At 37.6% G+C, this 58,305-nt stretch overlaps 1 protein-coding gene across 3 annotated transcripts; it reads left to right on the forward strand.

Annotated features, from left to right (window-relative positions):
• Nucleotides 1-4,047: 4,047 nt before the first annotated feature.
• Nucleotides 4,048-51,549, forward strand: LOC140241336 (uncharacterized). 3 transcript variants are annotated; one of them, XM_072321062.1, is made up of 17 exons: nucleotides 4,048-4,675; nucleotides 10,905-10,929; nucleotides 11,753-11,916; nucleotides 15,202-15,288; nucleotides 17,587-17,733; nucleotides 22,896-23,186; nucleotides 29,660-29,729; nucleotides 31,521-31,562; nucleotides 32,832-32,911; nucleotides 33,598-33,762; nucleotides 34,629-34,649; nucleotides 41,241-41,314; nucleotides 41,794-41,917; nucleotides 42,643-42,733; nucleotides 43,469-43,632; nucleotides 44,825-45,050; nucleotides 49,864-51,549. In XM_072321062.1, the coding sequence occupies exons 1-17, from the start codon at nucleotides 4,592-4,594 to the stop codon at nucleotides 51,489-51,491; spliced, it is 3,483 nt and encodes a 1,160-aa protein (XP_072177163.1). In that variant the 5' UTR covers nucleotides 4,048-4,591; the 3' UTR covers nucleotides 51,492-51,549. The 3 variants fall into 3 exon arrangements, with proteins under 3 accessions (XP_072177163.1, XP_072177164.1, XP_072177165.1); XM_072321064.1 differs by lacking the exon at nucleotides 4,048-4,675 and adding an exon at nucleotides 9,127-9,362; XM_072321063.1 differs by lacking the exon at nucleotides 34,629-34,649.
• The last annotated feature ends 6,756 nt before the right edge of the window (nucleotides 51,550-58,305 follow it).

Consider the following 58,305-nt stretch of genomic DNA (forward strand, 5'->3'; position numbering starts at 1 on the left):
AGAATACTGAAAAGAGAAGAGGATTTATCATGTACATTGTAGCGGTATGAACTTAATGAATAAAGAGCAATTAAAATGAAAAGTAATCACTGACCTCCATATGTTATCATGATATTTTAAGAGTGTGTCCACAAGATTGTGGTACATATTACACTCCCTGTACTCATGTGGTTTGTTTACACAACAAAGCTCACAATCAACTTTTCATCATGAAAATTCTTTGGCTGTTAAAGGAAACGTAAACCCAAAGAGCAATGTGGATTGAGTGAAACATTAGTAGAACATATCAGTGAAAGTTTGAGGAAAATCGGACGATCGATGCAAAAGTTATGAATTTTTAAAGTTTTGTTGTTGGAACCGCTGAATGAGGAGACTACTAGAGGTTATGACGTATGAGTGGACAACAATATAAAGAAAATATAAAGAAAATTCCACAAAAATTAATTTTTCATGAAAATGACAAATTCCATCAACTTGATACTGACATATGTTAAGGGTAGCAATTATGCCCATTGCTTTCTGAAAGCGGTTACTCAAGTGCTCTGTCATAATGCTAGAAAAGTGAAGTTTTGTTGAATTTTCTTTATATTTTCTTTGTATTGTTGTCCACTCATACGTCATAACCTCTAGTAGTCTCCTCATCCAGCTGTTCCAACACCAAAATGTTAAAAATTCATAACTTTTGCATCGATTGTCCGATTTTCCTCAAACTTTCACTGGTGTGTTCTACTGATGTTGTTGCTTTCACTCAATCCACGTTGTTGTTTTGGGTTTACATTCCCTTTAAAGAGGAGAGAGTCTGAATTATATCCCTAACTAACAAGTATCAAGAATTCCAGACCTTAGATAAATATGTATGTATTTCTGTTATTATTATTATTATTATTATTATTTTTGGTGATCAGGATAATCTGATTGGTGTGTTTGTGAACTCATATCATTTTTTTTTAATAGTCAATTTGTCTTAGGAATCGCAGATTATAGATGAGTGCCTGGGAATTGTCATTTATGCAAGAAACAATATTCTCTCCCATTGCCAAATTTTTAGGAGGTTTTGAACTCATTCTTACATTTCAAAAGTACTCTTGATGATAACACATGTCAGCTATGGATGAATTGCTGATTGTATATTTCATAGTTCAGTACACAGGTAAGGGGAGATTTGGGATCAGTAATGACATGAGTGATAGGAAATGTGAAGGAATTCTGGGGTCAAAGTTCAAGGAGCATTTATTCCCTGACATTGTCTGATGACGTGACAAGAAGAGAAGATCACAGCTGAGCGGGTCAGCCTGAATTGGGGTGCTGCTGTATGATTGGAGAGAAGATCATCACTGAGCACTGAGAAGTGATATCTTGTTACTGTCCCCTCCTCAACCATACAGCACCTGTCTCTCTTCCTCCTGCTTGGCCACTTCGTATTATTAACCCGTTGCGGACGAGTCCCGAGTATACTTTGCCAAGTGTCTATGGGAAATTATGCGTGTTGTAGCAAAATCAGCCCGTCCTCAGTGGGTTAAAAGAGAGAGAGAGGTAGCCAAAGCAAAGCACTTTGCAGTAGACGTTTTAATACTTAGGCCTAAATGTTCACATTTTTATGCATGCCTTTCTGCCAATGGTTCTTGTCAGCCACACTAATCCTCCATCTTCTGCGCAATGTAGCAACAGCCAATGTATGCAAAAAAGAAATAAAAGATAAAATAAAGATTAAAGATAATTAAAGTGTTAAAAAATGTTTTTGAGGTATAGGTGAATAGAATAGCTTGTTACGATGTCAGGACAGAAGAAACGTCCCTCATTTAGAAGTAGTGTAGCAGGCCCATGCAGCAATCCTAGTGAATGTACTAGCCTAAACAGAAAGGACTTTAAATCAGCCAAAATCTACAGGTTGTCTCTAACAGTAGAACAAGAAATGACACACCCATATGTACATGTCAGAGGAATCGCCTTCTATGTAGCCATCGTCAATTGATGGTCCATGTATCTTTGAACAAAATCCTCACGTACCATTGCATGTACAGTATTAAAGTAGGTAGTTAACTCGGGAGAATGGTTCGGCTTATATTTGGCTTCGCATGAGGATTTTTAATTTCAGGTTGGCTGGCCAAGAGTGTCTAATGCTGCTTGGGTATGGGAGAGGAAACCATATATATGACCATGTGCAATCAATAAGAACAGCCTGTTAAGGACAATTTAGTTCTCATGGAATGGGGCTATAAAGGGAGCCACATTTACATGCTATTCTGTTACCATAGTAACAGATAATTGCATCTCTTATGTCACTGACAAAGAAACCTACATGTATCCTTTTATGGATATATGTATTCAGGAAGTGATCAGTGTGACATATATTTTAAGTCTTACCCATCTGCAGTAATTTTTATTCACCAAGATTTTAAAAAGTACAAGGACATAACCACTCTTAGCTTCTCATATCAAAGCATACAGGAAAACATGAATAAACAAATGAAACTGATACAACTTTGTGCACATAATATCTTGACTAGGTGGAGTCAGTCCATGGTGTTATTGTGAGTTTTGCAATGCTGCCCTCTATTGCCACTGAACTCATCATTTCTGTCAGCGGTCTCACACTTGTGAATAACAGCCCACAGGCAAGTGTGTTTATAGGAAAAATGAACAACCATGAGAATAACATGAATGATTAACTGTGTTACATATTGTGTGTCCAAGTATATAGCCAGCCTAAATTACTTCAATCCCCATTTTTTCAGGAGTTTGTTTGTAGGTTTGTATAATAAATGTTTGCTGAAACTATAATCAGGGGCTCTTAAAGAATAAAACCCAAAAATATGGGGATTGAGTAAATGCAGTAACATTAGGAGAACTCACCAGTAACAATTTCAGGAAATTCATACAGTTTGTTCAAGTGTTACAAATTCTTAAAGTTTTGGTCCCAAACTTGGGACTGTCGCGTGGCCTCACATTGCCATTTACTCTGAGCCTTGGCTGTGTCTGGTTTCCTGTACATGTAAATCTGCATACATGGCATCTAAAGTCAGAATCTCAACACAAACTTCATGAAGTTATAAATATGGGTCTGAAGAAAGATAGTCCAGCTCACTTGATACTTGTGACAGTTGCTGTTTCGCTTGTTGAGGTTGTAAACATTTGTCATTTCAAAATCTGAACTGCTCTTGATTGCATGTCAATAATTAACACCAAAGAGAATTTAAGTTTCAATTTCCTATAATCTAGTTACTTATAGGCTGTGATAAACGATCCCAACAATATGAATGCTGGCATACTGTGAATGAAGATAACTATCCACTCATGATGAACAGTCACTAACTTCTCAGTATTATAAAGACACCAGATTATTTACTCCACAGATATTGCTGAAAAATTGAAATTCTGCATAGTCTGTCTATAGTTGTAAATGTTTTTACTGTATTTACATTTTTGTTGGAAATGAAATGTATGAAATAAAATGAAATTAAACTGTTAATTCAGTGATACCAGAGCTAAATCTGTGGATTTATGTCTCAGATCTTTTCCAGAAGGTGGCTTTAACATACAGGTATAGTGCAGTTGTATATCTACAACTTCTGTTGGATTGACATTGGCATTGTTTGTAGACTGTGTTGATATCCAGTAAAACATGATTCACATGCACCGTTGCATGTCTCTTGCCATTATTGTTTGTGTGTGTTTGTTTTTTGTTTTTTTTTTATTGTGGAGGTAGGATGGGGGAAGGAAGTCAAAAGTTTTCATGTCAAAAGTTTTTGCAAGCTGGGCATGAAGAGGAAGTGCAGTGGTAAACAAGCTCTGTATCGGTGACAACATGAGTGGCTGTTGGACTGAGTGAAGGAATGAAAGGGTAGCCATCATAGCTCCCTCACTGGCCAGGATCCTCTTTTGCCAAAGTGTACGTCTGACTCTTTGGCGGCAAGGCTTGCAGTGGGTGCAAAACTGAAAGGAACTCTCATCTGTATCATGTCGCCGTCTTCATCCGTTAGGCTCTGCAGATGGTTTAGATATCCCACAATCTGGAAGCTGATTCATTTGGGCTCCATGCATCAGACATAGCAGACGATGGTGAATAGAGCTATGTAATGCCATCGGCACACAGACCCTTCAAGCGTTTCCTGCTCATCACATTGCCTCTGGCTAGACTTTCAGACCTCGCTGTTTGTCACAATATTTGAATTCCTAGAATTCTGGAATTTTTCAAAACTCTTTCCGCGTCTTTTTCGTCAAACGATGACATCGCAGTATCCTTCGGCAGAGAATGAAGAACTTGATAGTAATTAGTCTGGATTGTGGAGATCATTTCAATCATTCTGGATTTGGCATTATTCATAACTGAAAAGAGACAGAAATGACTGGGATGTGTGTATAGGAGAAAGTGTCCTTGGAAAGGATTTCTTGCTTTGAGGAACTAAAAAATCTCCTTTGCACTTTATCCTCGGTGAATATTTGGAGGAACTTGGACCTCTCTGCAGGAATTTGATGCTTCAATAGGACTTATCTATATTTCGATAACAGCATGTGTTTAGTTGTTGTGAGCATAGAGTGATCATATAACAAGACTGGGAGCTGCAGTGTTAGTCGGTGAGAAACATTCACCATGCCTGTCAATGCAAAGAACAAACTCAGCAAAACTCGTGGGCAGCCAAGCCATGGTTCATCAAACAAACTTTTTTCCATGAGAGTAAGTGTTGTGTGGGCTTACATGATTTATCTCCAGTTCTGGGCAGCAGTGCTTTTTTTTCTCCTGTTTTGTTTTGTTTTGTTTCTGGCACAACCACCTTCATTTCCATGCTACAATGTATGTTATCTGTGGTGATATATTTGAACAGACATTAGCAATTGGCTGTGATTTGAGATCTCTTTAAGTATACATGTACTGTATAATTGTATGTATCACTCTTTTTGATGATTTTTGAGTAACAATTTCTAGGGCTCAAATTGCTCATTGGTAGTGTGATACAATGCTACAATGTTCTGTTCTTCTCATTCTGAAGAAGAGAGTGATATCAGGCTTTTAGATAATGAATTCCACAGTATTGTTTGATGAATTTCAATACAAGGACAAAAGAAAAAACAAACAAACACCAACTCCCGATTTCTAATGAAACATAGCAGTGGCACATATGGGGTATTGGCATGTTGATTTCGTGAGCTTGTTACTGCAATATTATTGCCTACTGTGAAATGCATAACTTCCTCTCAACTCTTTGAAATTCTACTCCATGTTCAAATTAACTGGAATACCAAACAGATAAGTTGCAGTTTCATTGAAACCACACAAACATCAAAGTTGTGGAATTATACAGTCTCTCATTGTATTATTTTGGTCACAATCTGACATGCAGATTATAGATGTGTCAATAGTTTCTTGGCCTCAAAAGTTTCTTATTTTTAGCATGTAGAAATATGAGATTAGTTTGTCAAATAATTGACTAGAAAATTGTATGTCATTGCTACAAAGTCATTGCAACTCTAACTTCATTTGATTCAAGGGATTGTATGTATTTTTCCCCACAATGGTTCCTTTGAAAGTGAGGGATATAAAGTTGAAATTTGTGCACAAGGTAGAATAAGGCATCACATTTAATTTGGGAGAACAGTGTTACTATTTGATGAAAAATGTGAAACTGCAATTCCATAATCTTTTTAGATGTAGTCATACATAACATATGGTAAATCTGACTAAGGTGGTGTGCATGCGACCAAAAATGAAAATGAAAGGAAAACAGAACCAACAAACAAACAATCAAGCAAAAAAGGCCCCGTTAACTAATATGTACTGGTATTGCTGATTGACAAAATGTTACACTTACACAGAGTTAAGTAGTTGGTAAAGACATGTACACGTGTAGGGATGTACTGTAGGATGATATGGCCTTTGGAATAAGCAGTACTGTAAGTTCTGCCATGAGTCCCAGATTTCAGTTATTATTATTGTGTTATTATTCACACAATGAAACTTATGATCAGCTACATTGGCACCCTCTTTTGATATCTTGAATCACATCATTTTTTTTTTTTTTTAGCCATCAAACATAAATGTGAGGTGTGGATAAATTTCAGCCGTCAGTATTCCTGAGGTGAAGGTAAAAAGTAAAGGGAAACCACGATGATCTCATTAGGGTGGCAGTACTGTTTTGATATTATCTGCTATTTATGATCTCATCAATGCTCTTTCTGTATTTTGTGCCTTTTGCAGTGCCAGGGCCCTGTTTTATCAAAAGATATAATCGATTTTGAATTCCCTTAACACACAGCTGCCATAGACTTATGATAGAAATCAACTTTATCAGGCATGGCGATACAGTACAAGTAACTGGCTAAAAGCATATGACCTTGAAGCCTCATTTACATGAAGTAGACAGCTTGTGTGCGCAAAACCGCTGGGGAAGTGTTGCAGGACAATGACAATATCTCACCCCAGAAGCCATCAAATGATTAAATCTATACAGCAAATTGAAGGAGAAATTATTCTCTAACTTGCAATGTTAGTTATTTTGGGTTTTATTGAGGATAAACCTGTGAAAATAGCATTGAAAACTTAGCTTCCAAACCAGAAAATTTGGTCTCAAAACAAGTGTTATTTTTTCACATTTTCCTTCATTGCCAAAAAATGAAACTTCAGTATATGACTTATGGTAGTATGTCCATACTGTGTTCCAGATATCTTTTCTGTATCATTTGGCGCATGGTAATGTCCGGAAAAAATCAAGATCACTGTCACTTGTGACCCACATAAAATCCATAGCGTATTAAGCAGTACGCAGTCCGATGTATCGGTTTTCGTGCTGCCTGAAACAGTTGAAGCACATTGCAGGGTTCCTCTCTTGCCCACTCACCACCCTGTGGACCAAAAACCGAACCCTGTCGCTTTGCGCTGAACCTGACCCCGCTGATTGGCTAAGCGTGCACTGACCAGTAGAGAACGCATGCACAGGAGGATGATCTAGTTGTGCATGTCCAGTATTTTCTCTTAAATTTTGTTGTCTTTTTGCTCTTATTTTCACCTAACTACTAATTAGGCAAACACGAAACTTCGCAGGTAGCGAGTCTGGTGTATACAGAGTAGCAATATGTTAATCAAATGCATGTTCATGCAGGCGCAGACTTATGTTTAGAAAAAATCGTAACCCTTTCCCACGGTCAACTCAAACAGAAAAACACACATATCTCGAAAGATACATCCGCATTTTCGTCCAAAAATCATATGAAGGATGATATATCCATATTAGATATGTGTGAAGTTTCAAGGGATTTGATGGTAAAATAAGGGAGATACGAGGAGGTGAACTTTCAAGATTTTTTTGGTCCTTCCTTCCGCACAGTGCTCAATAACCATTACAAATTCAAAAGCTTTGGCCTCTTATCAGTGAGTTGATTGCACGGGGCTGTTATAATCAATTTTAACTCTTCATAAAACAGGCCCTGCTATCTGTTTATCGAAAATTTGTAATATTAATGCTTTTAAAAAGATAAATTTGAATGCTCATTTATACTAATGTAGGCAAGATTTAAGTATTCAATCAAGACTTGCATTATAGCCACCAGGTTCACTGTTGAAGCTGTGTACTTCATTTTTCATAAATATGTCACTTGTCTGTAAATCAGCAAGTACATGTATATAAACACCACAATTATAATGTTTTTAAGAAGATGCATCATTTGCTTTTAGTAGTATAGACAACAAAATGAAAGAAGACGACTTTAAAGCAAGTCCCTCAAGGGAGATACATGTAGTCCTGAAACAAAATAGGATAACTTTGTAAGCATCTTCAGGTACTAACTCCAATAAAATTTCATGTGGTAATTAATTTCTGAGTAACACAACTCACGACTTGTAGCTTTGAAGCATCTATAGCAATTGCAAAATCAATGTGGAAAGAGAAAGTGTAACAAATCAGAAAAAAATAAGTGAGAAATAATTTCATGATGCCATATTATATTGATCAAAGCAAAAGTGAAGTCAGCCAAATTTAAGGTTAAAAGCTCTTAACTAAGCATTTTAAACTATTCCAATTGACTTTGAGTTTTGAGTTGAAGTTTACATTCACATACTGTAAAAGTGGAAATTTTCGCGGTGTTGAAATTTTCGCGCATTTCGCGCAACCAGAAACAAGCGCGAAAATAAAAGCACGCGAATATTTTTGCATGCTGTATGTTCCAGTGGTTGATGTCTTGATTATGCGGAATTAAAAACACGCAAAACTCTTTTCGTCTGGCCAAGCGCGAAAAATTAGTCGCGCGAAAATGTCCACTTTTACAGTATTATTTTGGTGCAGTCACCCGCTTTAGACATGAGCTGTTTTTCAGTTCAAGAGTCTATGAAAGGGTGACAATAAACAAAACACAGCTTTTCATACATAATACATACAATGAGAAAACAAGTGAAAATCTATTACACATTCATTGATAAGAACCAACATATGACACTAAAAAGTTCATCAGATTTAATTTTTAAATAGATTTGGAAAATGATATCAGAATGATTACATGAAAATAAATTTTTAACATAATTATAGAAAAGGGAAAAACTGAAAGTGTGTAATAGCTGACTGTCCTCAAATCTTATGTAGTATATATATAAACAATGTATGACCTATCTATTGAAGATTTGAATGCAACCAAAGAGGTTGGTAGACTGCACAGTAAACCTATAATGTGAAAGACTATTTGATGACTTTGCCATACAGGGTTGCAAGAGACATTATATTTTTGAGATGTTTGTTCATCTGTCTGTCTTTCCATAATGGATTTGGTGGACAATGTAACTTAAAACCATTTGAGATCCCAATGAAACTTGGCATGTACATGTATGGGTGGACGAAGCTGCGTCTATCAACTTGTTGCAATTATTGATTTGCACTTCCTTGTCTGGTAAAATATGAAATCTCTCTACCAACAAGTTTTATTTTTTTTTTTTCACTCAAGAGAGAAAATAGAAAAAAGTGTGGGTCAGTATGATGATATTATAGTTTCTACATTTGTGTATCTGCACATGGAATGTAAACTCCACCGGTAGTGCACGTATTTCCTTTTGACTTTAGTTTCCCATTGGGTCGCTTCCTCTAGATTCAGTTGTGTGCGTTTATCTCTAGATATGGTGTGGATGCTGTTTCTGGTGTAAGGGCTTAATGTGTTGTACATGGGATTCTCTTATCTGTTATGACCATCTGTGGTATTAACTGTAATACAGGACACAGAGAAAGTTGTCTAGACTCGTATTGTAGATAGAGTGGTTGTCAAAGGGGTAGGCATCCAGAAACTTTTGACTCCCTGTGTCTCTGAGAAGGTGGCATATTGATCTTCCATGGATTTATTGGAACATGGCTTGTTTCTTCCCATGGGGCGCTAATGCCAACAGTGAACAGGTAATAAAGAACAAACAAAAGAAGAGCAAATGGCATCTTCTTGCTTTAAATTTGTCTGTACATACTTGGCTACTTTTCATGTCTGTGGTGTAGAGTGAGCATCAGGATGTGAAATACTGGTTGTATGTTTGTGTGTGTTTTTGCAGGGAGGTGAACACCTCCCTGGTTTTTGTTAACACTTTCCTCAACGTTGCTTTTATGAATGCCGCATGATAGATTTCAGAGTGAAAAATTACTGTACTATCATGCATAGGGCTTCACAAGTGCATGGATAGCGATATGGTCATTGTTAATCTACATTACCTTCATGGTTACAGGTGAGATGTGCAGCAAGATACAAGTACGTACTTAAGATTTGCTTGTAAAACAGAGGTGCGTACGGTAGGTTAGTAAGATTTGCTTGTAGAACAAAGGTGCGTAAGTTAGTTTTATCATCAATTAGAACAAGTCAGTGGAGGCCTTCACAAGTGATGTATCCTGCTCATGCCAGGAAATGGGGCAAAGTCAAGGTTTATGACCCAAAATAGTTTGTTATTACTCGATCAGATTGACACTTATACCTGTATCATGAGGCGTGTAGGCGGCTGAGCCTAAACTACTGGGATTGATCATGCAGATCCAGCCAAGTGTACCCATCTCTATCTCAGTTGACTCTGAAATTTTCTTGCTTGTGGCATGAATGGAATTCTAGTGATTACAGTGATCACTTGTTTTTTTTTTTCTCAGCTTCAAGCAAATACATGTTTAAAATCAATACTGGCACTGTGACTCAAATTGTTTTACTTGTATTAATGTGTAATATATTAGAGTTGAAATGCATCAGCTTTCAGGAGCCAGACATCATTCAGGGAACAAAACAACAAAAAAATACCTGAACACACTATATACATGACATTGGCATTGTGAGACAATATTCTGTAACTGTATTTGATTTATATTGTATGTTTTGAAGTCATAAAATCCACTGGCTTGAAGCAACTATCCAAAAGAAAGTGAAGGAAATCTCCAAGGTGGAAGGCACTGGCATCTCTGATTCTGCCATAACCTCATATCTAGAGTGTTATAAACTCATATTGTCATTGTGAGAGTGCTTTAACTGCTTGGGATCACTCTGAAGGGATCAGTTTTCTCAAGGAAGTCCTTTCACTTTCCACCAAATTTCATCTGAAAGTAGGCTCTGACATCAAATGGAAATGCTCTTTCAGAATACCAGCAAGTTAAGCGATCAGAAATTAATATATATAACAAATACATATATATCTAATTCAATTCTTATATAGACTCTATAAAATTCTCATGCACACAGTGCTACAGTGTAGGTAAATTGTGTTGTTTCACATTGTATGAGAAAATGTGTTAGATGGTAAAATAAACATGACACTTGTCTACTTTATGTTTTACCTTTTTAAGGCTATATAAAATCCCATTTCTTGACTGAATATATGAGGGCTAGTATCATGTCATTCTTGAATTGCCGTCAAATTGTCTATATGTCTTTCTTAATTTTTGTGCTTTTTTATTTCTCTGTCTTATTTCTTACAGGAAACACTAGCATCATCTGATGGAGGTAAGTGAAGAAAATTGTTTACTCACAACTGACAAGCAACATTATATATGTTTGACACGTACTGTAAAAGAGGATATTTTTGTGTGAGTAATTTTTCATGCTCGGCTGGATGCACAGTAAGATGAATTTCATGTGATTTTAATTCCATTGAATCAAGACATTAATTACTAGGACATATGGCAAGCAGAAATATTCACCTGCTTTATTTTCACACTAGTTTCTGGTTGTGTGAAATGTGTGAAAAATTTCCACACTGCAAAAATTTCCACTTTTTCAGTTTTTTTGTGCAAAGCTGTTTTATCTGGATTAGATTTGAGAGTCAGCCGAATTTTACTCTGGTTAGAAGCAAGACTTCAGTACATTACCCTCATTATATGCAATACACATTCTGACAGTTGGATCCTTCTCTGATATCTTCCTAAAGTGTTTTTTTTTTTTTTTTTTTTTTTTTTTTTTTTTTTACAAACAATTTTCCTAGGTGTTTTTGACAAAATCTGTTTGTAGTTTCTTTTACAGAATGATTTTAAGGTAATTGTAAAAGTTATGATTACTTTATAATTATGATATGCCACTTGTTTCCCTGTTCAGTTTTGTCCAATGATTTCAGAATCCATTTCAAATTGTTATCAAAATTTGTTGGCAAATTCCTTTGTCACTCATTCTATTTTGCAAATTAATGGCTGCAAGAAAAGAAATCTCCCAAATTTTGATTTTCATTCATTAGAGGTTGAAATACCATTGAAGACACACACAGCATACTATAATTTCAAGTTGATTTTAACTTTTTAAGATGGACTTAAGTTCTTTATGAAACACCCCCCAGATCTCAACCACGATGACAAGGGCATCCATGCCTCAGCCAGCAACCCGAACCTGGCAGCCCAGGGGGGCGATTGCGACCTGGACCCAACGATAGGAAGAGTGTCTAGATGGGCTGTGGACTTTGAGCGGCTCCTTACAGATGAGCTTGGCTTATGCTGCTTCACGGTAGGTAACGACAACAACAATGTTAACAACAATGTTAACAACAATGTTAACAACAATGTTAATAACAACAACAACAACAACAACAACAACAACAACAACAACAACAACAACAACAACAACAACAACAACAGCAACAGCAACAACAACAACAACAACAACAACAACAACAGCAACAGCAACAACAACAACAACAACAACAACAACAACAACAACAACAACAACAACAACAACAACAACACAACACTACCACCACCACAACAACAATGTTGACAATAACAATGTTGACAACAACAATGTTAACAGCAACAACAAAATTAGCAACAATGACAATGTGAACAACAGGAACAATGTTAACAATTACAACAACAACAATCCACTTAATCATCTCTGAAGAGCTGGTAGCATGGGGAGTTGTGGGTGGCCTGATTCATTCGCTGCCCATTGGGGTGCATTCAAAAACCATGGAAAGCACTGGTCAGCGATTATGTGCATCGAAGCGTATGCCCATCGGTAACGGTTGACTCCAATCGAGATTCGTCAGCTGTGTATGTACGTTCACAGAGATCAGTGATAAAGCTACATATGAAATTTATTACGGGGATTATCATTTATATCTGACCTGGGCCAGCCTTCCTACTCCATGGTATCTCCACACTACCGGGATTTTTAGGAGACCAAAAATATTTTTTTTAAATTGGAGCTATGGCAGTAGCGATTGTTTGGGGAGTTAGGTTTGAAATATACTGGAAGCATGCCAGATATTTAATGAAGTCATTTCCACAGTCAACTTGTTCGTGGAATAAAAAACATAGAAATGGGATATAAGCTCCTGGTGATTATTCTGTACCACACCACTCGTGGCAACGTGTTGGCATTTTAGGGGGGAATGACACATGTTCCTCCTGTCCTTAGACTGTGAGCTCTCTTTTTTGGGATTCTCATGTAGAGATATTAATGGTAGCATGAACCACACCTGTCACTGGCAAGTGTATTTTGGTGATAATTTATTAATGTTGTGTGACAGCTGTGTTGGCAAGTCTGTTCGCTGCACAAGGAGCTGTGCAGTGACTGAAGGGTGCATTGCCATTGTCACTCTCCCAGAAACCGCTGTCATTTTAGTACCAAGAGCTGATTCATTCTGTCCCTGCAACCAGGAAGCTTCTGCTATAAAGGTCATAACCTTGATTCGCCACCATCACGTTTACATGATCTGTCATTTTTTTTTCTCAAAACTGCCTTTATTTTTGTTCCATACATTAATTTGATGTACATCACTATAGTATAGTTCGTCGTTACATTTTGCTAACTGTGTAAGGGTGTTTTTTGTTTGTTTGTTTGTTTTTATGTGTGTGTTTTAAAAGCCAGGCCAAGTTTGTTTAAACAACTTGTTTAATGATTATGTGGAATGCATAGCTGCAAATAATGATTGCTGTGAACTGTGTAGAGGAGTTGGTAAGGATGTCATGAAAAATAGTGTGTAGCTGTGCTGCAATTAGATGGGAGTGTGTTCATGTAGCTTGCAACATACTTCTGGCATTGTTTGATTTTCTTGCCTCACAAAAAGTTTGTGCGGGTGGAAATGCCCAAATTCTACATGATGAATTTCTTAACAATCTAATGTAACTGAAGCATGACTTGCCCGCTGACTATACCTGTTTATCTTTTGTATGCCCAAGTAAAATACCGAAAAGTTGATTTCTAAATAATAATGCAGGGCTCGACATTAGCAATGGCACGACGGCTCAGGGCCACTTGAAATTTATGTCAGGCCACCAAATTTCCAAAAAGGCTATCGTTTAATGGCCCAATTGGTCACTTCAGATTTTGAATGGATTGTTATGCTCTCGTTTGTTTTGAGCCACCAAGATTTCAGATTGAAAGATTTTACTTGCCCGAACAAGCCACCAGAGAAAAAAAGATAGTGTCAAGCCCTGTAATGCCATTGTCTGTTGATTTCTGTTGTACAGTCTGACCTCAGTACTCTAGCCATCACTTTCTAGAATCTCTCCTTTATCGTCATATGAACTGACACACAACTGTCTTTGCATCTTTATGTATTTCCATTGCAAAACTTAGCTGAAACTTAAAGGACAAGTTCACCTTCATTAACATAAGGATTGAGAGAATGTAACAATATTTGTAGAACACATCATTGAAAGTTTGAGGAAAATCGGACAATCCGTTCAAAAGTTATGAATTTTTGAAGTTTTTGTGCAGTCACCGCTGAATGAGAAGACTACTGCAGTGTATGATGTCACATGCGTATAACAATGTAAGGAAAGTATAAAGAGAATTTCACAAAATTTCATCTTTTGAAAAAAGTACACATTCCCTTGACTCGTTTAATACTGACATATGTTATGGGTAATATTATTCCCATTGCCTTAATAGAAAGAGGCAAGTCAAGTGTTCTTTTATTATGCGAAAAAAGTGAAAATATGTTGAATTTTCTTTAAGTTTTCTTTATACTGTTGTACTCATATGACATCACGAGCCTTAGTAGTCTCCTCATCCAGTGGTTCCAACACAAAAATTTTAAAAATTCATAACTTTTGCATCGGTTGTCCAATTTTCCTCAAACTTTCACTAATGTGTTCTACTAATATTGCTGCATTCTCTCAATCCTTAAGTTTATGAAGGTGAACTTGTCCTTTAATACACATTAGCACTTTTTTTTTTGTTGCAAACAGGCAATAAGAAAGCCACGACATAAATGCCAATCACTGTGATACAATACCATGCTTGCCCTCCCAAGTTTGATCATCCTTGCTTGTCAGAATAATCAAAGAAACCAAGACATATAAGGAAGGGGTATGTTCACTCATACAATTGTAGCTCATTGATTTCCATATCATATGAATTGTCAAATGTGCAATTGCCATGTCATTTATCATTGGACTAGTCGATGGATATTAATCTCTATGCCTTATACAGTCGTATGTACTCCCAACACAGCTTCCTTGAAAATATCATACTTAAGCATATCTCACCTCTTCACCCGGTCCCAATACGACTGGATAAGTGAGGTTGGACTATAATGCAGCAGAATATACCAGATAGGTATTAAGGTGACAAGAATGTTCATTAAGTTTTTGTTTATTTTCAAATACAATATGCAACCAGCTGATGTGGTCTATAAAAATGTGTTTCTTTCTGTGGCATGCAGTACAGACTTGCAGTGTAATAATGATGGTATGTTACTTTCATATCCATTCTGTTAATCTATTCCCAGATTGAGGGCATGATAATATTGTATTTTCTTTCTTCTTTTTCCACTTGATGTAGGAGTTCTTGAAGAAGGAATTTAGCGAGGAGAACATCATGTTTTGGATTGCCTGTGAAAAGATGGCCAAAATCACAGACCGTGGAGAGGTATAGTGTGTGTCTTTATTTTAATTAATACAACAATGATTGAAGTCCCCATTGTAAAACTGTTGATAATGCCAGGAACACAATTTTCTGTGAAGTCCCATACACATTGCACATTATGTCCTTGAAGTCTAGCAACACATATTTAACTTGTACAGTGGTATATTTACAAATAATCAGTGGAATGAAGGGGGGGGGGGGGAGAGGAAAACAACAGTTAAGTGAATGCCAGATAGCTTGACATGTTTAGTCTCTGTTTAGTCTCTGTTTAAAGCCCTTACATACTGTCTTTTTGCATAATTCCCTCTATATAACATTATGTCTTCTTTGCAAGGAAAATGAAGTTCTGAAGTAGTATTACTGGTGCTACACATGTATATCTGTCCCACCTTACTGTGGCTTCAAGATATGTACGTTATACCCTGCAGTGGAATGACACCCTTTGAAAAGGCTGTGTCTGTTTCGTGCATCACTTTGAAATATTTGGCCTAAGTCAAACCATTAAAATACTCTCAGGCATATGAGTGTTTCTTGATAAGTGAGTAAGCAGAAAGACATAATTTGCCTGTGACAGGCAAGTCTGTTTCTTTCTTCTTCTTCTTTAAAAAAAAAGTATATATATATAAATATGGCTTTTCACTTGTGCTGTCTGTTCTCAGATGTACATTCCAGACTCGTCTCTGGAGCTGACAAAGTGCATCAACATCTATTTTTAGTCTTAGTTTCTGATATCATAACCAATACATGCGGCTACGCTGTACGATAGTCCTTGAGTGTTTGTATCTATATGCCACATAGCATATTTTATCAACATTTAGTGAATATGCTTGCATTGGATATGCAATCGTGCATTCAACATTATCAATTTCATGGAAAGTCTATAATGTGTGGATTATCATTTTGCATTATTGCATCACAAGAAACAGGTTGGGAAGAATGGAATAATAAAAAAAAAAAGATACTCTCCATAAACATAAATCATTGCTTGCCAGTATATTGATTCTTATACCCATGGTTATGCGACCTGATTTGCATGATTAACGGTAGGTAGACCCAAAGAGATGAGATTTGTCCTGAAGCCAGAGTGAATTAGAAAACTGAAATCATCCTGATGCCTGACCATGAGAATGTCATCGTTCTCTGATATATTATTGAAGCCATCACCTGTTTCATTAATTGTCTCTCCAACTGCTACGGTACAAGGGTAGCTCTAGCCAACAAGGACTCCAGCTGTAGCCATTGCAGCTTTTTCTTTAACAAGTTGATACATATCTTCATACAATACCCCACTTCAAGGGATATCTATTGAAGATCATTAACCTACAAATTTTAAGATTTCATTTTGCCAAAGTATTTTGCAAAATCATGAAATTTACACATCAATCTGGGAACTTGCATTTGATATCAAAAGTGTGAAATGTTATCTTGTTTACACTGGTATTAGTCACTTGAGAATTAGATCGGTGATAACATAAGCTGCCTTAAAAAAAAAAAAAAAATATATATATATATAAGTGTAAATATTATCAACATTCCTTCTCTTCACAATGCACTACATAACTTGACATATCTTGTCAAAACATTGTGTTCACATGCTGCAGTACACTAATAGTGTCCATGTTTTGGTATTTCTTACAGACAGTTCCCTTGTGCCCAAAAGGGAGTGTTCAGGAGACAACCTTTCTTTTTCTTTTCTTTTTTTTTTTGCACGTCTGAAGTGGGGTTTCTGCAGATATGTTAGTCTGCTGTGTGTTGTGCAAATCACCCCCCCCCAAAAAAAAAACAAAACAAACAAACAAACAACCCAAAACAAAACAAAACAAAAAACAAAATACGAGTACATTGGTATGACATGAAACCATGCACAATTATATTGCTCAACATGTACAACAACAGGAAGCTTTAAGTGCCTTTGACGACAAAATTATACTTGTATTGCACAATTGGCAGTCATATATTGGAATTGATTGAATCTCTGATTTATGTCTGGATGAAGTCATTATTTTCAGACATTACTTTCAGTGGCAGTGCAAAGTTGTAGACTCCTAATTAAAATACGGTGAGATTAAGCAGGTTGTAGTCTTCATTACGAGGTAAAGGCAATGAAAAAATGGATCGTTTCACAGAATTTTATCACTCCTAGACAGGGTTTCCACTGAAGTGAGCTCCCGATGATCGGGTAAGCAATGTAACATCACAAAGCATGACAGAATAAAACTAACTGCAATTACTTAAACAGACTGTGTTTGAATTATGGGTATAACATGTATCCATGTCATTTGTGCCTGGTTGTCCCCACAGCTGCAAAAGACTGCCCAGGAGATCTACGACAAGCACCTTGCCCCCAAAGCTCTCATGCCTGTCAACCTGGACAGCGGGGCCCGGGCTCTGGTGGAAGAAGCCATCAAGAACCCAACCCCGGAAATGTTCAAGACGCAACAGCAACAGGTACATTGTACAGATGAGTTTGACGACAAGCTACTGCAGCAACTAGACTGTGCCTTCAGTAATCTAAGCTTGAAATTGTACTTTTTTTTTTCAGAGTTTGTTCACACTTGTAGCACATATAGTCTCATCGTTTGATGTTATGAATACACATATTTCAGTGGATCTCCCAATTATTCTAAATTTGGAGGAAAGAATCCGAATTTTTTACCTTTCCAAGCTCTTGTTTCAATAGAAGTTTCTTCCTTTTCTTGATAATTCTACTTCACATTCCTGTAGGAACTGTTCTTTCTTTCCTACTTTTGAGCCAAATTATCTCTGTTATTTTTTTTTTTTTTTCAGTTAGAAAGGCTGGGAAGTCTGCTTCGGGTACAATACAAGTGTACAACACACCTTTTCCCATCCTCGTGTTCACATTTGTCATGGACTTGAATTTGTCAGTAGTTGTAGTACTCTGACAGTGAATTTCTGTCAATCTATATTTTATGTATAAAATATATAATCCAAATGGGTTAGACAGTCCCCAGAGTCTAAAGGTGTCCTTTACCGTGTAAGGGTCTATTTATATTCTGTGTGAAGGGTATTATTTCAGTAGTGGAACCAACTGTGGATTGTTCACTGTGTCAGTGAAATAAACTACTTCCTCTGCAAAAAAAGGTTTCCCTACTTGGAAAGTTGGGTTTTTTGGCCTTTTTTTGTTGTTGTTGTTGTTTCTTGCCCATAGGCTGACATTTGAATACTTGAAGGTGTGGTTATGTTGATGTTTTTATTCCTTTGTTTTCTTTGAAAAGTTGGAACGTATTATACATGAAACCAATCTTTCTTGTTATGAATCTGCTGGCAAGAATGGAAGGTTAACAACATAAGACGTCATTTGTTTACAGCAGTAGCCCCTCCTGTACAATGTATTCCTGAAGACTTGAGAAATTGACTCATAATGTAATAAAACATGACAATGGGTTCAGTAGATATATGATATCATAGGCAAGGCTCAACAATGGTCTGGTCTATTCTGGCCATCAAAATCATCAAATTTTATTTTATGTGACCCGACACTGAAATTGGGTCCCCCCCCCCCCCCCCAAAAAAAAAAAAAAAATGTTAAAAAAGTACCTAAAAAAACACAATAATTATGTGAAGATTGGCATGTATAATAAAGTGCTTCATATGCCATGTAATGTGATTAAGAAGTAAGAAAGAAAAGTGTTAACAAGTGAAATCATTTGATAAACCAACATTGAAATGACTATAAATCACTTTCATTATGTGAAAATTGGCAGGTAATGATGATAAACAATTTTAATTACCATTTACTTAGTTCACTAAGGCTAATATCAGTATCGTATTGAGGCACAAACATGATTTGCCATAAAACCACATGTTAATGAAGTTATTATATGAACGTAGGGATATACCTACTTCTATTCTTGGATAGATAAAATCTGGCCTTGAGAAAAAAAAAAGTAGTTTCTTTTTCTGAATTTGGCCATGATATATGCTGAATTTGGCAGTGGAAACTAGTGGGGATTTGGCAACATGATCAGAGCAGCAAACTGAAGTGCATGCATGTACACAGAGCCCAATTTGGCCACCAATTTGGCTGGACATCTATTTTTGGGCCCTGATTTATGAAGAGTTAAAATTTATTATATAGTTGATTTCAACTGTAAGTCTATGGCAGCCTGTGTGGTAAGGAAATTTAAAATTGATTTTATCTTTTGATAAAATGGGGCCCTGGTGACCCTACGCCCCCAGGCCAGCACTTATGTTGAGCCTTGTCATAGTAATCATATAGTTTAAAAACATCTGAGAAAGATGCCTTCCATACTTATAGGAGAAATAAAACCAAATATATGTGTAGATTGAGTGGATGCAAAAATACTAGTCGAACACAGGAGTGACATTTGAGGAAAATCAGACAATCCATTCAAAAGGTATGAATTTTTTGGCGCCACCATTGCTTGATGACAAGACTACAGCAGATATCAGAGTTTGACAACGATATAAAGAAAAAAAAATGTACATTTTTCTTCTTGCTAGCAGTGAAAGAGTACTTGGCTAATCTATTTTAGAATGCAGGGGAATAACCTTACCCTCAATGTATATCAGTGACAACTAGAAGGAATGTGTACTTTTCATAAAAGATGAAAATTTGTGGAATTCTCATTATATTTTCCTTATATCATTATACAACTGCCCATCACAAATTGGCATAGTCTTGTAATTCAGTGACAGTGGTACTTGATTAGTGAAGATTATAACTTTTGGGAGGGTTGTCCAATTTTCGTTTAACTTCGCTGATGTGTTCTATACTAATATTTCTACATGAACTCAGTCTGCATATAATGTATGTTGGTTTCATTCTCCTTCAGGGAGAAAATGAATTGTGATATACACCTTATAAGGAACTGTTCTCTCTCCTAATCTATATCCAGTTGATTTGAATTTTTGGTGGCTTTTGTATTTTTCAAACTCTGTGCATAAAAATTATGAAATTGTTTTTGTTGCAGTGCAGAAGGGAAATTTCCTGTATTAGTTTGTCACAACATAGTTACAGATTTGAATAACGCTCTGACTATGGAAATATGTTTGGCTGGTTTTGTCATTTTTGTTCATCATCTTTATTTTTTATTTATTCTGCAGGCGGTAGGGAAAGTAAGTTTATATATTCTTATGCATGCATTGTGGTGCTGGGTTTTTTTCTTCTTGCATTTACCTCGCATGATGCCAATGTTGAGGAATGCTGGGGTACAGAGGAAACGTGGGCTTTTATTTAGATGAACCTATAGCTTCTCATAAAGGCATCAAAATTCTTTTTTACTCCTTGCAAGTATGTCAGTAGTTCTTTTATGTAGGTGAGTGTGTGTACATATGTGATAATCATTGCTGGTTTAGAATTGAAACAGGTGTACAAAAGGGAGCAGATCATAACACGCTCACAAAATGTAGATGACCCTCATATAAACCTACACAGTGTAGGAAGTCTTGTAGAGAATGATCTAGTCAACCGTTGTAAATTCTTCAACTAACATTACAAGCAGCACCAAATGGAGTTGAGTAGTTAGAGATCGCATTACACAGTGGGCAATAGTGCACAGTTTAGATCGCACTGGCAGGAGTTACGTGGGACACAATTCCGCAGTATTGCATGGTAATTGCCAATGAAATCAGTTTTGTGTGCAAAGTGAGCAGTAAAGACATTAGAGAAGAAAAGAAAACAAGAGAGAGAGAAAAGAACAAGTGTTCAGTGTGAATGCAGGAAATGATCTTTGCTATGAAGACCAGAAACACTCCCTCTTTGTGTTTATTCTCACAACCAATGAGTAGGCAAACATCCACTCATCCACTTCTCTTTCCTTTTCCAGTGTGAAAAGTCCATGTTGTGTAAGAACACACTTCACACGGGGTTTCTTTCCTCTATTTGTCTTTTCGGCAGGACTGTTTAAAGTGAACCTTCCACAAAAATCTTATATTCGAATTCTTAACATTTACTCTGTGTAGGACGACATGCAAATATGTAAGTGGTATACAGCACGTCAGACACTAAATTTTGTGTCTGAAATTTGTGTATGTGTCGTTGGAGGCATTATTTTCTTAACTTGCTAACTTTGCGAATATTGATTGACGTGCAAAATTTGCAAAAATGAGAATAAAGGAAATTATACCACATTAACTGTACTTGAAGTGCTTGTGTCGTAAATCATAATACATTAACTTACACGAGGGCACTTGAAATTACTGTGATGTGCCATATATTTCATGAGGTTATTATTTTTCGCAAATATTGCTAGTTGGGTACTATTCATGAATTTTATAACATGCAAAAATATTCGGTCTGATCTAGACATGGATGCAACATGCATGTGCACATTTCTTTGCTCTCCACTGTACTCCACAATCACAAATTTAAACCACTAGCAAAAATTATTTTGTAGTCTTGAATCGCGAAAATTAGACTCGCTAAATGTATGGTGTATACATTATGCATCATTGTTCTGGTTCAGGAATCAGAAACTCAAACTATAGTAGTTAGTAAAGGTGCATTTTTTTTTTTCAACTTGAGAGCAATGCAGAGTGGACTAAGAGCTCTATGGGTTCATGTCTTCACTTGCTGTAGTGACTATAGCACAAAGTTCTTGATGATGTGAGGCTGGATGTGTTTTGTGCCTGCAGTAGTTGTAGGGAGCTCTCAAACCTGGGTCCTGCGTTAGGAAAGTACACCAGTCTAGTGTAACTTGCATACATATTAACTGTGACCACCATCTCGATAACAAGACAATTATTCCCCCCCCCCCTTTTTTGATAGTTTTCCCCTTTATTTCCAATTTTATTCCCAAGTAGTAGCCTGTGAAGTACTGGTATATCTTACCAGTAATAAATCTGGCAATGCCAATTTCAGCTCCCTCTGCAGTTGGCTATGTTGCTTGCTCTTACTGTGATACATTTAATGAAGAAACAGCTTGGAGTGGTTCTTGTGTATTTTTTTGCAGTGCCACATGGGCCCGGCACTTGCTGTCCATTTTATGCAAATGTTGCATTGCTCCTACATGAAATTTCTGATTGCCCTTCTTTAACGCAGTGGAGGGCATTTTTGGATCCATGCTGCCTCTCGGTAGACTAAACCGCTGGTGTCATTTCAGCTGGGAAACCTATTCTATCTCTGCCGCCTTGCTGTGCTGGTGTGTACCATCTGGCCTTGCAATGCCATAGCAAGCCATGCAATCCGCCAAGAGTTGCAGCTGTAGGGCCATGAAATATTCATTCATCGTCACATCGTAATTGATATAATGCAATAAAGACTCTTATGGCACCGAGCATGTTACGGGCAACGGGCCAGGTTTTGCTATGGTATACCAAAAGGAACCATGTCTGGTTCTGTTAAAAAAAAAAGAATCAGTAATTTGGTACAAAATCACTCAAAATGTTATTCCTCTGTCAAAATCAAGAGAAACAAAATCAACAGTAGAAGATTAATTTTGTAGCAAATTATTAGTGGGGAAGTGATATTGTAACAGAATCAGACATGGTTCCTTTTGGCGCACCATAGCAAAAACCCGGTTCCATGACCTGTGCCGGATTTGGTGTAAACGCAGCTTTATGCGGAAATATCGGTTTCTGCCCTGCTGATATTAACATTGTGTATATTGCCCCTGTTCCTTCCCCAGATCTTTAAGCTCATGAAGTTTGACAGCTATGCCCGCTTCCTGAAGAGCAAGCTGTACCAGGACTGCGTGCTCGCCGAGATGGCCAGCCTGCCCCTCCCCATCAGCCTGGAGAAGACCGACGGCAAGCCGGCGGCGGCGGCGGCGGGGGAGGAGGGCGTGAACGCCGGTGGCAGCAACCTGGTGGTGCTGGGCGAAGGAAGTGGGAGCGGGGAGAGGAATGGCAGGGCGATGTCCGGACCGGTTAAGGAGAGGATGGACAGAAAGAAGAGTGACAAGAAGGGGGACAAGAAGGTGAGGCAAAGTATGGGGGTAGACGAATGTCTCGCACAATGAGAAATCAAGTATGTCTGGGTCCCATTTCACATAAGATGTTCGGATACCGACTCTTGCTAGAATGGCAACTTCCCGTAGCAACAGCCAATCAGGATGCAGGATTCATATCATTACTATGACACTTGCCATTGCAGCAAGAGTTGCTATCTTAGCAACTTTTTTTTTTTTTTTTAAATGAAATAAGGTACTGGTCTTTGAGAAACTTGGAGAAAGAGAGGGAGAAAGGGCAAAAGAAGGAGTGAAGGAAGGAAAGGAGGAGAAGGGAGAAGAAAGACAGAAAAGCATGTCCATTTGTGACAGATGGTCAGCTGTGCATTGGTAGAACAGGTGTGTACAACAACTGGCTAATGACCTACAAAAGTGTTTTGTCACTGGGGTGACAAGACCTCGCATCTACAAAATGTCAAATGTTCAGGAGATCAGAAAAACATGGCAGCCAAAGCACTATTTCAAATGGGAAAGTCTTTCCTTTGACATGCCTTTGTGGCTTTATTTTTGGGGTAAGACAGCTAGGATTTGGACAGGACATCACTTAACTAATTATCTGACTATTAATCCAAAAAAGTCATTTTCACCAAAATTTCAGTTGCGAGGTCTTGTTGCCCTAGCGACGGTTTATTTGTTTGTCAAGTCTAATATGAGAGAGAGAGGAAAAGACAGAGAGAGAGAGAGGAAGAGAGAAAGAGAGAGAAAGTGGGTGATTAAGAAGAGAACAATGACATTGCCATGACTAAAAATCATGCTTTTCCCTGCAACTAGCTTCTCTGCAGGTCGATTTTAGATTGGGAATTCCACCCATACTCCCTTTTCATCATTACGATTGTAACATGTGTCTGTAGTGGATAAATGCAAACTTGAGTCTGAGAGCGATGTAAAGATAGAGTGTTGCAATGGTCATTAAGTTCCAAGAAAGCATTAACGTGTTCAATCTAAAGGCAGCAGAAATAAAACAAAAACAAAACATCGTAAAATCCCATTATTTCCTCTTGCTGTGGCTACTAGTGTAAAAACAAAGTATTGTTACATATTCTGGGAATATCAATGATATCTAAGAAACGGGAACTGCCTCTCTGCACTTTATTAGTCACCAGTGTCTCTGGCTTTCTGTGATAGTGTAGCAAATGTGCAGTGGGAACATCCACTTTACATTCAAGGAGTTGTCAACTTGCCCATCTCATCAATTGGAGTAGAACTTGTGAGATTAGAGAGAGACTAGCATCATATCCATTCATCATTGCACTGTCTATGTTTTCTCATTCTTCCTGGGATTACAGTTTTATCATTCAGCCTCTTGCGAATAGATCTATTCAAAGGAAACCAAAACCCAAATATGAATTTTGATTTAAAGCAACAATACATCAGTGAAAATTTGAGCAAAATTGGGCAATCAATTCCAAAGCCATGAATCTTTAAAGTTTCTGGACCATCGTCACTGGATAAGGAAACTACTACACTTCATGACGTCATTATGGACAACAATATGTAGAGAAAATGTGGAGGAAATTTAACATATTTTCACTTTTCTAGCATAATGAAAGAGCACTTGACTTACCTCTTTCAGAAAATAGGGGAATGATATTACCCCTAGCATATGTCAGAACAGGTCAATAGAATGTGTACTTTCCATGAAAATGGGATTTTGTGGAATTCTTCCTATATTTTCTTTCTATTGTCTGAAATGATGTCATGAGCTGTAGTAGCAATGAGGGCACAAGAACTTTCAAAATTCATAACTTTTGAAACAATTGTCCAGTTTTCCTCAAACTTTCACTCAAGTATACTACTAATATTGCGGCATTCACTCAATTCATATTGATATTTGGGCTTTAGTTTTCTTTAATAGAAGTATGATTACTGTCAGACACCTTGCAGCTTAATATATGTGAAAGTGTGACTTCTTAAAAAAAAAGAACAAATTTTTATGTATACTCCACCAGTTTTCATTTGATAATGAAAGAAATTATTTAAATGTGTTACATGCGTAAGTGCACATACATGTTGTACATACATGCATGTATTAAATGTATGTGTCCATATGCAAGCATCAATACAACTGCACAACTGCACATATGTATAAAATGAATGAAAGAGATTTGATCAACAGTAACTCCCAAGTTTCTTTGGTATCTTATGAAGTCTTACTAAGAATATTGCAGCATGATAGATACAGTATGCAATTTTGCCAATAAAGCCCCAAATAGCAGCCTGTGTAATCTTTTGCAGCTATACAAATTACCACAAAACGACATTAAGAAATGTTCTACCTTACACCCAATAAGCTATAATATGTGAATGAATCAGAATAAGTGATACTGATAATGAATTTTTAAACTGGTTTTATACAGGAAAGAAGAGAAATTGACCCACACAAATTTTCTCCCCAGCAATAATGAACTTACACTGTGTGCCTGAGATATTCAAATAAACAATGATGGGAAACACCCTTGTAGAAGTATTCCAAAGTTGTGCAACTCTTTATCAAGAGTGTTGTATGAAACTACTGCTATTATATCCTAATGAATAAGTTATGTAGTGCATATTCAATGAAATACTTAAGAGCAAAACAAACATGTAAAGTCATGAAAATATGATGTTGTCTGTATAAAGGCTTATAATGTAAAATTTCTGACATAAAATCACATCAACTGTAAAAGTAGCATAGTAGTGCAATAGATGCTAGAATAGGAATACTTAAACTTCATGAAAAATGCGGACACTGGTAACCTTCGTAGTGTTTGTACTATTTTTCAAAGCAAGCAGTAGCAGCTGTATGTGTGCTCTTTCTTTTCTATGTGGCACAAATTATTATTATTATTTTTTAACCTGTGTATACCATACATCTTTCTTTTCTTTAATACCTTGTGAATCTCTACCCTTTTCTCAATGTTTGTCTCTTAGTTCCCTGTGTTGACTAATAAATATCGGAAAGTCTCTCATGTATTCTTCATTGTTGTGGCTGTTGCTTCACTCTCTCGTACTGTGTGGCCTCATTCTCCTTCCATCACTTTCACTTTCTGGTATGTGGGAGTTAGTGTAAGCACATCCCAGGCATTCACAGACATAATGATTAGCTGCTTTATTTCTTTGTTGTTTTGTTTTAGTTTTGTTTTGGTTTTGTTTTTGGCCCGTCTGATAATGTTTAGTACCGTTTGTAGTGGTGGTGTTGGTATGACTGCATTTGCATGTATCTTTTGCCTTCTTTCACACGGAGCACTTTTCTAAAGCTATTCCTTTCACTTTTTTGTCATGGTGTATCTGAGTGTCCTTCTACAAATTCTTTTTCTTTTCTGAATTTCTGTTGATCAAAACAATGTTTGATTATACCATCATTCTTGTCATGCAATTCACTCTACGTAAAGTCTTTCGTTCTGTAATCGCACAACACACTTCTATACACTGTAATGCAGGGAAGAAAAAGTAAGAATTTCGATATATTTGCTTATCAACTGATCACAAAAAATTGATACTCTATATGAAAGTTGGATCTAGTGTGTGCTTTGTAGATGAGAGGATCAAGCTTAGCTAGCATGGACTTTGTCTGTAGGAAGCTGAGCCATAGAGTCTAGATTGTCAGTTACTTTATAGGTGCTGTCATTTGAAGTAGTCATATGATTTTTTTTTTCTTTCACTCCGGAAACACATTTGTTACACAGCTGTCAGCTGCCTGTCAATATGCATACCAGCAACTCCTTTTCACCCGACACTATCGAAAGCTCCTTTTGCAGGATATTCTGAGAAATTTTTTATTAAAGCCCGAGTTCATTTCTGTATTTCTTTATTTTTTCTGAAAGCAGGAATTCATTGCAAAGTAACTTGCCAATCCTTACTTTAATACATTGCTTGAGCAAATCATACATATTCTTCATTTCCTGTATCAGTAGAATTAAAGCAGAATGACATGATATCCACCCAGGATTAAAATGCTGGAAGTCTCAGTACAAATTTGACTATTGGGGAGTTTTATTGGAACAGAAACTAATTTCATTATGTAGTTGAAGCATTCAATTTGACACAATTCTAATGCTGAATCTTACTTAGAAACATGCCAAATGATGTCTGCTGTCATAGGAAGACCTGGAAATGAATTGGTAACACTGTTTTGTTTGTTTTGTGTTGATGACTTTTCTAAAAGAACTTATCGAAGCTCAATTCAGTTACATTCTAAATGCAAAGTACATTCAGTTGGAAGACATGATAGAAGAATGTGTTCCACCACAGTGTTACATCATAGAACAATATCGATTTGCTTTGGGTCTTTTCCAGTCTGTCTTTAAAAAAAAGAAAAAAGAACTGAGTATCACATACGGTTTTGATGCATCATGATTCATAAAGAATCAAACTGCCACTCTATCACAGACTTAGGAATTCACAACTGGCTATCTGCTCTGCACGAGTATGGACTCGGCATGGTTTAGGAATGATTAGAGTTTAATTGAGGACCGTTACGGCAGTCAAGGAATTTGGCCCAGAGTCGAGAGATAGCTGATGATCTCACACGGACTTTACATTCAGCTCAGTGGTGTGGTTTCAGAGTTGACCAGTCACCTTCCAAATATAGTCCTCTGGAAAAAGGGATTCTATCCTCACCCCCAACCCCACCCTCACCCCTTCATGCTATGTTGGTATTAGTAGTCCTGAGTCTTCAGGTGATGCCTAATCATAGCAAGCAGAAAAAAAAGAAGTTCTAAGAAAAAACAAACAAATGGACAGGTGCTCCACTGTTAAAATACTGGGCAGCATAGCAATGTAGGTGAAGGTTACATTTTTCAGGGCATGCCTGGTAGAAATAACTAGAACAGGTTCAATATCACCAAATCCCATTAATATGTGATATAGAGATTAGTATACACAGTTTCTATGAAAATCACACATGAGTGTTCAAAAAAGTTAAGTGTCAAAAATATTTTATCTTATCTGAGCCCCCCCCCCCCCCCCCCGCTGATTCCCCCTGAGAAAAACTCTTGCATTATAAGCTAATTTAAAGACATTTTTTTTCCTACTTAGATCCACTTTCTTCACCAGAAGTTTGTTCTAAGAGAGTTATGGTTACAATGTATTTGTCCAATGATTTTAAACAGCAGAGTGCATTGAACCTGTTTACGTAAAATGTACACATACCTGTGAAAGATTGTATGGGGTTGCTTGTGTGGTGATGCGTTTCTGTTAGTTTTTACTATTTTAGTGTCTTTTGAGGAATGTTGTGATGTGTACAGCATTTCATATTTGTGTGTGTATGTGTGTCATGTGTGTGTGTGTGCGTGTGCGTGTGCGTGTGGTATACGAGTGTGAATGGTTGTGTTTTTGTAGCTGTGTGGAATATGAATGAGGTATGTTTCAGCACTGAGTTTACTTGTGCATCAATAGGTCAAGGCTGAGAACAACAATACTGTCTCATGTCATCTACTCATGCATGCATGTGTAAACTGTCAGTAAACTCAAGTGCTGGTATTTTTATTACCCCGGTTAAAGATATTTTTGTCCAGGAGCAGCCCACTGGCTATTGCGATCTATAAATTTTACTGGGCAGATAGGAGTTTGAAAAATGATGATTTTGGCCTTGGCCATGAAGAGTAATACTTGTGCCTATGTATACTTTGTAGACTAGGAGAAGTTCTGGTCTTCTAAGAGTTGACCTTTGGCCAAAGCAGGAAAAGGGCTTGATGCCAAATAGCTTGCCACACTTCCTGTTGAGCAAAATATCACTTTTGCTTTGCCTGTGATGGCTCTCCATATCCGGTAAGAAAGGGGGGGGGGGGGCAGAGATGGCACAGTGTCTGGACTTATGTTTTGAAAAAAGATTTGGTTTTGCACCTCGTTGGAGGAAATTGTGACAAAGGTATTTGAGAGAGGGCGTAGCCATTAGGTTGTAATTGATCGGATTGATCGCAGCTCTGTGAATCTTGTTTGTTTAATGGCCACGTTGTTGTGATACGCACCTTTCAAAACTTGATTCTCTCGGGGATACACAAGTATTAGAGTATGGTTTCCAACTTTCTCGTTTGGAGTGTGATTTATCTCAGGGAATAGGCTTTTGCAGTACTTCATGTCTTTGGGAAGTAGTGATGTGGATATCAATTCAAAATTTGTTGACATTTTATGTTATTTGTTTAGAGATGCTTGAAGAATTTGAGCATTACTCACAAACGGTAACTTATTTTTATCACTGACATTTTCAGCATTGCAATGCACATTTTCATCTCTGTTGTAAAGTATGGTCTCTTTAAAACAACAGGAAACTAAGTTACAGTTTCAAATTGGTTGAAATGTAAAATGTAAAATGTACCACATGGTACTTGGCATTGCCTAATCTGTCATGTACGTAGCCGTGCATCAGTAATTAACAGGGACAAAACACACTTTTGCCTCTGTATTGATATTTTTTGTTTGTTTTCATGGTATTTGGGTATGTATTTGTTTTCTGCATCTTACAGAAGCCAAGTTTCAGTGAGAAAGATGAAGAGAATGGTGACAAGAAAAAGACATCAATTTTACCATGGAGAAGTGAGTATTTCAATTAACTTTGATGATCTTACCTCAGTTGACCTCAATTGACATATAGATTCTCTCCCTCTATGTTATGTTCGTTGTTGATGGCACAGCAGATATAATTTTACTTGGTTGTCATTGTGGCAAATGGGCATCCCTTTTCTTAAAGTTTCATTGAAGCGCTGAGATAATGTTCAACTGATTTCTAAATGTAACAGTAGGCCCATTTACACTTGCTTGGAAAAATCGCGACATTTGGGTGCAAGTTGCTAAGCAACTACACCCAAACGCCCTCGAAACATCGCGAAGTTTGAGGCGAAGTTAGTGAGTGTAAACCCAAGCTGCAGAAATATCGCGATTTTTCATCACGTGACTTTCGGTATCGGATTGCACCGGGAGTTTACACGCGCTCCCGATCCCTCTTGATCTTTGGAATGTGTAGAGAGTACGTCGGTCACTGGCCAGAGTACTAAGTACACGGTACAGTGTACAGGTCTAAACGGCCGATCCTCGATTGGCTCGTGGTCTCTCACCTCACTCTCCCTGATGAAACTAGTACGTGAAAACTACTACTAGTAGCAAACCTGAAGTTCTCCAACCACGTATCATCACCCCATGACGACTTAACAAAATAATGTTCTCCAGAAATGCGTTGATTGTGGGAGTGCCCATACTGCTCTCGATATACGTTGTTTGTGGAATACAGGAGTACGTAACAAGTGTGAGTTCTTGCTGTCGCCTGATAAAATACCAGTCCTAACTCCCAAGTCCTACATCTCATGCACTTTCGTCATATTGGCGAAATTTCATGATCCTCCTGAATGCTGCTGTCATCAACTTTTCCATACTTAGATGAAGTTTTACACACCTACTACGTATGTGATCTAATATAGCAAGCTATATAGTTTTACCGTAAGTAAACAGTCTCGAGAAGCACAAATTTATGTGTGCATTGGTGCATTGTACTGATAAAAAGCCCTGGCTCAACGTTCCAACCAGCTAGCTGTGATCAAAATATACTGCACTGCAGTGAAAACGAACAGAATAGCGCGCGCTTCCACTCAGCTACCGTGTTGAAAAGAGGTAAATTATGCATGCGCACTACCGACCAAAAAATCGTGATGTTTCGTGAAGCTCAAACTTTTGCGTAAGTGTAAACGATGGAACCAAAATATCGCGATTTTAAAAATCGCGATGTTAGTAAGTGTAAATGCGGCTACTTTCTCCAAGAAAAACAAGGCAAAATATTTATGACTTCGATACTCCTTTTCAGCAGTGATGGGTTGTTTCTCACTGTTGCAGCTAGGCACCTTGCATGCTGTGATCCCAGCTTGACGTATAGTCTTATGTGGTCCCAGCGTGCTGCTGTTTTCCCAAACCACATTTCTTAGCTTATCCTTTAGTATGGTAAACCACACGTTGATACATGTGAGCATGTGTGTGGCTTCTCAGTTTTTTTTTTCAGGTAGCAGTTTGTCATAGGGAGGTGAATCAATATACCATTTTTTCCCCCCTGGAGGAAATGATCAGGTAGGAGCTTAAGCATCCCATGCTGCCTTGGCCACTGATATTTTAGTCGTACTGATGCACAGCTTGGTGGATAGCTTACCGTATTAGTTTCCCCTGGGTAGCAGGGAAGTGAATTTTCAAAACAGAAGAAGGGTGTGCCGAACTTGTAAATACAAACTTGTTTTCAATTTCTAAGAGACACGAACTGCACTTTACTGGCATGAGATTTTTCTTTTTACTCTTCTAATTTTTCTCTGTTATTCTTCCATTTTCTTTGTTTTTGTGATATATCTACAGACAAACAGAAGAAACCCAAGGACGGAGACAAACCGACATCAAGTGAGGAGATGAAAAATATTGCAGCTTGTACTTTAACCCGTTTGAGGATGAGTCCTGAGTATACTCGGGCAGGTGTCTATGGGAAATGTTGTTGTAGCAAAATCAATCCGTCCTCAATGGGTTAATAAACTTTGTGCAACAGCAATGTAAAAGTTTCAATTTGATTTTAAAAAAAAGTCTGCCTCAATAATGCTGGCAAATAGGCAGAATTTTTTATTTTATTTTTATTTTTGAAAGTGTCAAGTGCGGAAACAATGCCGTAGAAATGAACATTGCAATTTCAATTCAATTCAATTCAATTCGTTTATTCATCTCAATCATCATAAAAACAAATACATTGTGAGATCGACCTAGCAAAAAGAAAAAGAAATATTGATGAGGAGAACGGGGACTACAAAAAGCGATAGCTTGAAATGGCGTAAAGCCCCCAGATTACAATGGTAAATAGAATGCATGTACATGTACATGACGAAGTGAACAGAATTTTTAAATGAAGTAAAATAATGAACTGCTTGAAATTGTACATAAAACACAGGAAATACTATACATTGAAATGGAAAAAATAAATAAATAAGGAGGTCTTTTAGCCCAGTGAAGTACGACGCCTCCTCCCCCCCCCCCCCCCCCCCCCGATCTGACAAAATTGTGGAAAAGGAGGGTTGATGTGATAAAAGTTTATTGTATGGTACCATTGCATCTGCCAGCACAGGAGAATTAATGGTAACCCCAAATGTTTGTGAAGATCTGCTACAGATTGAAGTGTATATTTAGGTATCCCATTTTGTCTTCCAGGCACAATGAGGAATTTGAATTTGCTTGAAAGCATATTCAATTATCATATTTGGAGTAGTCATTTGCTACTGAGTTCAGCACTTGCCAAAATCCAGTGCCATATTGAATCTGTTAGACATACATGTAGCGGTGCATGCATTGCTATTTTCACCCATTGTGCAAAGTAGGAATAGAGATGACAGCGAAATGGCATGGCAAGAAAAGGAAAGTGAAAGTTGTGAGACTGATAATTGCTATTAATTATTTTAGGCCACTTGGGGCCCCTAATCATCGCTTTGTCCAATTCATCTGTTCTCGTCGTGTGCCTGCGCTTATAGTTTCTGTGTTCGTTGCTAGTGGTGACTGGCTTTGTCCATCATTGGGTACACTGTAGGGACACAAACAGTCACTGGGAGGCACACTTTCCGTCGTTGATGATCAGTGGTTAGTTATTTTTTGGTTTTTATCATTTTCATTTTTTTTTCAATTGATTGGCAGGTTCAGGGAATGAGGAGACCAGTGTTAGCAGTCGCCACAGTTCAGTCACTAGTAGTGACTTCAGGCCAGCTGGTGGAAAGGTCAGTACCGCTGTGGCAGATTCACATACTAGAAAGCTCTTCCCCTTGCTACTACCCCCCCCCCCCCCCCCATGACCGGCGCATTAGGTGTCCAATCCAAAGTGTGGTTTAGATTTGTATTTAAACGTGTTCAGTTTCAGACAAACTTTTCTCAAGTGTCGATGACCTGGATTCCTGTACATCCTGGACTGTATGTGAGTGGTTTTGTTATGTGAGGTTTGTAGGTGTGTAGGTTACGTCTATATGTATAAATCTTTCCTAGTATAAGGATCATATTATTGATGAAACTAATGGTCTCCCCCACCCTTCCCCATTCCCTTAAAACATGTATCGACTGTATTTGACTCTGTGCCATGATTAATCTTATTGGAATTTGCCTGCCAGTATCATTTACGTGTAGACTTGCAATTGATTTGAGATGAATTTCCAGTGTAAGTCATTTGCAACCATCTGGTGATTATTTTTACAAATTTTTGTAGCATTGCATGTTTATGCAATGGTACAGGAAGTAAACAATGTTATAGAAAAGTCACAGTATGCCATGCAAGAGCTTTTACTTCTCAATGTTGAACACCATGCATGTGACATCGATCATGTCCCCCCCCCCCCCTCCTTTCTCTGTTATAACTGTCTCCCATCTCCCTCCTCCCTTTCGTCACCATTCTCCTCCCCCTTGTCCTCTGCAGTATGTGGACATGAACCACTGCTTCCACATGATCTTCCCCAACAATGAGATCCTGACGTTGACCCCCGAGCCCGACCAGAACCTGGGGCAGGTTCTTATGCCCCTGCTGGAGGAGCGAGGCCTCGGGCTGCAGAACGTCGAGATCTTCCTCAACGATACCAAGGAGGTGAGGGATCACAAACCAAACGAAGGGCTGGATGGGATGGATGGGGATAAGGGTGCCTTAGTTCAGATCCAATGTGGTGTATTGAGAAGATCTCCTGCTGGAATTTTGGATTTCTTGGCCCACTTAACCTAGAAAACCAAATTTTTGGCGGTCCTTCTATTTCCTGTTTGAAGAAGTCCAAAGGGTATCACTCTGTCATTTAAAGACACATAAAATACAAATGAAAACAGCAAAACTAATAAATGAAGAGAGACCTGTACAGACAGTGTTTATGTCATGATCTAAATTTATTGAAGAAAGTGCTTGGCCCAGAAGATGGGACAAAGTCTCTGTAGCACCAAACTTTCTAGACTTCTATTTTTTTCTCGACTTCAGTTTCATTCTAGATTGTTTTTAAAGGGAGAGAGAGATATTATATATGTCTCCATGTGGTGCGCATTTTACTTGCCTCTTTGTCGATAGAATTGTTGGAGTGCATTTCTTAAACTGAATCTGAGTGCTTGTACATTGCTAGTTGCCTCCAATGCTGTGTGGCAAATGCTTGTGCATACAGAGGTGTGACATATAATGAAATTCCAGTAATAAATCACACGCATGGTAATTTTGGACAAAGTGCTATTAATTAGTTAATGTTCCATCTGATTTTAGGGTGGAATGAATTTATTAGTGATTTAGTGACATAGCAAAATGTGTGTGTCTCTCTTCTGCAATAATTACCTTATTGTCATGAGTTAATGTGCAGTCTTTTGGTCTCAGTTTGCTGTGTGGTGAAGAAAAATATTGCGTGATTTTTTCCCCAAATACATGTGAATAGTTTCCACATTTGCATCTTTTTCTCTCTTTCTGTCTGCAACTTTCTCTTTCAGAGTGATACGGTTAAACAGAAGGTATATAAACACTAGCTGATAATCAGTATTAATAGCCTCCTCCATTTTTGTTGTTGTATATTTATGTACGTGCTATATGGCCAAAGCATCATCATGACTTTACTGGTATTTTGCAAGAACATTATCCTTGGTGCCAACACATAGATATAGAAAGCTAGCTCAATCTTTGCTCATAATCCCTATGACTGCATGACAAATCAACAAACACTGGGCAGTTTTCATTGAATGAGATAATAGTTGTATCTTGACCTTCTTTTCCCATTACTTGACTAACGTGCAATTACAATGTCGCATAAAATACCATCATGACCTTGCGTATTTAGCCCAAGTCAAATTCCATTCTTCATTCGCTTTTCATCATTTGGAAAACATGCTCTCCATTAACTAGAGTGTCCATTCTTTCCTGTAACCCCTTATCCTCCCATACCCATGTTGCTACCTTATCAGTCATACAAAAAAACAGTTCCCTCTCATGGCGAGTGTAAGCTTGATTGATGGATGCGCAGTCATGCCTGTAGTCCCTTGCATATATATTGCAGTTGGTAACTTTGCCATGCCATGTCTGCCTTTATAGAGCCTCGTGCCACATTTGGTGATGGTTTACATGTATGATCCTGCCTACATTGTATATGGTGTTACCATGCTGCTATAGCCTTTCATGCTTTGTAGTCTGCTTTACATTCATTTAAAAGCTATGTATGCACTGCCTCATTCATCATAAATGCTTGCATTATAGCAAATTTTGATAATAAATGTTCATATCACTTTATATATTCCTTTTTTTTTTTGCTACATTGATTTGGCAGTGCCTCTTGTTTTCATGCTGATATTCCCTTTGTGCATATTTCAAAAATCCATTTATATATTGATTTATTGTTTTTATTGTTCTGCCTCTCCAGGTGTAAAGTCAAAGCTTAAGCTTAAGCTGTTCATATTACAGCTCTCCAATTTTGAATAGGAAGATTTGAAAAATATGTCTTCATAATCATATAGAATTCAAAGGAGAAAATGCATGAAAATGGAATGCTAACACATGGACTATAATACCCTCACATTATGGGAGGCTGATTCTTAACCTGCTGGAAAAAAAAAATGCCTACAGGAAGTCTTACTCAAAAGTAAAGAGTAGAAACAGTCATGTTCCATTTTGCTTGAAATGATGAAATATCCACATTTACATGTATATTTGCCGTCCATCTTTGAAAACATGAATTTTTAATGCTTTTTCTTTCCTTCTTTGTTTTTTCATCACATCAGTGGGCATGCAATTGCATGTGTCCGATCAATTGCAAATAAAAGTTTCAAAGTGCTCATTTAATTATGAAGGCTTAGAACACAATTTGTTTACATTTTTAAAGCTTTAGACACCTTTGCTCTTTTGTTGTTATTGTTCACTTTTGCTCATTTGATTTTCATGGAGCACCAGCATACTTTTGAGAACCAACCTCATCATGTTGATCAACAAAATTAAGACTTAATGATTCATGATTTACAGAAAGGAATGCTTTCCAACATCCAGTGATTTGTGTGACAAGAAAATCTGATGTCAGTTTCATTTTGATACTTTCATGACAGGGTATGAAACATATCCGCCTAGATAATGTGTGGGTGAGGGTGCTATCTTGAAGTAAAATTCCTCTCTATTTTGAAGTTAATGTTGGTAGCAGACTGACAGAGCTGTTGGCAGTTTCATCAAGATCATACGTAAGATAGGAAAGCTTGGGATTGTGATGTTTTTAAGAAGCTCTGGTGTTGTTTGCAACTACATTTGAAAATCGGGTGACGCTGCATCATCACCTCACAGCACTCCTGCTAGTTTGCCAAAAAAAAAAAAAAATACAAAAGTATATATCTTGTTTTTGGTCAATTAATCAACAACTACTATGTCTACCCACTTTAAAACCTTCATTGCATGCCGTTTCATCAAGGTATCACAACACTGAAAATGCTTGATGAAAAGAATACGCATGATATTTCTGTTGATTTCATGCCAGAAAAAGAAATTTGGTGAAGATTTTTGTACAGGTCAGGGAAGTTTTCTGAGTTGAAGGCACTATCACCCCATCTTATCAGAGTTTCTGATTGCTATCAATGTCACTCTGCTATGGAAATATTTGAAACATAAAACTCCCATCATGTTCTCATTTTACCGGGATATTGAAGGCAACATTCTATTTGTTTGATTGATTTCGCTCTTCTTAAATACAGTCGTTGCAAACATAGGATGACATTGTACTCCAGTGTAGTCTTTTGATACCCCACAAAAATAAAAAACAAAATAGGATAAAAAGTGCAAATTTGTGCAAATAAGTGCAAATATATGAGCATAGAGAAAAAAAACGTGTGTAAAGCCTATAGCTAGCTGACAGACAAATCTTCTTTGTCTCGAAACCTGAAAGTCATCCATTCAAACTCATCCATTCATTCATTCATTCATTCATTCAACAAAAAAAAAAAAAAAAGGTTTACTATTAAAAAATGCTGGCATGTCCTGTTTCTAGGAAAAGTATCATTCATGTATGATAAATTTGCCAAAGTGGGGGGGGGGGGGGGGGAATATTAGTCTGAAACTATTGCTGAAGAACTTGAGTTGAAGATCATTCCAAAAATTATAAAGCTATTCTGGGAATTTGTGTATAGTTCAGTTGATTTTATATGGATTTAACTACATGGACCAACTATATGTTATGAGAATCTTCCCAGCACAGTTTTCCATTTCCTCCACTAATATGTTTGTGCTGGTATATGATCAACCTTGCCCTGGTTGGAACAAAATTATGAAAGTGCACGTAGTACAAATGATGTGGTTATGTATCCGCCATCAAACAATACAGAGACATAAAGTAGATGAAGAGCAGATTTACAGTGTAGCCTTGTAATGTAACACTCCTCCTTGTATGTTTATGAAAGCAGACTTTCATCTAACAAAAAAAAAAAAGAGAGAAAAAAAAAAAAGAAGTCTGCTTCCGGCACGTCTGGAATGCCACCAAGTTGTGATTTTGATTCTGTCCCAAGTTATGCAGTAAAATCCCAGGTGAGTGCTGCCTAGATCTTAATCAAAGACATAGAGGAAGCCTTGCAACCATGTCCCAAGGTTCCTACTTTCAGAATAAATAGTAGACTTGCTAAGGGGGTAAACGCTGCATTTTTTAGTACAAATGTCCTACTTGGCTCAGATGTTCCCAAGGGCAATTGAAAAATTTTCATGTAAAGAGACAATCTGTATCTATGCAAATAAGCCTTAATTTGCATAATTTATACAAAAATACATATAAAAATTATAAAAAATATATGTGCATCCAGCAGAAATGCATAATTTTTTAGTTGTATTCTATAGAATAAGTGGAAACAATTCCTGCAAAAATTGATTTCATACCTATGTAAATAAATATAAAATTTGCATAATTACGCAAGGTATTGTGCAAAAATCTGCATTTTTGAGAGAATTTCTAAACTATTAAGTACTGGATCTTGTATTACAAAGTTTGAACCTGGGATGGACGTTCCTTGGGTCAAACGTAAATGATTCATCTGAAGAGACAAACTGTCTCTATGCAAACAACCTGTTATTTGCATAATATGCATATCAATACATACACATCTATAGATAATCAGAACAAACAAAAAGCCTTAATGTGACATGTCTTGAATCGCTTTGGACTTAATATCCAAAAAGCTGATAGAATAAGACAATACTCTCACAACAACACTTTTCAGTTGCATAAATTGTTTCCATATTATTTAATTAACTTAGGCATTTTATGCATAGATTATGTAAATAAGTACACCAGTCGTGAAATTTCGAAACATATCGATCTTTGAAATTATTTTTGCTATCAATATTTCCTCATTGCATAAATGCTTCGCAAGGTGGAAAAAAATAGCAATCGATAGTGACACTCTTTAAATACGATTATGTAAATTTAAGAGTAGGGCTTACATATGAACAGATGCAAATCGGAACAATATTGCTTACAAAAGGACTGTTTTTCCCTTGCAAACAGTACACAACTGAGGTCATGGTTAGAAAATCATTACAAAAAAAAAAAAAACACACTACCATAGTGAAAGTGTGAATTCTGATTTTCATTGTATTTTGTAGGCAATCAAGAGGCTTTTTACATCAAACTGATTATAAACTTGTGCAAATTATGTGGATGCACGGGTATCTGCACACATTAAGAACTTACAAGCTTGAGTTAGAAACAAAGTCTGTTTCTGAAAAAAAAAAATGTTAACCCAGTATACTATGAGCTACTATGGCATGGAAACTATGCTAGGAAATGTATACACAATAACCTTTTGATAAGGCAATAATATGCAAAATTGTCATGTGAAGAGTAGGACCTATAGGAGATGTTATACTTTAAGTCAAATAATCTCAGTCTCTCACTTAAAATCAGTCACTTTCAACCATAAATCAAAGCAGAAATAATACGTTCATAGCCATAAAAGAGTATATTCGATGGCTCTTACGATATACTAGGATGTGATTTGTCAACAGATCGTCACAGACTACTGTTTACGAGGATCGTAAATGTCATATTCTCCCTGGTTGTGATTGTTTTCCCTTTTTCCAAAGAATGTTATTTTCCACCACATATCAGCTAATACCTGTATAGATGATCATGACCTACATGATCTTGAAGCTTTTTCCAAAAAATGATTATGTTAACTGGTTTAGTGTAAAGATGTCAGAGGTTAAATTAAAAGAAATACATTGGTGAAAATGTAAAAGGTAAGAATGTCAGATGTGTACATGTGTGCATCAAAATTAACTTCCATGCGACCCATACATTAAATGTAATGATGGTGCACGTGACTATACCATGTCACTGAATTCCATGTCCTTTCCTACTTCTCAAGAGGAAACAAAAACACTTGAGAGGGGAGGGCTTAACATTTTTTCGATAATCAACAAAGGTATCACTGTCAGGTAGAACATGAACAAATATGTACATATTAAGTTTCATGATACCTTTATTCACATTCAAGATATGAAAGAAAAAGTGAAATATAGCACTTTCATCACAGCTATAACATTTTGGCAGGAAATTTCCCAGAGAATATCCATTAGGTAATACATGTATATAATCATTAAGTTTCAAGAAAAGTCCTACAAGTATTGCAAAACCATGAGGGAAATAGAGAAATTTTGAGGGCCCAATTTACCTTGATCTTTGACCCCTGACCGTTGACAAATGACCCCTAAATTCCCGAGAAAATCCCTGCCAGTAACAAGTTCCATGAAGACACATTGAACCATTTGCGAAATACATTGAAAAAAAAGTGCAATTTTAGCATTTTCACCTGAACTTTGACCTTTAACCTCTTGACCTGAAACTGTCTGGCGATCGAATCTCATTTTGGTAGTGTATGCAGTCACTACGTTTGAAAAAAATACCTTCAGACATGGCATGAATATGGGGAAAATAATGAAATTTTAGCATTGACCTTGAACTTTTTGACCTTTGACCTCATGCCGATTTTACTTAAAAACTCCTTAACCACTTGCCCCATTATACGTCATCTTTGGACCATGTTTGGTGAAATTTGCATAATCCAGTCTTGAGTTATCGCGTAAACTGATACAATTTCTTAAGTCGACCTTGACCATTGACTTTTGGTACATTCGGGTATTAATATGCACAATATGCTAATTAGGTGGTATTTGCATAGACAAATAGTGTTTTGATATTACAAACCATTTCCTTTTGACTAAAGGAAATGCATAATACTTCCATAGTTTTCATCATAAAATGCAGTTCTTAGACTGTAAGAAAAACTTTGAAAATAATGTTTTTACTTTACTTTCTTAAGTATATTATGTAAATTAGCTGGTAATGAGGATTCAATTATTCAAATTCTTTCCTCATTTTGTTTCATAAAGTGTTTCTAACGGGTTATATCTAGGATGAGATTTAAGGGAGTTTCATTAAGGCTTCATTAAGGCTTTTTGCTTATAGATGTGTAGGTATTGATATGGATATCATGCAAAGGATATCATGCAAATAACAGGTTATTTGCATGATATCCATATCAATATGAGGCAGTTTGTCTCTTCAGATGAATCATTTACTTTTGACCCAAGGGACATCCATCCCAGTTTCAAACTTTGTACTACAAGATCAAGTGCTTAATAGTTTAGAAATTCTTTTAAAAATGCAGATTTTTGCGCAATAACTTGCATAATTATGCAAATTTTATGTTTATTTACATAGGTATGAAATCAATTTTTGCAGGAATTGTTTCCACATACTCTATAGAATACTTCTACCACATTAGGTATTTCCGCTGGATGCACATATATTTTTAAATAATTTTTATATGTATTTTTGTACAAATTATGCAAATCAAGGCTTATTTGCATAGATACAGATTGTCTCTTTAGATGAAAAAATTCCAATTGTACAGAGGAACATGTGTGCCAAATAGGACATTTGTACTATAAAATGCAGCGATCACCCCCTTTTTCGCCCTTAGCAAGCCTACTAAAACCTTTTTATTCTAATTTGGCCATGACATGTTGGTTATATTCCAATTGACTGTACACTCTACATTCAAAGGCATTTTGCATGCATCTCCCCACAGTTGGTGGACATGGACCAGATGGCCACCAGTTTGATTGGACGCCAGATCATTGTGGAGAGAAGAGTCCTCTTCAAGTGAGTCCAGTAGACAAATGATATGCTCACATAATATGCACAGATTTTTTGTGTGCACCATGGCTAAACTCAAGCCAAGCCAAGATGGGGAATGAAACCCAAATATGCATGTTGATTGAGTCAATGCAGCAATATCAGTAGAACACATCAGTGAAAGTTTCAGGGACATTGGACAAGCTATTTCAGGGCTATGAATTGTTTAAGTTTTGGTACCATCATTGCGGGATAAGAAGACTACTACAGTTCATGACGTCATGTTTGGACAACAATATGAAGAAATAAAAAAACACTTTTCTAGAAAGAGCACTTGACTTGTAGTTATATCTTTCAACACCCTTTTACAAGGCTGTGCAAATGAAAGCATTGCATGTAAAGTTAGATGAAATGATTTATCTGTTTCCCACGATGCTTTTAAAGAGTACAGGTTTGTGACACTGAAGGCACTGAACTCCTCCACTCTCATGCGATTGTGTTTTCAGGATTGAGCTGCCCAACAAGAGAGTCATAGGGGTCAAGTCCAAGCTGTCCAAAAAGATCATTGAAGTACTGAGACCAGTGGCCTACAAGTACAAGCTGCACCTGGATGCAATGGTAGTTCACTTGGTGAGTCAAATGGTGTAAGATGATTCCATTTCAGGCTTTGGAGCACCTGCAGTGAAGTTAAATTTGTCAAACGGGAGAGAGGGCCTTCAAGAATTTGTACAGGCTGTATCTTCCATCCTAACCTGAGATTTCCCATTTTCCATAGATAGTTAAGCTGTGGAGCTGCACCATAGTTTCTTTGTGATCTTGTAATTTATATTCATTGTTGTATTTATACTCCATCTTCCCCTCCTTCTTACACTTTTTCTTCTAATATTAGTATTAACATTGTTATTACTTTTTATGGTTCTTATTATTGTTACTGTTGTTTTTCACATTATCATTATCATCCTCATTGTTACTGTCATCGTCAAGATTTGCTGTGTTTTAAAGGGCCTTGAAATGATACAGCAGTGACCTATTTAAAGGGGTCTAGGGCAACTACCCCCTGGGCAATTACCCCGGACCCTTCCCCTGGCCCTAATCCTAATCCTAATCCTGAACCTAACCCTAACCCAAACCCAAACTCCTAACACTAAACCTAACCCTAAACCTAACCCTAACCCTAATCTTAACTCTAACCTTACCACTAACCAGTATTTAGCTGGGGGGTAATTGCCCTCGGGGGGTAATTGCCCGGATACGATTTAAAGGTCAGGAGTTATTTCAGTAAGATCATATCAAAGTGTAGAACTACGAGATAGAAACCCCCAAACTTGGCTAAAAACATTTTTCTCTGTCTCCAGAGTGACTCCCCAGTCCCCCTGGACCTGGACTTTACTGTGGCCTCGCTGGATGGACAACGGATTCTCATTGAGACACTGAAGACATACAGTGGTAAGAAGGACTGCATTGGCCTAGGAATGGAGGAATCTATTGAGAAGGTCTTAAAGAATACTGTATATGCTGTTATTTTCGTGTACAGATATTTGAAAATATTACGTGAAAATATTCATTTTATCTTGCATAATCTCAGGTGCAAATTCTGTGATGTTATTTGTATTTCTTAACTCCTTATGTGGAAATAAATACAGTGAATTGAATTGAATTGAATTTTACTGACATAGACAATGTTCACTGATGAAAATGTACTGCCTTTTAATGATATGTTATAGACTCTGCATCCATTATGTTTGGCTGTGTGGAACAGTTTGCTTTTTAAAATGCCTTCTGTATGAAAGAAGATTTCACAGTCATTGCATGCAGTTCTCTTTTTGAAGAGTCACAATTCACAAGTTTCCGTTGCAGGATATGCTGGGTTGAAAAAAAATGGCTGTTTCATAGTTTTTAGTGAAATGTTGACAGAAAAAAATGTTGGAAAGTAAGCAATTGTCGGAAGTGATATGGGGAAATTCAACCAGAATGGTGTCCTTGAGAGTCAGTGCAACTATTTGTGTCTTTGTGTCTACCTCCCAAGGATCATAAATTGACTGTTTCATAGTTTTTAGTGAAATGTTGACAGAAAAAAAATGTTGGAAAGGAAGCAGTTGTCGGAAGTGATATGGGGAAATTCAACCAGAATGATACCCTTGAGAGTCAATGTGACTGTTTGTGTCTTTGCTACCTCCCAAGGATCATATGACATTGGTGGAAGGGCGTCTGTTGGTCCCAGCACCAGCGGGACGCAGCAGGGAGGCGATGAAATCAGCCACACGAGGGCAGCCTCCGTCGACAGTTTCCTCCGCGACGAGGACCCCAAGACGAGCTCTGTGCAGACTGAGATGCTGAAGGCCAAGGTGTGTTTCAAGCTGCATGCCTCTGTCATAGCACCACCCCGATGCACACTCTTCCGATGTCTTACACTATATTTATTGTATGAGAATGTACTTTAGCTGATAGCCAGTCACCTCCTGTCTGTTCCAGTTTTTGCTGGTGGGGGGGGGGGGGGGGGGTGGGGGAGGGGGGTTATGTGAGAGATACCAGTAGACTGAGTAAAAACAATCAAAGGAAACTCTGCCAGTGCTGGCCTTCCCCACCATTCATCCTCTGGAGTTTCACACTAGTCAACAGGAATTAGTTGTGGTCCAAATTTTCAAATGAAAGCAACCTTCAACTAATTTTAGCAAGTGAAAATTTCAGTGATGTACCATAGCATGCCAACCTCAGATTTAATTTTTTCCCCCCTAAATCTATTGTTGTTTTTGTTCAATGTGATGCTATGTTAAATGCTTTCTTTGTTTAATGTCTTTAAGCCTATGTCCCTCACATTTGTGCTGGCAGGTAAATGTACATAGCAAATATGAAGTGACCTGGTGTACAGAGCTTACTCTCTGTCATTGCCAGCATTATTCCAAAGCAGAATATGAAATCACTGTGTATTTACCTAGGCTGGGATTCCTGTTATTGTGAATCTGCTCAAAAGAGAAATAGGGTGATACAGGAGGCAACAGACATGTGTAAGATGTTGTCATATTTTACCAAGGGAGTGCGTTCACAGAAAGTGACCTACTGCAGATTATTAGAGTGTAGGGGTGTTTGTCAGAGGACTAGAAGTTTTTTTCTATTTTCTATTTAATTTAATTTAATTTAATTTAATTTGATTTGATTTAATTCTATTTTATTTTATTTTATTTTATTTTATTTATTTTACTTTATTTTTTTTATTTTAATTTTTTTTAATTTTTATTATTATTATTATTTATTTATTTATTTATTTATTTTTTTGGATCTAATGTGTGTGTGTATGTTCCTAAGCTGACCTGCAGTCTTTGAAGATAGAATACCCTGTACATCTGGCAGAGTAGTCTAATCATTCTTGTAAATGAATTGATTCACATTTTAGCCGAAAATTCATATACAGCGTACACACAGTGCATATTTGGGTTACTGAAAAGACTTGTGCAGAGTAAACCAAGGTTTCTCCTGTAAGAGCACGCATAGGAAAACCTTAGAGCTTTTATGTCTATTTTCATATTGTTTCCTCCTTAGCTCACTGCCACAATGTCCATGCAGCCCCCTGGGGACACCAGGAGAGACCAGAGAAACCTCTCAGCTGCCACCGCTGCCTCCCCTGCCACCAAGGTGGGCACCCTTACCACAGCCCCAGCCCCAGCATCTCCCACGGCTACACCAGCAGCGGAACCGGCCTTAACCAACGGGAGAACGGAGGGGCGGAGGAAAGGAAACCTCAAAATCATGGACAAGGACACGGAAGGTTGGTATAGCTGGTTTTATGGTGGCAGACTTTCACCAATGATCAGGACAGAAGCAGCTTATGGGATCATTTGTTGGATTTAGACATGTTTCCATACATTTGAAAATGCCCGAGTTAATTTCCAGATTTTATTCTTTCTTTTTTTCAAAGCTTAAACGGGAAACCATATACTTTTTTTGAGGAACAAACTCAGAAGGTCAATGTTCTCTAAATTTGATAAATTTGCAAAAGAGAGAAAGAAAGAAAGAAAGACAAAAATTTTGGCATGTTTTTAATCGAAGTTATGATTCCTTTTTTTTCTTGTCCGAACTTAAGTTTTAGTCTGTTGTGATGTTTCAATTGCTCCAGGTGACTATTGTAGACTCTCTACTGTGCCTGTGCATGGCATAAACCTCGACCCATTCCTCTCTTGCCCCCCTACCACCCCTTCCCCAGTCCCAGACATTAGTTCTTGTTTTCCCAGCATTCTCTCCAGTTTGAATACAATTGTTGTACTGTGTTGTAGCCTGACCCCTCTTCCCCTTGGTCCTGCACCCCTCGGTAGATACGCTCTGCACCTCCTGTCTGTATCCTTGTCTCCCTGTAACTAACTTACTAGTGAATGTTTCTTTTTTGAAACTTTGTCTGCCAGTTCAGACGATCTCAGTACTCTTAAAGAGGGGACTTGTTTGTAGTTTGTCAGTATGGGAAGATAAAAGAAAACAGCAAAAGCAGCAAATTCCTTTAAAAAAAAGATGAAGAAGAAAAGGTAACACTTGATGTATTGGATGTTTCTTGGTCTGAAAAGAAAGACTTCAGCAATACATGTGAGACCCATGTCATTAAAGAAGGTTGCATAATTTGATCTTAAGATGCTTTTTGATTGATTTATTGTTCATGACAGAATTAGCACAGCTAGACTGCTTACTATAGTTATCATCATTGTAAAGTAATCTTGACAAGTATTGATACCACTTTTAAAAAGAAAATGTGGTTGTTATTGTGATGAATTACAAGTATATGCTTCTCCCCCACTTAACCACTTTGAAGATACATCCAACGATCACATCGAGTTGATAAAGCACAAACAGAATAATGCCTTCTATCTGCATTGACATTCATCATGATTGTATTTGAAGAGCTAGTGTTTCTTCAATGAAGAAGTGGTTTTATGAATATTACTTCTTTTCTCTCTCATCTAGTAGGAGTAGATTTCAGCCCTCCAGTTAAATACATCAGACATGATAAATTTTGTATGTTGCTTTACCAGTCAAATCTCTTTAATGCTATCTGTGGTTTAATGCAATGCTTTCTATGTATTTATGTCTTTTGTTGTCCAGAGGTCTTTGTTTGATGCTATGGCATCAACATTTGCAAATCTGCATCGACTCTGAAAAAAGAATAAAAGATTGGTAGGGAAAAGTTGGATTCTTCTCCCCAGTTGTAACTCTAGTGATGTGTTCACAGGTGCATGCATGCCGTAACACACATACACATGTATACACACCCCTTATTTATCCGCTGTACATTCTGTTATCATCAGTGTTGTACATTGTACATAGGTCTGCATGCTTTTCTTTTTTGTTTGTTTAGTCTTGCATCATCAGCCCTTTTTTCCAGCTACTTTCATCAGATCCGCTCTCAAATTTGCTTTTTACCCATTTCTCGTCAAATTTTGGTCAGAAATTACCAAGGGTGAGAAGCATGTGTTCTATCCACATGTCATTAGAATATCTAGATAATGTTGTTTTATTTTATTATTATAATTTTTTTTTTTAATAAGAGAAGTCATTTTACTAACAACTGCATTACTAAAATCATCCAAACATTTGTGTTTATATCCTTATGTAATTGGACAGTCTTGCCCTTTTTTCTGCATAATCTTATGAGGTTATGAAAGTGCTCTCAAAATAGGGCACGTCAATATTTTATTTTGATGAATTCTTTAGTACCTTGAATGTAAAGAGACTGTCCATATGCCATGTGCATATTCAGACTAGCCAGTTGTTAAAAAAGAGTTCAGTCTGTGAAAAATTAATGTTGAATCTGTGATTATGCCGATATAAGTGTTTATTTCGTAATTTTTAGTTTTCCAGGAGTATAATTGTGTTTAACTACCTACCATGTTCTTTTCATACTACTCTTCAGTTATAGTGTGACATTGTTGAATATTACTGATATCAGATATGAGTAGTTCCAACAATGATTGGTTTTGATATTGATAAATAGCAGTCATTAGTTTCTTTGAAACTAGTGTAAGCCTATAAACACATTTTTTTAATGCCATGAATGACTAAATTCTTATCATTTCTCTGTTTCCCAATTGTGGGAATTTTACTAAAGTGATGAGAGAATTGATGGACATGTATCATTCATAACTACCACTTTTAGGATAATACAAAAAAAGGTGTGATCAGGCTCATAGTAACTACAGGGGCATCTTATAGATGTCTCAGATTGAGTCTTTTCCGACACTGTATCCTTTGGTTCTTGCACGCAAATGAGATTCAAGTGATGTTGTACTTCACTGCAAAAGTTTGCATTTGTTTAGAGTAGATCTTCATATTTTTGTTGTCCCAATGCTTCAATGCATCAGTGAGCCCATTTAGTTCCAAGCATAAATGTCTTTTATACAGTATACATCAAGTAGCACAAGCAATCGGACAAAAGATCAAACATAATTTTCTGTGACCAGTGGGATGGGTGATTATTTTTGCATCTGTGTTGTTTTCATTTTTTCTTGTTTATTACTCATTTGCAGTCAATGCTCTACATTGTAGGACATGGGCTATCATGTCATGTCATGTAGTTGGGATTGTGAGGTTGTGGGGGTAGTAAGGGAAAGCACTTTTAACATTTTGCTCTCTGATACTCCTGTGAAGAATCCTCACAAGAATTAGAATTAGACACTCCAACATATCGAGATGACATAATATGGGCAATCATGCTTTGGAGTTGCAATGAGGAGCTATAGAGGGCGACACTGCACAAAGAATATTTTTTTCTTTTTTTTTAAAGTTCATTGCTTAATGTCCATGCGTACTAGGCAGCAGATTCAGCTCTGTGTAGATGTGCTATAACCTGCAGACAATGTTTGTGCTAGCAATATGTGCATTCGGAAAAAAAAAAAAGAATTAAAAATCTTAACACTAATTGAAAGGCAGGAATCAACTTTTTAACTGCAACAGAATAAGCCAGGCTAGCCATAGCAGCGTGTGATATCACCTCCCTCACTTCACTCATATTTGTTTTGAAGCCTTAACATCACAGACCAGTGAAAGAAAACAAACATGTTCATGATCCACTTAATTCTAAAACCAGCACGGAAAGTCTAAAAGTTTAACGCTGCATTAAACCTAGCAGATGACCTTTGTCTTTCCATCCATCAAAGAGTGATCATGGTGGGATGCAGTGGAGCTGATATTTCCCTTTAAAGCAGTAAGATAGGCACTGCAGTGGCTCTAAACACACATCCTTGAGGTTCCAGAGTGGCAATATGACCATGATACCACAGTCCATTCCTCGTAGGAAACTTGATGGGGCCTAAATGAAGCCCAGAGGGGAAGATGAACTAGAAAGTTGCGACAGTGAAGTGTTACAGACTTGCGTCTTTATGCATACCGGCAATATGACATAGCACGTTCATTTCGTTCCAAGTGGCTTTTCGATTTTGTTTCAGCTCAGCCAATTATGCCATCATTTCTTTTGATTTAATTTTACATTATTCAAGCTCACATATTGTTTCAATTTTGATAACACATTAGCATAGTCGATAGCATTCAGAAAAAAGAATTACATATCTGCCATTGCATATTGGTTACATTGTATATATATTGATTACATATTAGTGTTGTCATAACAATTATGCTAGCTGGTGATTAAATGATATCTATTGCAGTCATAATGAAGTTAACATGTAATATTTGTCAAAACTTTAGTGTGGTATGATAACATGACATTCTTTATTTCTGCTCTGTGAAAGTATTAGTAATGATGTCTTTTTACTTTTACTTTTTTTTCAATTAATTTGATTCATTCAATACTTCAAAAGACCATAAAACTTGTCTTATTTCCACTTTCTGTGTTTCCCACTTTTTCTTACATATTCCGTAGTGCTGTGCAGGGGATATTCTTTCCTATGTATCTCAATCTTACAACACCCTATGGTTAAGGGGCTCACAGAATTGCATGCGGACCACTAGCAAGTTCTCTGTTTACTCTTTGTTGCTTTGGGGATCACGCTGTTACGAGTTGCCAAATTATTTTTGATGCACTGTCTCTTCAGGCCCCTGCCGAGTGCCAAGCAGAAGTAACATGCTCATTTGCATATTGAAATACATGTCTTACACATCTTGTTCTGTTTTGTTTTGTTTTATATTGTTTCGAGAACACTCAAGTCAAGTTTTTTTTTTTTTTGAGTACCAGTACTTTTAATTATGGTAAACCCATAGGAGAATCCTAGACGATTTTTATCATCAAGGGAAGCATACAAAGAATGATTACTTCGACATTCTGGTGAAAAAATCTGACTAAGTTCATCAATGCACTGAAACATTTGAAACAAAAAACACAGAAATTACACTTAATTTAAAGAAGAATGCAGTATCTTCCGGGAATGAGATATCCATGTAACTGTGATGTTTACTACCAGCAGGTGGATAAGTAGTGTCTCATTGATAATTATTCACGAAGTGAATGTCAATAGATTGCACTCTTTGGGTACATTTTTGTCAGGTATTGCTTTGATTTGAGGAAGATGTTGAGGTTAAAATCTTCAAGGTGTATCCTTTGTTCATTGATGCGTTCTTTTCCTCTCTTGCATCTCTTTCACTAGATCTCATTGCCATGGTTTCAAAAGCCCAGAATAAACGCCTTGATGACCAGAGGGGCCTCACACTCCGCAATCTTGAGCTTCCAGACTTTCTGAAGGTGCCCAGCACATCTTTATCCTCCACCAATCCCATTGATAACCGTCCAAAGAGTTCTCTTGGTCTTCCCTACGGGACGCAACCGCTGGAGTCCTCCGGCAAGAACCACCAGCACAAAGAGCTCACGGCAGCCGACATCGAAGCTCTCAAGTTGCGTCCGAAGTCCACGCCTCCAAGACCAAACGCTGTGGTGAATGGTGGGGCAGTGTTCTCTGACGGCATCTTACCCACGCATTCTCAGGCCGAGGAACTGTTCGGCGGTTCGAATCCACGGAATCCGGTTGTGCGATTCAACGACACTGTCGTGAGTAGCACCTACCGGGACACCTCGTGGGATGACACGTCTACTGCAAACTACAGCCAGAAACCAGACATGGTGCCTCTGTCGATGACACCAGACTCTTACCAGTTGGGAAGTTACCCTGCGAATAAAGCAGACAAATTGAGTCCACGAGCCTACGGACACAGTCTGAGTGATGGGAATGACTCCACCGACCATGGGCACAACAACACCGCCTACTCACTGGAGTTTAATAGCTCTTATGGCAGTGGGGACCAACCCAGTTTGAATGCCACTCTCACCTCCTCCCCATCGGAGTCCAAGCTCCAGCTGCCCCCAGTGCCAGACCTTGACTCTACCTTACAGGAGACCATGGCAAACTACACACCTCCCCCTTCTCTGAACAACAAGCAGGAGAGTCCCAGCAGAGACATTGGCCCCACCAGGCAGACCCCCATTATACACCCCTTCAGCGCTGGGAGCACCCTGCCAGGCCACACGCCAGATCTACTGAGCAAACCCATCCTGGACTCCGGTAGCTATGCCTCCAATGGCTACTCGCGCAGCATCTCTGCCGCGCAGCTGTCCTGCTCCAACAATAACAACACTTTCCTCCCGAGTTCCAAGAGTGTTCCTGACATACAAACAGAAACAAATAATTGCTACTCAAACTACTGCCCCATCCCCACCACTCCGGACGGGAGCTTCTACGGATCGAGTCCCACAGTTGAGGCGCCGCCCAAGGCACAGCCAGATGTGAGCCAGATGTACAGCCGGGCCTTAAGGCCCCCTCCCTCATACCACAGCAGCAGGGGTGCTGGAATAGGGAGAACTATCTCTGCACCGAGTATGAACTCCATGAGTGCTCTGCCAAGTGGCACTCAGCCTGCCGGTCGACAGGGCTCACAGCATGGAGAGTTCTGGTCCAGAGTGACTAGTTCCGGTACTGATGCCCAGACCACGCCAGGGTTGCATGGCTCGTGCAAACAAATCCCATACAAGAAAGTTGGTGGCCACCCAACATGGTCCCACCCCTCTGCAGGAGGAGCAAGACCAAGAGTTTCGTCCAGTGGTACCATAGGTGGTGCCAGCGGTGCCTGCAGTGGCTCGTCAACAGGCGCACAGGGTTACACCATGCCTGCCAGTGGTGGTGCCTACCAAAAGAGTGTAGCCAGCGGAGACACTAATTTTCAGGGCAAGGAGACTGTCATCATCTCGAAAGACGGCAGAAAATTGAGAGCAACCTTTGTGTAGAGGGAGGAATGGGACGAAAACAGGTTTGGTTACCCGTCAGTCCATGGTGTAACAATGGATCCATACTGTTGATTGCTGCAGGATTTTGGACAGTAACTGAAAGACTGCAGCAAGCTGATCCTTGCTGTTGCTAATCAGCATAAGAGGTTGACTTGGGCATGTTGGGCATCAGGTATCACTTCATCCCAGGACCCCCCGCCGGTGCAGCAGTGTACATATGTATGTGCATGTCTGCACATTAGCGACACTGTCAATTCAAGTGCTTATCCTTTGCTGTTGTTTTTGAGCAACCACTTGTTCAATGAGCATTTTGTAATGGGAAAGATGACTGCATTTAGCAAAAGTTTGGTAACTGAAGTCATACCATGTCCAATACGGCAAATTCAATCTCTCTTAAATGTGTGCATACAAAATTTGGCATGCATGATAACATGCTTCACAGTATAATGTACATGCCATAGCCATCCATACTCACTTGTAGCCCAGACACTGTTAACAACTGGAAGGGACGTACATTAAAAGCTAGCCCATGGTGCATGGGCATTCAGTCTGGAAAATGTTGTGAGGAACAACTTTTTTCTTTTTATATCGCACAAATTTTTGTAAAACAACTAGCACTGGTATTGCTCATAATATTACAGTTTTCCGTCGTCGCTTGCCACTACACTGACAGAATTGCTCTCATGGGAAATGGCTACCGGTCGGTATATAATGACTAGTGCTGACAGTCGGGTTTGTTCTCTTGTACGACTGTATGATATCATGAGTTTATGTGCACTTTTACCAATGAATCAATCACCGATTTTATGAGAACGAGTGAGCGAGCGAGGAAGCAAGGATAGATACACAGAGAGAGAGAGAGAGAGAGAGAGAGAGAGAGAGATTCTTTTAAACTATCAAAATTCAGCATAAGTAGTGTATGAATACTAATATCCTTAAAGTTACAATCTATGTCACTCAAGTCACCATTACAGTATATTCAATCGTGCTTCCATTAATCAAACTATATGATAGAATGACGCCTAATGTAAATATGATTTTCTTTTAAAAATCATGTTTTTGTTGTTGTTTAAATCTTATATACTATGTATCGCCTTGTTTGATGTTTGCTTTTGAGTCAATCTTGGTAAATATCATATGTTTAACATCATTATGAAGGATCCCGATGAGGTATGAATTTATTTGTCGGTGGGTGCCTTTTGCAGGAATCATTTACACGTGAATTAGCATTCTTGTCTGACAGCCTAAGCCAGCAGTGTCAAGAATGATACAGAGATTATGACATGGATCTTCTTTTAGTTTTGAACGATGTTCCTCTGTGGTTATAGATATAAGTGGAGGTACATTGTAGTCTCATATAAATGAAGATTGTCGGTGTTAGTTTATGAATGGTATGTACACTCCACCGACATTTGCCAGAAACAAACAGGGAATAGTGAAATCACTGACACATCCATTTTTTTTTTTTTTTTTTTTTGGGGGGGGGGGGGGTTGTTTGTTCAAAGAGTCCTTGTGGTGTTGTACGTGGACCTGATCAGTAGGGTGACTCATACTATCATTGGTTGTATGAGCATTTTTTTTTTTTTTTTTTTTTTTTGGTTGTATGAGCATTTCTAATATGAGATGACACATTTTGATATTGTGATGACAATCAGTAGAAATACCACAAGTTAGTAAATATCTCAAGACAATCTATATCATCTTGATTCCATGAAATGCCTGTTGTTGTCGTTGTTGCTAAATCTAGTAGTCCTAGAGTGACTCTAGAGTAACTTTCAGGATACTTCCCTTTGTCCTCCTGGTAGGAAAAATGCACGTTTATGTACATAAAGCACTTCAATTAGATGTAATTTAATTCCTTTCAGAATCACTTGAATCAGATATATGTAAATAATGTAAATGTAATTCTAATGTCCTTATTATAACTTACAATTGAATCTGCATTTTTTGTTTTTTGTTTTGTTTTTTATGTTCAAGAAATCTCAGAATTAAGGCGCAAAAAAATATTTAAAAAAAGCCAAACTTTGTACCGAGTATATTGTATTGCTACGTGCATCCTCTTGTAATATAACAGGTTGTTGATAGCAAGGTTACACTTAGAAAATATAGGACAATGTTAAACAGTAAGAATGACATGAAGTGTGCACTTTAGTGCGTAATTAATCTATACCATACAGGGTCTACATCTAATGAGGCTGTAAATGGCAATTATCATTATTATTGTTATTATTATTTCATATTCATATATTTGCTCTGGTAGCTGCAGTGGGTACACCAGCTTGATGTTAAGCCAGGCTCGCTTGCCAGCTGAGAATGTATTATGTCATATGCAGGCCTTACCTGATACTAGTACTCCTCACAGCCTATCTCATGATGACTGTGAGTTTGAGAGCGACCCGACAAATTTTAGTGCAGAAATACCGATGGGATTTATCAATCAGCAAGGGATATGCTCTTATAATCTTCTTGTAAAACTTTCTGTCGGATATGCAGACTTGTTGTAGTGGCCTTATGCTGGAAGTGTTTCATTCACTAGCTTGATAAATCATGGTATGATTTTGAAGTGACATACAAAACATATTCAGTGCATGAGATTTTATTTCATGCTTCGATTGTCTATCATTTATTTCTGCCCAACACCTCCGGTAAGGTGGTTAGCCAGGAGTGAGGATTCAAGTGAGACACACACATACTCACACAAATAATCAACTTGCCACTACACTAGAAAATTTGGCTTTACTTGATAAACTTGAAAGTAGTGGGGTCTGTAGTTGTAGGGGAGTCCAAAACCGTCCATGATACACAGGATATGCATAGATTTTGCGGGACTTTGTTGTTGACAAGGAGGCCTACCATGTAGAATGACTGTAGTGAACTTGTTTTGCTCACTGACTATGTCATTGGTTTACCCATAAACTTACAGTCATGGAAGTGTACAGTATGTCATGTACTATTGATATGGGCAGATTTAGTGTCTCATGCTGAGAAGATCTTTTGCTCATGAATAATTAATCATTTCATTTCCTGCCATTTTAATGATATATTCACAATTTTTCATTTCATAAAAAAAAAAAAATCAATGATAATTTCAAATCGTTGGTCTTATTCCAACTTGTATTTATGCACCAGAAAAGCATTCTTGTGGTAAAAAGCTGAAAGCACAATTCTTGGATTACCTGCTTGTTCAGAATGTTATTTAGATAGAACTGAAGTTATGGAACAAAGTTCAGATGTGTATTGCTCCAACTGTAGCCAGCTGTTTTGACCCGTAAAATGTTGGGCGAATGATGTCAACATGCAAATGTTGTGATAGATTCCTTGAAATATGGGTTGAACCTGTAGAGATTAAAATGAGTTCTGTTTGTAGATACATGTATTTAATTCATATAGACTCTGTCCCAAATGCATTCAATGCATGTCATGAGGGCTTCCTATTATTAGAATAATTTTTCTTTAATATTTTACTGCAAATTCTTTTGTTCAATATAGACACACTTGATGCACCCTATGAAAATTAATGGCAGATTGTTTTGTGTAGAGCAAACTGCGTTTTGATTCAACAGTGTAGTATAAAGCATTCACCTCAGTCCAACTATTGTGTGTGCAAGTGTCAGTGTTTGACTGTATTTTCAGTATGGTTGGCCTGCATATTTTGAGGGAGGTAAACTGAAAAAAATATATATATCAAAATTAATTCTGTGCTTGTTTGATGACATCAGGGAGATGGACAAAAACTTCATCCTGACTCCCCGGTATCATCAGATTTTATCTTTACACACTGTAAATCGCTTCTTTTGACAAAGGGTACATCCAACCACCGATTATGACAAGATTGTTCATCATGAGCATTCATCATGTTTAGGCAATGCTTAGTTCTCAATAGATCAGTAACCTTTTTGTCTGTCTTAAGTGTTTTTACTTTAACTATTAAACTCATTGTTTTCCATTTAATACATTATGTCCTCCCTACTGTGTGTCTGTCTGCATATCAGCAGGGTGAAACCATGGAGCTACTGCTTTTTGTATAGCTCCGTGGTGAAACCTAAACTGCTTTTTGTATAGCTCTGTGGTGAAACCCAAGGAGTGATCCTGAACACACACTGTAAGTGGAGGGTTGCTGAAGTAATTAAGAATCCATTTAGTGTGAACTGCTAATCAGTGAAGAGTTGAGGGAGGTCTAAGAGGAGATTAATTGCTTCATAGTCCCAGGTATAGCATCGGTATGTATGTGTCTTCACTCGAACCTTGCTGCATAGTTGGGCAATCTATGGACAACATTATGACAGTCACCAAAATCCTTTTGGTTACAGCTCAAATGCATGCTTTGGCTTGGAACCGAATGTACCTTCATATCGACAAGTGATCACTCGTGTTATTAGAGGCTTATTTGCCGTCATTATGTGACCTGCTTCTTACTTCAGTTTTTATGTTTTGTCCCCAAATGGGAGTGGATTGTGGATGTGTTTCAATAACAAAATGAAAGATAATTCCTTGTGCCATAAAGATGCTCCATGTGAAGACAGGGTATTTTTTCAATGAACAAAAAGAAGAAAATTCTTTGTGCCAAGAACAATATTGTGAGAAAGATATGATGTTCAAGACTCGGGAGATAGGCATGTAAAGTGTCTTGTATCTATTATGGTCTCATACGGCTGCACTTGTCTCTTTGAAGAGAGGGGGGAAAAAATTTAAGTGGATGACGGACAACTTGTCATTTCTTTCTGGTCATTTCCCCTTGGCTGATGGCAACTTCGTGTCGGGCTCATTTTCAGACCATGATCCCATTTTGCTCCATCCGTTGGGACACCCACTTTTCAGCCTGTAGATTTTGTGTAGCAGACACCCATCAAGTAACTACAAACTGCCTTTCTGAGTGGATGATGATGATTACAATACGTGTTACTGTCAATATGTATGTCTATGATTGTTGTTGGTTTTGTTTTGTGACAAATACATATATTTATCGAGGGCATGAGGTAAAATTGCACATATTCGTATACAGTGTATGTGCAGGGCAACCTAGTCATGTATAGCAGATGGACAGATCCTTTTTTTCTCTGTATTTAATGCATTGTTGCAACTGTATCTGTCCCTATGCACCTGAAATAGAGAGGCTTTTGAATCTGAGGTAAACGACTTGTGATTTTTGAATTACCAAAGACACTTTTCCTACATACGTGTACATATTTTGTAGAGTTCATAACACATTTTGTAATCATCCTTTAAAAGAGGATGGGCTAATGTATATTGCTGCATTTTTACTGAATCAATTTACTACTAAAAATGAAAGTTGGATCGGTTGCTTTGGCTCACATCTGATGCACTTTTCTCTGCAGTCACCCCTTGCCTTGAATGCGTGATTATGAAATACCCTTTTGCATCATTCTGACGTTAATGTGGTCGTTATGGTCAGGTGTTTCACATCGGCTGCAGAACAGGTGCATAATCCTGTGTCTACAATTGTGCGGTATTTATCGTTGAGCACCATCACATGCATATTAAAGAATTTGTGAATGTTCATATATCGCCACAAGATATGATTATTTTTTGTTGTTGCTGTGTAGCATATGTACTTTACCATGTGTGTTCAGCCATATTTGCATATGATGCTCAGTCATTATTGGCATCCTTGGAGACTGTGCGGTAGAAGGCCGTACCAACAGCATATACAGAGACACGGAGCTGTCACATTTGTCATATATTGTGAAAGTCTTCTCGACTCCAGCTCTGTTTACCACAGTGGAAGTGGTGAACAGCATCATTTTATGCACAATCCAAAGTCATCTTGCTTTGGGTTATTTTTTTTTTTCTTTTAAGCTTGTATTTTCCAAATCTGTATGCAAACTTATCAAGCACAAGTTCACAGGGCCTAATTTTACTGATAACTTTTGACTTATTGAGGCTTTTTGTTTTTGTCTGTACAGAGGTTTAGGTGGAACGGACACGAGTTTGATATCTAAATTGCATACATTTTCATGGAAGTGATTGTGTCATGTAAGTATGCAAATTTAAACTTTTAAAACTCAGGGTTTATGTAAATTGGGTGAAGGCTGGCTGATGTATATAACAAAGTTGCACTGGTTTTAGTTGCATTATATAATGCCCTTACTTTTTATGTACCCTACAGTATATAAATGGAGTTCCTAGAGAAATATATTATTTGCATAATTTTGTATTATTCTTCCGTTTTTCATTCACTGTATTTCAAATCTATCACTAACCTGAATTGCAGTTTGCTTTTCCCTATGACGTATTGTGTATTTAACATCCATTCATATGAATTATTATATAAGAGATATTAAATATTGTTGATGTGCTAGAAATCTTTCTCTGGTCTTGTCAAATTTGTTTATGTTGTATTCATTGTCCTTGGACTATTAAAGGTGGCTAATATCAGTGTGAATCAATTGTATGCTAAATGTAAGGATGATTATTGAGCAGTGTAAACTAGCAGCTTTGCTTGATGATGCAAGAAGAGTCGGTGGTGTTGTTAAAGGGACTGTACAGTACTGGTTGAGGTGGGGATTCATGTTTTGAACATTCCTAAGTGAGATAATGAAAAACCTCGTATGAAATATGAAGAGCATGTAATTTTAGGGATTCAACGTTTATTTGATGAAAATTGGTTTTCAAATGGCTGAGATATCCAAAAGAGTGATAACAATAAAAGGCGACATGCCACAACTTTATTAGGATCTCTTTGTTTCACCTTGTTTTTGGATATCTCGGCCATTTCAAAACCGATTTTCATCGAATAAACTTTTGATACCCCTTAGAACCGCATGCTCTTTGACATCTCATAGAGTGGTTTCTG

This window comes from Diadema setosum, chromosome 18 (assembly GCF_964275005.1).
Source record: "Diadema setosum chromosome 18, eeDiaSeto1, whole genome shotgun sequence".
Classification (NCBI taxonomy): Eukaryota; Metazoa; Echinodermata; class Echinoidea; order Diadematoida; family Diadematidae; genus Diadema; species Diadema setosum.

What these genes read in the sequence shown, in the direction of transcription:
- LOC140241336 (XM_072321062.1), top strand. Translation starts at nt 4,592, where the DNA reads ATGCCTGTCAATGCAAAGAACAAACTCAGCAAAACTCGTGGGCAGCCA. An exon ending in GAGAGAAGAGTCCTCTTCAA is followed by an intron (nt 41,315 to 41,793) that starts GTGAGTCCAGTA and finishes TTGTGTTTTCAG; the next exon opens with GATTGAGCTGCCCAACAAGA. An exon ending in CATGGACAAGGACACGGAAG is followed by an intron (nt 45,051 to 49,863) that starts GTTGGTATAGCT and finishes CTCTTTCACTAG; the next exon opens with ATCTCATTGCCATGGTTTCA.